The sequence below is a fragment of the Melospiza melodia genome, chromosome 3 (genome assembly GCF_035770615.1).
Source record: "Melospiza melodia melodia isolate bMelMel2 chromosome 3, bMelMel2.pri, whole genome shotgun sequence".
NCBI classification, from domain to species: Eukaryota; Metazoa; Chordata; class Aves; order Passeriformes; family Passerellidae; genus Melospiza; species Melospiza melodia.
This window is the reverse complement of record NC_086196.1, coordinates 2,679,620-2,730,142: the sequence shown is the minus strand read 5'-3', so window position 1 is coordinate 2,730,142 and position 50,523 is coordinate 2,679,620. Positions and strand designations below refer to the sequence as shown.

General features: G+C 43.7%; 2 protein-coding genes and 1 long non-coding RNA gene across 5 annotated transcripts in view; 1 reads left to right on the top strand and 2 right to left on the bottom strand.

Moving 5' to 3' along the window:
• RAB23 (RAB23, member RAS oncogene family) overlaps window positions 1-1,341 on the bottom strand; it is an 18,356-nt gene extending 17,015 nt beyond the window's left edge. For 2 of the 3 annotated variants that reach the window (XR_010027042.1, XM_063150645.1), the window contains exon 1: window positions 1,223-1,341. The gene's annotated coding sequence lies outside the window, so the exon portion shown is untranslated. Of the gene's footprint in view, window positions 1-1,218 lie in introns of all 3 variants that reach the window. The other variant, XM_063150646.1, reaches the window with a different exon arrangement.
• Window positions 1,342-8,439: 7,098 nt separating this feature from the next.
• LOC134416653 (uncharacterized) lies at window positions 8,440-18,360 on the bottom strand. The gene is made up of 3 exons (XR_010027311.1): window positions 18,315-18,360; window positions 17,504-17,641; window positions 8,440-8,576 (listed from the first exon to the last, which is right to left on the bottom strand). It is a non-coding gene; the product is annotated as an uncharacterized LOC134416653 (long non-coding RNA).
• A 1,119-nt stretch (window positions 18,361-19,479) lies between these two features.
• GABRR1 (gamma-aminobutyric acid type A receptor subunit rho1) lies at window positions 19,480-50,161 on the top strand. The gene is made up of 10 exons (XM_063150644.1): window positions 19,480-19,601; window positions 33,154-33,207; window positions 35,407-35,513; window positions 36,808-36,875; window positions 38,640-38,863; window positions 42,236-42,318; window positions 43,488-43,628; window positions 44,086-44,238; window positions 45,943-46,139; window positions 46,967-50,161. The coding sequence occupies exons 1-10, from the start codon at window positions 19,480-19,482 to the stop codon at window positions 47,252-47,254; spliced, it is 1,437 nt and encodes a 478-aa protein (XP_063006714.1). The 3' UTR covers window positions 47,255-50,161.
• Window positions 50,162-50,523: the final 362 nt, after the last annotated feature.

The window sequence follows — 50,523 nt, the reverse complement described above, 5'->3', positions numbered from 1 at the left end:
CCCTTTCCCACTGGGCCCCATTCCAGCCACTCTATCCCCAGTAGCTTTGCACGGGGCTGTTGTGACCCAAGTGTAGGAGCTGGCACTTGGCCTTGTTTCATCTCACAACTGGCCTTGGACCACCAATCCAGCCCGTCCAGATGCCTCTGCAGAGCCTTCCTGCCCTTCAGCAGACCAACACTCGCACCCAACTTGGTGTCACCTCCAAACTGACAGAGGGTGAACATGATCACTTCATCAAGATCACTGGTAAAGTTATTTAACAGCACTGGCACAAACACCAAGCCCTGGGGAACACCACCAGCAACCAGCTGCCACATGGATTTAAATCTACTCACCACCCCTCTCTGGACCTCCATCCCTCAAACGCATGCCTCCCCCAAACTTTTCTCTACTGAGCCTGGTTTTATCCCTTTCATATCTAGTCTAAGACTATTTCAGTGAGTCCTACTAACTCTTGTAAAGTTTCCTCCTTCGAAACAGATATACCCAATCTATTGGAAGCAGGCAGGGTTGTTGTGTAGACTGATCCCCCACCACCAAAAAATCAAAATTCTGCCTGTAACACCAGGCTCTTCCTCTTTCTTCCTATTTCATTCCCTGTGAGTGGAAGGCCAGAAGAGAACACTGCTTGTGTTCCCGCTCCCTTAACCAACTGCTCCAAGGCTCTGAAGTCTCTCTTGACCGCCCTCGGGCTTGCTACTTTACCACTGCCCACCTGATAAAAGCTAAGTTTCCCCCTCGCTTTGCCGTGCCGGGATATCATCACAGCAATATTTTACAGCTGCAAATTTCCTCCCAAGAATCAGATCACGCTGCTTTCGAATGAGGGGAAAATACTCCCGTTTTACAGGCTCTGCCCATCACCACGCTCACACCCGTGCTGGCAGGGCGCGGCTATCCGATCCCTTGGCTCGGCTCGCTCAGACAGATGATGTTTCCTGCCGGCATTGGCAGGAACACGCCCGGCTACCCGGAGCTCGGCAAGCCCCGCTAGCGCCGGGAAGCCGGATGGCCATTTTGGGCGAGAACAAGGGCAGCTACCCACGAGTCTCCCCACAGGGATCCATCCCACCGGCACCTCCCGGCCCTGCCTGAGGGGCCACGCCGAGGGTGGAGGCTCGGCCGCCCCGGCCCCTGCCGCAGCCCCGGCCCCGCTCCCGCCCATGGTCCGGGGCGCCCTGGCTCCGATCCCCGCCCGCCCGCGGCCCCTCTCACCAACCCCTCACGGAGCGGGCGGCGCTCCCTCCGAGGGCACGGCGGTGCAGGGGCGCAGGGAAGAGGAGACGGAGGGGAGGGAGAGGAAACCGCTCGCTGGGGCCGACCCAACCCGGACGCACATCCCGGCTCCCCCGGCCGGAAGCGCCGTCAGGAGCGGGGGCGCCGCTCGAGGAGGCGCCTGCCCGCTGCCCGGAGCCGCGGCCGACCCCGCCGTGAGGGCTGCCCGGAGCCGCGCCCGCGGCTGGGCTGCCGTCCTTGTGCGCCCTTGTGCGCTGGGCTTGAGGGGAGGGAGAAGTTGCTTTTGAGGGGTTTTGTCTGGGTTCCTGAGGAAAGATCCGGACATGGGTGTTCTCCTTGCCTACGGGTGCCTTCATCCCTCGTCCACTCCCTATACTTCGGCATTCCTCACCTCATCCTCCAGGGAAAACAAACCCGTGTGATCAGCCACGGGTTTTCCTTAGGCTACCTCGGAAGGCAGTTGCCTTCCTGTGTGTGGCACCCTTTGTTTTTTAACCAAACTGTGCCCATCACCGTGGTCTGCTAGCTCCCAGGCTGTTTAGTTAACAGGATACGTTTTGGCATAACTATAGACGTGGTAGTCTTAAAAATCTGAAATTTTACCTTACTTAACCCCTTATTTTCGTTTTTGGCTGGCTGGTTTTCTAAGTTAAACTGCTGAAAGAAGTCCACTGCCTTAAATCCCCTTCCCACACTGCAGAGCACATCCCTGGCTGGGATGGTTGCTCTTGGTGCCCCCGGCCCTCCTGCTACTCAAAGGTGGCCAAGTAACACTCAGATATTGCCAAGTGTGGTTGATGAAGTCTGCTTTCCACAACAGAGCTCTCTGTGCCTGTCCTGTGCTTCCCAAGGCAACAGCTTTGTTCTAGCATCAGTTAGGTCCCTAAATAAACACTTTTTGGGTTAGAACATTGTGCAGTTACATCCCAAAGGAATAGTAAGATTGTATGCATGGTTTCCATTTTAAAATTTATATGTTCATTTTGCTGCTGCTCGTAGTCTCAGAGTCTGTCTGATGCCAGGGCTTCTCTGTTCCAAAAGGCCTTGCTGATGGAAAGCAGTTTAAGTGTGGAACACCAGGTTATGGGCATTTATCCCAGATACCTTTGTAAGTATATTTACAAAACCAAATAGAATCTGTTCTATGAAAGTGGAACCTTTCTTACTGCCCTCTTTACACAAACATCAGTAAAGCTGTTTAAGTAGAAATGAAGATGGCAGAAAAAGATGCTCTCCAAGAGTGAAGCTGGATATTTTGCATTTGAGCAATCAGAAAACTCTCGGGCATAACTGTGAAAAAAACCATCACAAGGATAATAGGAGAATTTGCTTAGAAATCTATAGAATTTTCCTTTAATTCTCACAGAATTAAACTGAATAAATCTGTGGCAAACAAAACCTTGTATTTGATTTGAGTACAGACAAATAAGTGCCAATATTTTACCTGAGTAAAAAGACCATGTTAAAGTAAACTCTTGATATTTTTATATAAGGCTACAGTTCCTTCCTTCCTTCCTTCCTTCCTTCCTTCCTTCCTTCCTTCCTTCCTTCCTTCCTTCCTTCCTTCCTTCCTTCCTTCCTTCCTTCCTTCCTTCCTTCCTTCCTTCCTTCCTTCCTTCCTTCCTTCCTTCCTTCCTTCCTTCCTTCCTTCCTTCCTTCCTTCCTTCCTTCCTTCCTTCCTTCCTTCCTTCCTTCCTTCCTTCCTTCCTTCCTTCCTTCCTTCCTTCCTTCCTTCCTTCCTTCCTTCCTTCCTTCCTTCCTTCCTTCCTTCCTTCCTTCCTTCCTCCTTTCTTTTCTTCTTTCCCTCTCTCCTTCCCTCCCTCCTTCACTTGTGGCTGCCTGTATAAAAGTCCTTTCTGTGCTCTGCCTCAGCACTTTCTAGTGAAGATCTAATTTTCTCTGAAATTCCCTTTAAACTATTGATTAGAACACTGGAATCTGGACCTGGATTGGGTTAATTCCTGTGAAGACAGCAACTTTAAGTCACAATGAAACAGTTCTTCCCTCCCCCACGCTGTGCGGCCTGACCAAAGCACACCCCATACAGTCTTAGTGCTGAGCCTCTCCTGTGGGGTGAGGGTGCAGTGGCCTCGCTGGATTTATGGTGTCTCGTTGGAGCTGCTGGAGCAGGAACTCAAAAGCCACAGGGGGGATTTGTTGATGTTTTGCCTGGAAACCTGAAGTGTGGGTTTTTTTGGGAAACAGAGTGGAGGGAGAAGAGCTAGAGAACATATTTTGGCTGCATGGAGTTTAGTCAAATGCTTAGCCAGATAATTGGGGTATGTATTTACTAAGCCTCCAATTAATTAAGGCAAATTTATTTGGGACTAAAAGTGCAGACTGTAACAACTGGCAAAATGCAAAAGTATGCAAAGTTGTTAATTGTACCATAAAAATAACATAACAACTTGTTTTCTGAGATTTTACTTAGCATTTTAATCAAGAATGGCTAAAATTTTCATGTCTCCTGTGAAGGAATCAGATATTAATAGAAAAGTAATAATTTAGTACAGTCCTGAGAGTAGTGATGAGTCTTTCCATGCCTACATAGTAATTTCTTTTGTTGTCAAATATGATGTATTATACCTTAAAATTCTATCGGCTTGTTTATATAACTGCTGAAAAGAGTAGCAAATATGAGTTATTTGGTTAAAGAAGTTGTTTGTACATCCCAGTAGCTTCTTACTCCATAATGCTGGGGTTTTTTACATTTGCCTTCTAGTAACTGTAGATTTCTTTGGAATGTTTGTGTTTGTGTTCATACAACATGATGAGCTTGGAGGAAAATTTATGTGTATTGAAGTTGGTGTATATGTTTAATAATAAATTAATTTTTATAAGGAAATAATTTGCTGTGGGAATTAATTAATTAAGAAATCATTTGGCCAAGCCTTCTCTCTGCCCAAGTAATCTGAATCATGTTTTTACCAATAGACTGGGAGGATATACAGGAGGATTAAAAGATACAAGTTAAATCAGTCACAAGAGGAATGTGAACTAGATTTCAGTTTTCCAAATTATAACTCAAAGCACTGGGCAAGTAAACGTAAAGAACTGCCAAGATGTGGCCTCATGCTTTGTGTGAGGTTGGAAGGTCACCAGATGATGACTGCTGGGGTACATCATGGTGCTCACTGTTCTTGTCTTACCCTCCTTGGGGGCAGACAGCAAATATAACATGATGACAGGAGTGGGCTGTGGTGTGAGAACTTAACTCTTCACCCTTTTCACCCTTGCACTGTTTTAGGTTTTAGCACATTTTTTGTTTCATTGTCACCTAATTGGCTTTTGCCTTCTGATTGTGATGCCCAGCGAGGCTGATCTGGAACAGAGGCAGGACAGAGTTAAAGGAATAAAGTAGGTATTTATTCAAAGGCCTTTAAAGAATGCACCTTGGGCAGTACAAGAGCCTGGCCAGGATTCTGCCCAAGATGGACCCAAGACAGACACAAATGGACGACCAGTCACAAGTCTTCACACTTTTAGAAGTTTTGGTCCATTTACATATTGGGGTTAATTGTCCAATTACAGCCTCAGGTTATGACGTCCCATCCTCTCAGTTGGCTCTCCTCAATTCACCTTTGTTTCTGCTTTTTGGGCCTGAGGCTGTAATGGCTGTCCTTGGTTCTCGATCTGGAAAAGGATTGTTTTGTCTAACTAGCCTGTGAAGAGAATTTACAAGCACTTTGTGGTGGCAAACAGCAGGCCTTGCAGTCTGAATCCTTGCAGTCTGAATCCTGATTTAGGATTCAGGGAGATAGCAGGGAGAAAGCTAACAGCTCTTCACGCAAACGGAGGCCTGTAATGGCAGCAAACAACTTGTTTCCCTGCAAAAGAATTCTACAGATTAGGGCTGTTTTCTTGCACCTGCTTCAACAATCCCAACCATCTCAGCGAAAGAATGAAAACAATACATCACAACTCTTTCTTGCATGTAGATACTTTGTCCAAGACTGACCATTTACTACAAGGTAACAGCTTGTTACTGACCAACTGGGGATAGACACGGGAGGGTTTATAAAACTCTGTATAAAGGGATGTATAAAATAAAGTCTTAGCTTTTTTCACCCCTTGAAAGAGTATCTCGTCTCTCTGAAATGAGGTCAACAGCGACAACACTTTATATGAAGTTCAGAATCACACACTAAGGCAATGCAGAATCTGAAAATACCAAAGCTAAAACTTAGGGCATCATATGTATCACCATGTTCTGTATAAGGTGCCATGCCCATCACTGCCCCTTGGCTTCTAATTTGCCCTGGCTATGCTGCCCATGAAGCTATGCAGGGTGGGTTGAGGACCATTAATATCCTATAGAGTAGGGTTGATGGCATCACAGATGTCATTTTTTGAATAACTCTACAGTCCTCCAAAGACACATATCACCTCAGAAGTGAAAAAAAAAATAATGCTGATAGGTAATTAGAATACAAGGTCCATGCTATTACATGCCATTATATTTTTTTATCTACTCCCTTCTTGGTAGTGCATATTCAAAAAAACCCTCATAAACTGTTGAAGTGAGGGGAGAACGACCATCTTTTGATGCATCGAACTCAAGTTTATTGATCGATCAGCCAGTTTAAATAACAGTGTTAACGAACTTCATGCATATTCCAAAATCCAAGTTTATGATAGGCTAACAGAGAAAACTCTAACCACTCCTTTTGTTTTACAATACCGTTGATTGTTTACACAAAACAAAACCAGTGTTCTCACTGTGATATGAAAGGTTCCCAAAACTTCCACATCTGTTCCCAGGGTGCCATCTTTTCCCAGAGAGGGTGTTACACTTGTTATGGGAAGACTGTCTGAGAACCTTATTGTTTATACAATGATGCCTGAGAGAATCTAATTGTTTATAGAAATCAGGCTGGGAACTGCTTTGGAACTGCTTTGCAACTACCTTTTACTTTTCTCTCAATTGTATGGCTTCATGGCCTTTTTCTTTAGGCCATGCTTGAACTAAACTCCCAACAATAAACATGTCAAGAGAGCTAGATGTAGTGAGTTCAGGCCCTGTCCAGCTGCCATATGACTGGAATCCAAGGTTTCCCTGGTCTAGAGTTGAGTCCTCAAAAATTTGACCTTTATACAAAAGATCTCTGAAGGCAGTCAATTTTTTAAATCCTGCATAAATCATGACACTTTAACATAGGAATTAGGTTTGGTGCCTAAAGCCATTAAAATAGACCCATACAAGAGAAAATGTTTTAGGTACCCCTCTTTCCTTGTCATTTGGGCTTGCATGGCTCAACCATCACATTGTGATAGCTCCTGCCCATCTGGACTGGGGACTGTTACTCTCAGTGTAACTCTGGATCATTTAATAGATAAGATTAGGCTAACACTAAAGTTAATTTGTGACCTTGATCTTAGAAAAGTTTGGACAGAAAAAGATGAAAGACAAAGGCCCAAGAGAAACCTTGCAGCACACCCAGCCCCATGCAGCTGCTTACTCACACCCTACCAGTGAGATGGGGGAGAATCAGAATAGCAAAAGTGAAAAAACTCATGAGTTGAGATAAAGCCAGTTTAGCAGGGAAGGCAAAAGCCACACACGTAAGCAAAGCAAAACAAGGAATTAATTGATCACTTCCCATGGACAGGCAGGTGTCCAGCCATCTCCAGGAAAGCACATGTGACTTGGGGAGACAGATGTCCCTGAATGTCCCCCCTTCCTCCTTCTTCCTCCAGCTTTAAATGCTGAGCATGACACCATGTGTATGGACCCCTTTGGTCAGGTGGGGTCAGCTGTGCCTGCTGTGTTCCATCCCAGCTCCTAGCACACCTCAGCCTCTTGCTGGCAGGGCAGTAGGAGAAGCAGAAAACTCCTCAGTCTGCCAGTGCTGCTCTGCAACAGCAAAAAACATCCCTGTGTTGTCAACCCCGTGTTCAGCAGAAATCCAAAACACAACCCCATATTAACTACTGTGAAAAAAATCTATCCCAGCCAAAACCAAGACAGCACATTCCTGTAAATCCCAGGAGAGCTAACCAGGTATTTTCCAAAATATCATTGAAGTCAACTATATAACTTAAACTTTCAAAGAAAAACAGACATTGATAAAATTGATGTCAGCTAAAATGTCCCTGAAAATAGGAGGAAATTACTGCATAGCTGTCCCCTGCAAGGTGCAGTAACCAGGCAAAGCACTGCAGCTTGCCTTGCACAGGAAGGTTGTCTATAGCTCCTGTCAGCAGAGTGATTGCCTTTCCCTGCCAGTGGCTCCATTGAAATTGATACAGCTCACACTTCACTTCTGAGCTGCACTGACAATCTCTGAACTCCTGCTAAATAAGCAAACCATAGCTTCAGAGGCAGCAGTAACTAATATGTGGAAACTCACCAGTGACTTACTTCTAAAAATAATTTGGGCTGAAAAAAGGAATCCTGCTCAGATATCAGTTGGGTTGTAAATTGAATTTAGCCAAGCATATGGTTATTTTGCTAGATTAGAGATAAGATTTCTTTATTTTGAAAAGGTGAAGGTTTATACATGAGGCTACCAATCCAAATTCCAAGTCTATTGCTCTTAGCAGTACTGTTCACTTGGGGATACACTCTGCTTCCTAACTATTTCTAAATCCACAGCTGTCAGAAAGTGAAAAGAACCTGTTCTTTGAGCCCAAGTTGTATTCTGAGACCCACCCTATCATACTAAACCCTTTCTTCTGACACAGCATCCATTACAAAAGGTGCCTGAGCCATAGGAGCCCAGCCATAAAATAAAAGCCTTGTATTTGTTCCCGTCTCCATTCCATACACTCTCACTCCCAGAATGTCCTGAGACTTGATTTTCTTAAGGATAACTTTTCAAGCTTTCCTCTTCATAGAAAGGATTATGAAACTCATTGGCTCCTAGTGGAAGCTAAGAAGGGACCCAGCATTGACACCTATTCCTCCAAGTGTGGCACCACCAGTGCTGAGCAGAGGGGAAGGATTACTGCCCCTGCCCACAGCAGCATTCCTGCATCCTAGCTCAGGATAACAGTAGTCACCTTTGTGGCATGTACACATTGCTGGCTCATGATGAGCCTCATGTCCACCAGGACTCTGAGGTCATTTTATCCAGAGGTGCTTCCCAGCTGGGTGGCTCCAGTAGGTACAGCTGCTTCTTGTTACAGAATCACAGAAGGTTTTGAGTTGGAAGGGATCCACAGGATCATCGAGCCCAGCTCATAAGTGAATGGCCCATCCAGGTAGTAAACCCACAATTGGTGTTATCAGCACCATGCTCTCACCAGCTGAGCTAATCTTAATGGTCTGGTGCCTGGGGTTGTTCTTCCCCTGGTACAGGACTTTGCAATTCTCTTTTTTGAACTTCATGGGGTTCCTGTCATAAGAAACATCGAAATAAAATAGATTTCTTATAAACAAGAAACAATTTGGATACTGAAATATTATAGACAAAGGATGTATTTGTTGTATTTCTATCTTCCTAGAACCTATGTCTAAGTCATTCCTGATAGACATTTGTCTTGGTTTTAATAAGCTCCAGTAATGAAAACTTGGCAATTTCTCCCAGGAACATCTTAACCCTGAGAAGGTTTTTCCCGATGTCTACCCTGAAATTTTCCTAGCAGTTATCATTGATTTTCCTTCATTATGGTTTTTGAAAATCATCAGTTTTCCCTTTATTTAGTTAAAAAATCCCACTTTATTATATAATTCTGATTTTTGATCTTTGATTTTACTTGTAGTTACACTCTCCAATTTTTATGTATCCCTCTTAAATGTGGTAACCAGTTGCAAAACCATATTTATGGCCTCCCTCACTTGTGGTCTGCTGTGGTGTTACATTTTATTTAAATGGTATGCTCTGTCTCACCTCTCAAAAATGTACGGTTTATTCCAAATCTGATTCTGCACCCACTTTGAATGTCCCTGTAAAGCTGTGCCAGGGACACAAGATTCCCTCTTGGCCCTTTTCCTCCCTGGGTTCTCCCTTTCTCCCCCTCCCTTCCCCTTCCCCCTTCTCCCTCAGACACCATGCTGCTCCCAGAGGTGCCACCCCTAATAAACCCTCACCTAATCAGCACCCTCAGAGGCTGTGTGGAGTTTCTTTGGCTGCTTGCAAACACACAGCTTAGGGGGACCCCCGGGGATCCCCCCCAAATGGACAGCAACAGTCTGGGCTTTTGGTGATGATGGCTCCTACTGAAATCCCACATCCAACCCCTCACCTCAAAAAAAAACCCACAAAAAACCCTGAAATACCTTGACCTGAACTGCCTGCAAAAGACTCATTGTGCTTACCAGCTTCATTTTACTTTAAACCTAGCAATGCAAAAGACTAAGACTTGGGCTTTGATTTGGAGTAGAAAATTGCAAGTTTTCTTCCTATATCTGAAATAATATATCTCAGCTGTAGTGGTGCATCCCTCTTCCTGTCCAGGCTGCTCTGTGACCTTAGGAATTCTCATTAGGCCTCCGTCTTGATTAATGACTCTTGGGCACTTAAACTCCCCTTGAGCCGATCAGAAGCATTGTCTGTTCCCAGGAACTTCTGTTACCTTAGAAACTTTTGTTTTCTAATAGATAGCCTTGGAACATTTTCCTGTCTGAATCATAGCCCAAGTGGAACAATATTATAGTTACTGAGGAAAGTTCAGTAATTACAATCTTGGATAGTTTACAGCCAGGATGGAGATTGACAGATGATTCCAGCCAAACCTTTGGTCACCCTATAAAATGCCGTCCTGAGTGAGGCTGTTTGAGTTTCCTGGGCTGCAGCATCTTCCTCTGAGTGGGATGCTTCTCAGAGCTTGCCAGTCTCAAGCTCAAGATAATTGGAGGATCATTATTGAAAGCTGATGATGGATCCTGGACTAATAATACCCATCCCCAATTCGTTTTATTATTTGAGGTATTTCACCAAACTTGAGGAGATTTTTTAACAGGTACCTTTGTACACAATTGATGTAATTACCTTATAGCAAGTGTAGTGTGAATGTTGCCATCTCTGATTTGTAGTTAAGCTACTGCTGTGATTATTGTAAATCCTATTGTATTATTCAAAGATAAGTTAGTCAATTATTAAGGGTTGTTAAACCCTTTAGATATAGGCTGTTGACCAAGTCTGAGGTGAAGCTTACACTCAACCACAACTAGGCTCCATAAGGAGTTTAGAAAGTGAGGGGTCAACTCTGAGCCTTGTGTCTCAGTGGGAGGATCTCCCTTACCCCCTTGCCCTTTTGTCACCCTGATCTCCATGCAAATTGATCCTAATACAATTTTCCGTCGTGTACTTCATCCGTGTAATGAGTAATACAGTGAAACTTGCCACCAAGTTTTAAGTCATGCTTTTGCAAATTTATATTGCACATGAATTTGCTAATACCTTTGATAGTGACTCTTTAGGTGACCTAAACCACTCATTCACATCAACTAACTGTGATTTAACGCTGTGTCTATGTAATGCCATTTCTTTGTAGTCCATTTGCAGAGAACTTCGTGTGCACACTGCATAAAAGCAGGGGTGGGCATCCATTTTAAATCTGTCATTTTTACTACCTCTGTATTCAGCAGAAAGAAACACCAAGAGTTTGCACCTTGTGGCCTGCAGCAGCTATCCCCAGTGCCAGAGGGACTGATAACAGTGTGACCACTCCCACGAGAGACTTTCTGAATGTGTCATCTTTTTCAGAGCAGTGACAGAGTGTTGTCATCCAGTATTGTTCATTTTGTGTGCTGGGGGGTGTTTTGCCTGTTAAATAAACAGGTTCTTTCCACTTCTCTCTGAGGAATCCTTCCCAAACTGGTTGGGGGGAGTGGCCGTGTGGGTTTGCTCTCACAGGGGCCCCCTTTGGAGGCTTTCTCCCAAATTTGCCCTCAATCAGGACAGCACTGCACCTAATTTTCTCCCAGGCCACTTTCTTGTAGTCACTAAATCTCCTGGTTTTCTGAGTTTTTTGTGGTTTTTTTCAATTGCATTTTATTTGATCCTGTCTCCTTTCCAGAGTGTTTGTAAGGCTTTCTTTTCTGTTTCTCAAGATTTCGTTTCCCTGCCTGAAAGGAAATAACATCTTGTGATTTCAATAGGGATGAATTGGGCAAGCTTTAGTCCATGTCCCTGAACTTGATGGCATGCCATGCCTTTTGATGGCTTTCACTTTGGCAAAGATTTTTTTGCACTGCACCTCATTTTCTCTCAGACCAATTTCTTGTAGTCACTAATTTTCCCAATTTTCTGTTTTTTTTTTTTTTTTTTCAATTGCATTTGATTTGATCATACCTCCTTTCCAGAGTGTTTGTAAAGTCTTTATTTTCTGTTTCGCGAGATTTCGTTTCCCTTCCCAAAAGGAAAAGGAAAGGGAAACGAAATCTTGCGATTTGAATGGGGATCAATTGGGCAAGCTTTGTTGCATGTCCCTCCACCAGATGGCACGCCATGCCTTTTGATGGCTTTCACGTTGGTGGAGAGTTTTTAAAGCATCCATGCCATGTCCCACATATCTTCCCCTCAAAGTTGTGTCTTCCTCCTTGATTTTTTGCTCTGCTTTTGCAACACCTGTCAGGTTAGTTTTGGCATGTTTTGGTCCTTTGCACTGCACCTCATTTACTCTTTTGTCAGTGATCCTTCAGCTTTTGTGATCTGCTTCATGCCATTGCATGCTTATTCAGGAAGTAAGTTTGTGTTTTATTCCTGCTTTTTGTCAAGAACATCATAGGATAAAGAACCAGCCTCTTGGGGAGATAATTGCATTACTTGATGAAGACTTGCCATTTGCAGTCATATTCAATATGGAGGAGGTTATCCAGTTTTAAAATATTTTAATATTTTCCTTATTTTATCTTGGTACTGTATTGTAGCAGTTCCTTAAAAAAATGCCATGTGGTGCAACATTAAACGCCTTACAGAAGCACATCACACAGCTCCATTTCCTCTGGCAAACACATTTTAAATTAATCAAAAAAGGATTAACTTGGAAAGATCTATTTTTCTTTAAAGCCATGCTAGTTGACATTAATCAAATTACTCACTAACTCTTCATTTATTGAGTGCCATAGCAGCCTTTCCAATATTTTGTCAGGCTGAGGGCTGTAATTAGTCCAGTTGTTCCTTTAATCCCCTCTGAATATTGGCAGGACAACTCTCCTATTAAGCACTACTGCCTTTGCTGAATTGCTATTGACAGTCCTGCAGATGTTACTCATACCCACGTCAGCTTTTGCCAAGAGATGGCCCTGCTGGAGTCTTATTGTTTGTGTGTAAGAATTTCAGACTCATCACCTTTCCTTTTTCTTTCATTTTGTTGCTGTTTTTTGAAAAACATTTGGAACAATTTCTTTGTCAATAGGCAGAGGCCCTTAGCATGTTAATGATGAAATTCCCCGTGAGGTGCTGCAGATGAACTGTGAGAACAGTAGAGGAGACTGGGAAACCCTTTTGAAGCTAGGGTTGTATTTTAAGAAATGTACTTATTGCAAAAAAAAAAAAAAAAACCAGAATGGCATGGACTAGACAGAGAGACTAAGGACCAGAATCTTGTAGCTGAAGTGAAAGTAGTCCCTGTCTGCTATCATCTTATTGCAGGGGTTCCATACTGTTGTCTCCTTATTGCAAAACTTTCATACCTTCTTGGTGTTTCTCATGGGCAGTTCCTCAGAGCACTGACTCTTCACTTGCCACAAAACCACCAACTAATTCCCACCTCACCCAGCCACCCCACTCTTTTATAGCACTCTTCTTCTCATTGGTTACAGCTGTGGCCTGGTAAAGTCAGGTCTGTTCCTAATTTTGATAATTGGCCCAGCTGCAACTCCTTAGGGGTAAGATTACTTTCTACACTATCTTTATTTTCTTATATTCTATCCCACTACACCTGTCTACAATGTCCAGCGTATAACTTCAATCCAGTCTTTGACCCATGCTTTCAAATCTTTTAGTTCTGAATCTTCCAACAGAATTTCCTTTAAGGGAGCAGTCCCTCCTAACAAATGAGTGCTGTGTACTGTGGGGATTAGGACATACTGGGGAGCATCAGGGGAACCCAAGTCTGCCTCCCCTAGTATATCTGCTAGTAGCAGGAAAAAATCCTTTGCACCAGGCTGCACTAGGCATGTATGTAGTTTCAATATTTAATTCAACCCTGTTAAACTGCTAGCAGCAAAGTATACTTCTAAAAGAGTCTTTTTATCTCTCATCTATCTTTTACTCCTTTTTTGGTATCTTTTCTTCAGTTTTAGTGGCAGAACCTCCATGCAAAAGGTCAGGTTCCCCGTGGCGAAGAACACACAAAGCCGCCTAATCCAGCTAAGGCAGCTCCGGGGAATTGCAGGAGGGGCAGAAACAAAAGGACACAGCTCAGCACGCAACGTGCATAATCCCTGAGTTCAGGGCCACGGAGAGGCACTTGCCAACCCCAATGTGCCCCCACGGGCACAGAGACACATCATGTGGGGAGCAAAGACACATGATGGAGAAGGACATCCCTGAGGGAAGAGCTGTGCTGAAAGGAGAGTGGTACTAAAGACGTGCCTGCTGGGGTGGTGTGGATCGCTGTTCCTCTCGGCAGTGCCGAGCAGCAGCTCGGTGCATTAGTCCTGAGCAGTGCAGGTCACTCAGGCACATTGTTTGCTGTAGCCATTCAGGTTCCTGCTCAGTGAGGGCTTGGCCTATTTCCCTTTTCTTTCATGCAGTGCACAATCCATTTAGGGATTTATAGCGGCTTAGAGGCCCATGTACTCTGCCTTGTCTCTATCTGATTTTTATTCTGCGATAAGAAGGCTTGGGGTCACAGGTTCATTGGCACTTGCTCCTCCTTGTCATTCAACTTGCACAGAAATCTAATTATTCATTAGTGTTTATGATTTCTTGAGGTCCACCGATGTCCTCATTGCTGCTTGGAGAAGTTCCAGGGTTTGCCACAAAAAGCCCATGAACCTGCTCTGATGTGATAAGTAAGGGGTGCAAGAGACACCAGAGAGGAGCAGGGGCATGAAAACAAACGTGACAACCCTATTTGTGGTGGAAACCTTGGCCATAAAGTGGCCAAAAAGTGATATAAAGTGATGTGATTCCCATCCTGGTGCACACTTATGCCAGATCATATAATGATCTTTAACACTGAAAACTAAAATCTTCCTGTTTGGACATTTTCTCTGCCCTATTCTGACCAGTAGCTCCAAAACTCTGCTCTCCACCATCATAGCACCTCTAGCTACAGCCTGGAAAAGGATGGATTTGTCTCTTGTACCTGCAGAGGAAACACTTTCTTTCTCTTTCTATGTGGGCTTCTTTAGTTTTAACCATTGCAGTGTAAATACCTATCTTCCCACTTCTCTCATCCTCTCAGCTTCCTGGGGAGTTTGATTTTGAGTCACACAAAGAGCAGAGCTAAGGGAGATAGGAATGCTAGGAATAGCCATCAGCTCTGCTGACACCAGCATAGTGAAACTCAGTGGAAATGCCACTTATCCCTACATTGATCAAATTCTATTCCTCATCTGTACCAACATCCTCCTTGGATGGTCCTGTAACCCAACAAATGTGAGGGATCCAGCTGACATATTTCACCTTATACAAAGTGAGCATGGATCTCCTGTGAATGTCCCAAAGAATAGAAGTATTTTTTTTTTAAAGGACACAAGTAATGGATGCAGAAACCCCACTAACTTCATATTAAACCAGATTTTAAAAGTGTCTGACAACACCCATGATAGGAAGACACTAAAGAAGTAAAAAATTATTCTCTGACCATTGTGTCCTGTAGCACAGAGTATCACTTCTGAAAGAAACAGAGCTGCAGAGAGGAAATAACTTTCCAGAAGCCAAGCAGCACACGATCTGTTACACAGGAATTCTTGTGCTCCTCCAGCTCCCACAAACATAAATCACAACAGAGATACAGTGACACAGCTGTCCATGATTGTATCAAGAGCTCTTAAATGCAGCTCTTAAATGCATCTAAATGCTCTTTCATGTGTGTCTGCTATAGCTTGATTATAGCTCCAAGACTGTTTACGCTGAGTGTGCTGTGTGTTGTTGCACTTTGTAAAGCTTTGGGTAGTTAGTTAAATAAGAGAAGGCTGGGTGGTGATTTGTCCGGAGTTATTGTTGTGTCAGATGCTTTCACTGCAATGTGCCTTGCCCTGAAGGCACTGAAAGTATTCCTGTGTTCCTGTGGTGTCTGGTGGCATGTGTGACTGTTCTCCAGACTGGATTTCTGCTCCTGACAAGTTCAGTATCTCAGTAAACTGTTGTCTCAAAGGCAAAACAATATGTCTCAATTTATTCTTCTGACTTCTTCTGTTCTCATTTTGGAGATGGATAAGTTATAAATAGAACTGGATAAATAGTTTACTCTTCTGGAATCAAATGGAAAAGAGTGTACCTTTAACAAATTATAATAATTTGGTTGCGCCAAATTGAATGAAAAGTTTATTTTTGTGGCATTTCTTATCATGCTTTGTTAAGGAAAATCCAGGAAATCCAGGATGAAAGTCCTGAACAGTCTGGGAAACCCGCATTTCTATGCCTCAGTAACTCAGCAAAAGCCCCAGACCCTGTTGAACTCCTCTGAGGAACACAGTGATGAAAGTGATAAAATCCTGGAGCCAGGAAAGCATCACCAGCTGGCAGGAGCTGGGGGTGGCATTCCTGAGGGGAGATCAAGCTGCTCTAAGTGAGGGCAGTTTCTGGGGACTGCCCTCCAACACAGCTTCAAACCTTATTCATTTCTACTTACTCAAGAACTCTGATTTCCTTCACCATTCCTGCTCAGAATAATTTGTTTCATCTGTCTGAGATGTTTTTATATTTTTGTTGTGGATTATCAATTGTATTCAGCTCCTGCTCTAACCCAAATAAGCCTGGTGTCTGGTTCCAAGCACAAAAGCATTCCAGGAAAGATGGCTTCTGCTATAAAAAGGAAATAGCTGGCCTTTCCTACTGCAAAACTCAACCTTGCTCAGTTGACTTCATGGCTACAGTCCATCCCCACTTCTTGGTCTATTATTGGATCAGCTGTTGTCTGGCTTTGAGAGATTTGACACAATCATTTCACATTCAAATGGTTGTCTCTTATCCATAGAACTGGTGTTAAAGTTAGGAAAGTCAACAGTATTATGGTTTTTCCATTTTAAAATTTGCTCTGAGATCTGGTAAGCATCAAATGCAGGTGGAAAGTTAGTACTTATTTTATTACTAGTTGGGTATCTGGAAAACAGAGTGCACGCTAAATTTTATATTTGTGAACACTCATTTGATGGGTCAGCAAAAAAAATGCCAAGGGATTACCAAATCAAATAAAACTAAGTCATAAATCAAAATGCAAATATTTTGATGCCTATCTCTGGGATATTCCCACCAAATCTAACAGCTGATAAGATAAATAGTAAAGTCATTTGAGGAGACTGCAGTCAGCTCACAGCTAGCCCACAAAATGTCTAAACAGATGAACTTGTTAAAAATACTGTTCTCTGCAAAATGTTCATTCTTTTCGTATTTGCTATCCAGAGAGATTTACCTACTGAATGAAAACAGTGCTATGTCTTTAATCTCTAATAGAGAAAGCAGGCAAAACTAATTGTCCATCTGCTCAAGATCAATATTAAGCAAAACTGGAGGACAAACTTTTTGAAAGTTCTTTTGTTTGATTTTTTTCTGTTTTAGTTTTCATATACAAGGCACCTGGCCATCTCTCTTCTTGTTCCTGGATATTTGAATTTTTACATTTTTTCTAATTCTGATATGGAAACTTTCCATCATTTTTCCTCTAGGAAAACCAGAAAGAAATAGTGCTGGAGGTGACCTTGGGAAGTAATGTAGTCTAACCTTTGGTCCTAAGACAAGATCCACTACAGCTCTCTTAATCATTTCTAATGATGGCAATTGCAAACTCTTTCCATGTAATCTGCTGCAATGTTTCCCTGTCCCTATTGTTAGAAAATATTCCTGGTATCAAATCTAGTATCTAACCTCATTTTACCTCATTTCCCCCTTCTCAGTTACCTTTTTGTTCTGCATCTCATGGGCATTTGGAGCAGAGTATTTTTCTGTTTGAAGTGACTTTACACACCTGGAGGCACACACTGTGCCATTCCTACCCTCCCTCTGGGTTACCCCCCCAGGTGGTTTGCAGCTTCCTTGCAGGTCATTTACAAAATACATTTGTTATACTTTGCAGGCCAGGAGCACTCAGGGATAGCTGCTCTGAGGTGCAGCAAGATAAACTGAACTAAAGCTTGCAAACGTTTTGCATCAGTCCTACAGACATTTCAGCAAGACCATGCTTCTCTGTCTTGCTTGTGGAGTACCTTGTGAGGTGGTCTTGAAAGCTTCTCTAAATCTGCTGCTTCTCCCCCAGCTCTGAAGCCTGTTGTCCTCAGGGAAAGAGGTTTCTTCCACATGTTTATTCTTCAGGAGCCCACATCTATTCTTCATCCTGACATTTTCTTTAAGGAATTTAGAAGTTGTCTGATTATTTGTTCCAGATTTTTTTTTACGAATAGCTCATATTGGAACTTTTCTATGAACAACAACCCAAAAAGGGGAAATTAAACACTTTTTTTTTGGCCTTCTTGATATATTCCTTTGGCAATTTCATCTGTTAGTAAGAGAATAATTGTTTCTCTCCTCTCTTGTGTACCAAGGGACCTCCAGCTGTTTTAGAGCAGCGAAGTGAATTCATAGCTATCCATTGCTTGTCAATCCCCACTGCTTCTCTGCATAAGAAAGGGATTAGTACTTTTTAAACACATATAAATCAAAAATACATTTACATAGGTTATTGAGACTGAGAAGAGTATATCTAACATCCCCACCAGTGAAAATAACAGCTATTAAGATGCTTTTCATTCTCCTTGAGAAGGATAGTGAATCAGTGTAAATGGAATGCAGGTGATTTTCAAAGTTAAATGGGTACAACTTCTTTGAACAGTAGCATTGATCAATCATCACAACAAACTGCTGATGACTGATTGCCCATCTCTTGAAGCCTGCACGAATTTGTGTAGAAAATGTTTTATCCCCTGCCAATCATGAAATTGAATCTTTGTTGTTTGAATGCACTGTTAGTGCCTTTCAGAGTGTTGTTCCCATGGATCCCAAGGCAGTGTAAATGCTCACCAAAGTCAGTAAAGCCACAGCAGCTTAGGCCAGGTAGAGATCTGCTCCCCAGCGTTTGTAGAAAGAGACGGGTGACCTGACAAACTGCTCTGAAATAGAAATCCATAGCAGGTAACAGGCAGAGGAAGAAGAGCCCTGTCAGCAAAGGGGTAGGACAAGGCTGGAAGTGTCGGCAGGACACAGGTGAATTCTCCATGAAAAGCACAAGTAAGAACCAAAGCTGTGAAGCCTTGGGGAGGGGCACAGAGGAGAAGGAGAGTGAACATGGAGCTGGGGGTTGTGCAGGGAGGGTGTGAGCTCCAAACTGATGGGCAGTGGGGCTGGCTCGACTGTCCTGTTTCTGCCCACACCATTTTATTTCCTTTACCACAAATGAGGATCTTGCCAGCCACATGAGACCTGACACACCAGGCCCCCAAGTTCTCCTGCAGCTCTGGTGGGTGTTTGCTGCTCGATTTCAGCAGGATGGCTCCAACATCCCTGTGCAGAGGGCAGAGGCATCTCTCCCATTCTGTCCTTCCCTGTTCCTCTGAGCACTGGATGCTTTCCAGACATGGTGCTCAGCTGAGCACAAGTCGTGAAAGCACCGACCACTCTGGCCACAGCACCACTGGATGCTAAAGTAATGTAGAACACACAGGATCAAATGCTGCTCGGAGAGCTAAATAAAATTTTTTTTCTCTGAAAACTGATATATCTTTATTAATACTTTTCAATTTATTGCAATGCTTGTAACAAACATTACTGCTACACAGATAAGTTTTGTGATTAAAGAATTACCAATGACATCTAGCTGAACAAATGCACTACTTCACTTAACAAGGCAGAAATATATATGCATATGTGCCACAGGTATTTGAACAGGGTTCAATTTAAACCAATTAATAAAATAGCCTGTTTGGACTAAAAATAATTGTTGTCTGAGAATACGTGAATTCAACAGTGCTAGAAAATCCCTGCCATCTGACGTAGAAGGATTTATAGGTTTAGTGGAAATTGCTTTCCCCACTGTCCAGATTAAATACTGCAGGATGATTTTTTGTATGAGTAAACATCCTTCCAATAACGATCAGACCGATAATGTCTTAAAAAGAGAAACAGGATCTACATTTAGATTTTCTTTTTCTTGTATGGACTATTTCTGGATACTAGACCTTCAGGTAACATGTTGACTGTCCATAAAATGCATTTTAGCATCTTCCTCCTGCTGTGGGGATGGATTTTATCCACTGAATGCAGAACCCACCGACAAGGAAAAGAAATACATGAGGTATACAAAAAAGGCAGGTGAGTCTCATGTTTTTATATTCAAGCAGCTACAGTTTGGATAAATGTAATGTTTTGGGTGATGATAAAATGACTAAGAGATAATTTGAGCTTGTATTTGTGGACTGTGATCTCTCAGACAAAAATATTTTCTGTCGTTTCTTTTGCCAATGAGTAAGTTTTAATGCATTTTATACTGTCAAAATCATTGTTTCTTTAAAAAAATAGGTTTCTGAAGTGTCTCAAAGTTTGAAATGGTACAAAAAAAAAGGCATTTATATTAATGGTAGTTAAATGTGATAGAATATTTACATGAAAGTGAAAATGAAATTTAGGTCCATGAGAATTGTTGCATTCACTAAAGATTAGATGGACTTGAGATTTCAGATTAAAACATTCAGAATTTGGTTTTTTGTTCCCATGTTATTTGTTTTATAGACCTTTTAAAAGGAAAAAATAAAGTCTCAGCAAGGCAATGGTTGGTTATCACGGTTATCAGAAGAGACAGAAAGAACATTCAGTATATTGTATTAATATGCTAAAATTATCTAAAACATTGTCTATTCTTTCTCTCACTCTCTCTTTCTCTCTTACAAAAAGACAATGTGATATTTTGCTCTCACTATCTTGTAGACAGCCATTTTAGGAGTATTTGAGTTGAGGAAGGGTTTTTGCTACAACTGAGTTCTGATTATTTATATTCTATTTGGGAAATAGTTGGAACTTTGTGTGAGGATTTTTATGCTCAGGCACAAAACAAGTTACACCTGGAGGAAAAAAAGACTTTTTCTTTTTTTATGTAAGAATATAGCTGACACATTTAATTTTGTTTAAATACTGTTGCTTGTGACAGACTGAACCTGTGTTGTCTCTGCTTTACTGTAGTGCTGTTCTCTAAAGACTCTGTATCATCCATACTGTAAAGTGTATAGGCATGGAAATGCAGGAATGTCACAGTCCTGAGAAATTCAAACAACTCCTATTAGCCTTCAGAAAAAACAGCTGAAAGGTGGAAGGGATGGAAAGTGCTTATTTTCCTACAGTCCCTTGTAGCAGGTGAGGGGCACCTTCCAGAGTGACTGCAGTGTCCTGATCAGTACCTGGGCATCCATGGACCATTTCAGACAGAGGAAGTGGCTTCAGCAGTGACACCACCTCCATGGAGGTATAGCTGGCAAATGGATGCAGTGCTCTCTTCATGACCAGCCCCCAGGGGATGCATTACCAGAGCCAGTATGGGTACAAGACATGCATAAAATCCCTTTTTTTGTGGAGGTTTCATGACAGTGACAGCAGAGGTGATGTGTTGGCTGTAGCAAATGAAGGGGGTGAAAAGCAAGGTGCCACCGTGTGACCTGGGAAGCATGCAGATGAGAGGAACATGCACACACAGCCATTTTCTTGCTTATCATCTTTAGGGAAAGCTCTATACTGCACTAAATGCTTAAGAGTGTCAGTGCAATGAACTGACAATATAACAAATCAAAGCAGAAAAATGTTAAAAAAGGGGTGAAAATGGAAAAGAAATACCTATTCAGTCAATTCAGGAGCTGCCCCTTCCCCTATACGTTGTATATGATGTGTAATTTTTCCAGGATTAGCCCATCGGAACGCCCTGAGGTGGTGTGGCTCTGGAGAATTGGCTCCACTGCCCTCCCAGCATGACCTCACTGGCCTGGGAGGGCATTTCTGGCCTATTTTTTCCTCAGTAGGGCACAGTGATGTTGAGGAGAGCTGATGGGGAGAGGAGCAAAGCTGGCCTGTGGCTGTAGGGTTGGTTGTCCATCAGCAGTGTCGTGCCCAGCACAGTGCCCACTTTGCCCTGTGATGGCACAGCCTGTGAGACACCCATGTAGGGTAAAAAAAGATGATTATGGCCATCCATAGGATGCCCACAGGACCTTAGGATTTCTTCCGAAGCACAAACAACAAACCCTTCTGTGCCAAACCCCTAACCTTCAATGTCAAATTCAGAACAGAATTGCAAGTATTTTTTAACTCTGGCTTCCATCTGTTTGGTCCTGTTCTGTGCTACCTTGTCTCCTCTCCATCAAGGTAATTGCAGTTGGACCAAGCCTCCACTCATCTCTGCTTACATACATTTAGGAGATAAGGCTTCTTGCATTTCTCAGTGTGGAATATTTCCCAAGCTTTGACCTGGCCATTTGGCTGTTTTCCTCTGTCCTTTTACTGCTTTTTCAGGATTGACATCAGGACTAGGTGCAGTATACAGCCCTCCAGCAGGTGCTGTATGCAGAGGTAATCCCCCTGACCTTCTGGGACTGCTGTCAGGATCTCCCAGTGGAAGATCATGCCTGCCCAACACTACCAGGCATCTGTGTATGGCAGAACACCTCATCTCAGAGGTCCAGCCAAGCCTCTTTGCTCTCATGGGGTGGTCTCTTATGTTAAGATGCTGGTTATGTAAAACAGTTTTGAAGTAGCCATGATTCCTTGGCACTTTCAATCAAAGTCCATGCCTTTTTCCATCAGAGAGTTAGACCCTGGATTCAAAAGGATCCAGAGGACGGTAACAACCTCTGCAGCAACAGAGGATGGTATATTACATCAGAAAAACTTGCAGAGAACATTACTCCTGAACATTTTGGATTTGACTCTGTTTCCCCCTCCCTTCAACACCCAGCTCTGAATGCAGGAGAAGTTAGAGTAATTGACCTCTTTACTCCTCTCTAAACACTCTTGTTTCTTGCTCCTTAAGGCTTGTGGTAAGGACCAGGATGGAAATCCATCCCTCCACTGTAGCCTTTTCCTTCTGAAGAAAGACAAAGGCCTCAGTGGAGATTGATGGGAAAATCTATTTGACATGGAAAAGGCTGTCTCCACACCACCACAGGACGCTCAGGATGGGTTGATTTGCACCCATGACCTCCCTAACCCCCAGAATCCCAACAGAACAACAAGATCATCCTCTTGCCCTAGTGCCAGGGCTCAGGGCCAGCCACCGGTGTTGGCACACGGCAGAGGCACCTGCTGTAAGGACCTGCCAGCATCCTGCTGTCTCTGACAGTCGTGTCCAGCTTTGCTCCTGATTGCCATGGTGCCGCTGATGGAGGAATACACAGGCTTTTAGCTCGTTTCTTTAGATGCTGTGTCAGTTTCTTCCAGGTGAGACTCATTTGCGCTGAACTCTGCTTTCAAATTAAAACTCACCACTGGATCTGCAGTTTTCAGCTCCAGGGTTTCTCTTCTCACCTGCCCAGATCCAGCTGAGCTCACATCCACAGCCTTCACATTCTAGAGATCTGGTGAGTGGAGTACACGGGGAGCTGCAGGGTCAGACACCTTCTCTGTCACAATATTTTTCACTGCAGGTACCCCTGTCTAGCATGAGACACAAGGGCTGTGAAGAAGAGCGAGCAGACAGGAGAGGTTTTGCCCATGAGAGTCCATGCATGCACCATAGTCTTATGAGGACTGGGTTTGCATAACATGAATTTTGAAAAAGGTCCCAAATAATTCCTTAGATAAAGCTGCTGAGGCTTTAGGACATAGTGTGACAAGAAAATGGCAAATCAATCTAGGTCAAAGTATGCAGACAGTCACAGGGAAAGCAACATAGTAGATAGCTTTATTGCATGGGACTTACTACAGAGCCCTCAAATTTTGTAATTCACTGTAAAAATGTCTGTGTGCCTGTCAAAGACTCAACTACTTATTTTTGCTAATCTCCAGGACAAATTACCTCAAAGGAATTTCACTTCAAAGAGCAGCAATATAAAAATAAAAGCTTTCTCACCTTGCAGACCCGTTCACAGTTTGCAGTCAGCCATGTGCAAAACCAACAGGGATTGCAAGGCTTTTTCTGCCTGTTGGGTTCAGGGTGCCAAAACTCCTACAGAAAGGAGCTGAATTCTGGAGCACTGGCAAGAGAGCTGTCTGCTGTTTTCCCAACTGCTCAGGCTCTTGGAAAGCCACCAGGCTTCGGAGGAGGGGGGTCACTAGAATGATGCAAAAGCTCACTAAAAGTCAAACATCATTGTGCCAACAAAAGGGCCAAAGCCTGTGCTGCTAATTAGACTTGCAGAATCTACTAGAGAGGATGAGCAACAGGGAAAGAACTGTCCTGGAGCTGAGCCATGCTGTTCTGCCAGAGCTAACTGCTGGGGGGAAAAAAAATCTCTTTTAACACTAAAATCTCCCTGGACAGCATTAACACCACCTTTCAGTCAAACAGCTCTCAAGAGAAGAGATTCCATTGTAAAAGGTCTAGAGATCATATTTGTTTAACCTTACCTGAGATTCACTTCGTGTTGTTAGTCATGCCTCTACCATTACCTGACCAGTAATTTTGTCTCACTTTTATCTCCAAATAGTAACCCATTTGCATAAACAAATCTTGCTAATGCAAGCTGTCTTTAGATCACACTTGGGGAGTGCATGGTAAGACTGTAAAATGCCTGTGAAGGCATTGCCACATTATCAGTGGTGAGGCAGATGCAGTGAGCCCACAGCTCCCAAGGCATGGCTTTCTGGGATCAGCTTGAGTTGTGTCTGGACACCACTTGCTCCAGCAGAGCTGGGTCTCAGGAGAGCAAGAGGCCAGTGTGGACTTCAGACCTGTGCAAGTGGTGTCTCTCCATCTCCCCAGTTAGTAACTTGCCTTCCCTCTCTCCATCTCCCCAGTTAGTAACTTGCCTTCCCCTTTCTTCCTTTTTTCTTCATCTCCTTCACTCCTTTTCTTTCCCTCATTCAAGGTTTCTCCTCTTCTTCAATAAGCTGTTTCTCTTTTTTTTTTTTTTCTCATCCCTTTCTTTGCCCTCTGCTTCACCTACCTATTTTTTTCCCCCCCATCCCTTGCCCCTGTCACACAAACCTGCCAAGATTTACCCTGTTGCTTTCAACTTCGTATTACTTTGTGGCTTACTTCAAAGCCTTTTCTTCCCTCCAACCATGCACCTCTTCTTTATCTTGTTATACATTAGCTTATTTTTCATTAGTGCTTTGCTCTTTCTCTCATTTGCCTTTCCACCCCTGTTGTTCTTTCAAGAAATTTCAATTGTGCATGGCTCCTTTTCTTGGACCAGCCAGAAGTGTCCCCCTCTGCTTCTCACAGCAAGTGATGATGCTTTGCAAACTCTATTTTCTACTTTCATCATTATAACCAGCCTCCTTTCACCCCTTCTAGAATTTGCCTCAGGTCCATGTGCCACACAGCTTCCTAAATTTATTAGTTTCATTGGTGGCAGAGCAGCCTCTACTGGCACTTCTGTAGCCATGTTCATACACCCAAGTACTCCTCAGCCTTACTTGGCCTCTAATGACAGAAGCTTCAGGTAACATTGCAACTTGCTCAGGATCAGCAGCTTCATGTTTTCTTCTGGCCCACCATTACTACAATGTGTTTTATGAGCTGTTGTGAGGAGACATAACAGGCTGTGTGAAGCCTAGCCAAAAAAAAAAAAAAACCAAAAAAAAAAAAAAAAACCAAACCAAAAAAAAACCAAAAAAAAAAAAAACCCAAACCAATTTGAAGATGCTGCAAGGTAATTTCTTCCCTCCTGAGTGCAAATAAATTGATTTTCTCATTGCAGAGTTGAGTTCACATCTGAAATGGTGATGGTTTTTCTTCTAAAATATGCTCAGTCACCTTCCAAACTCACTTCTGTGAAAGCACTCACAGATTTCAGAGTGAATTTCACAGTGTGATGCCATGCTTATGTACTTTCTGTCAAATTTCTTCTCCTTGCTATGCATTGTGGAAAGTCTTGAGTGACAGATTCCTGCCCACTTGCACCAAGCTACTCCTGAATTCATATGCTTGCACCATTATCACTTGGCCAACTTCTCCTTTCCCACTCTGAGAGCCCTGCTCTGCCTGCCTGGAAGGCTTCTTCACCTCCAAAATCTCTCCTCTTACTCAGCTATTTTTTCTAGCTATGGACATTGGATATGTGAGATGTGGACTTGCCTTGGTGTTGCTAACACGATTGAAATGGCTTCTGCCTGGTTTGCTGCTCTGTTCCCAATAATGCTGAACCATTGTTTGTCCTCTTGGGCACTGTGCAGCATTAAGCTGATGTTTACCCAGAAATACCACAATGACACTTCTTTAGCAGTAGCAGTTGGTTTGGAGGCCATCACTATTTTGACATCATTTCTGAAAGCAAAATGGAAAAAGTTAAAAATACAAAGTAGAAATCAATGTACACTTTTCTGAATTTGCTAGCACTGAATTGTTCTGAAGTCATGGGAATCTGCTGCAATTCTTCACCCAAAGCTCTGATTTTAACTACCTTGAATAGTTACATGTCCTCAGTAAATATTGTTTCCAGTAATTACTCTTTTATCCAAAATAATTTATAAAGCTATTGAACATCAATGATCCTATCATAGGTATCATGGGACTACACTGGGAAACGTTCTTCATGGTAAAAACTCTGCACAATTCCTCTTTTTCATGTTTTGTAATCATTCACGTGTGGGGAACTTCTTTCTGACTTCTGATTTCTTTACAAGAAGACCCTGTGAACATTCCTTTGGAATTTGTGGTACAATGTGTGATCTTGATTACTCTTGTCTACAAGGCACTAACTTTTTAGAGAAGGCCATTATTTTACAACAACTCCATGAAAGGAGGTTGTAGTGAGGTGGGCACCAGTCTCTGCTCTTAGGTAACTAGTACAGGACAAGAGGAAACAGCCTCAAGTTGCACCAGGAGAGGTTTAGATTAGATTATAGAAAAAATATTTTCGTGAGAAGGGTTGTGAAGCATTGAAACAGGCTTCCCAGGGGAGCAGTGGAGTCACCATCTCTGGAAATGCTAAAAAAACGTGGATATGGCATTTGAGGTCATGGTTTAATGATGAACATACTGGTGGTTCCAGGTTGATGGCTGGACTTGATGGTTTTTAAAGGTCTTTTCCAAATTAAATGTTTCCATATTTCTAAAGGGCATAATATCCTTCAAGAAAACTCTTCTTCAATACATACTATATTTATCTGGTGTCTACTTCTGGTGGTTTTTGCTATCTTTGTAGCTAATTAGTCCAGTGGAACAGTCAGTAGCTTTTTAGAGTCCCAAAGAAGTTGAAAGCTGCCATCTTCCGGTCCTGTGTCACCATTGACTATTTATTCAACAGTTTCTTACTTGGCTTTCTTCTGGGTAAATGCCTGTTGACTTGTTACTGTTCAATCCATTTACTTTAAATCTATCTCTGCTCCTGTGCCAAGATGAATATTTCTTAACGTTGCCCCAACAGCAGAATTGTTACAATTATGCTTTTTCTGTTCTATTCTATTACAATTAAAAATTTTTTGCCTACTTATTCCCCATTCATCATTTATACATTTATTTCTCCATATTCCACGCAGTTCTTAGTGCTATCTTTTCTTGCAGTTTGTCGTATAGGCATCAGACCTTTTCTCTAACACATTGTGGCTTTGCATTGGGACCCTAGGTCCCCAGATGCCTGTTTCTCTTTCAAGCGTGCCCTCATGCCTGAGTTTTATAGTTCTGTCATCTGTCCTACTATTGAAAACATTGACCAGCTGTTTCCAGGATGAAATCTGTGAAATGTTGTTTAGTGTCTCTCAGCAGCAGCAAATTAATGGCATCACATTAGCCCAGGTACTTCAGACATGTTCAAAGTCACAGCTTCATCTCAACCCTATTTCCCTTGTTTAGTAATGAAATACTAAAAACCTCACTTAAATCTACTTTTCCTCCTGCTTACACTAAGGCAGCCAGTTACACCATCAGACAGGACATTAGACTGGTTTGACGTCAATTATTGCAAAGATTCACATTGACTGATCTTTATAATCTCATTATTCCCTGGGGTGGGGGGCGGGACAAACCAATGGATCACTTGAGTTTGTCAATTTATTTTCGTATCTCAAAGCTCCAACCTCCTTCTTTTGTACCCTTCTTAAAACCAGGTATTGTTTTCACCCTCACGCTCTCCCAGGGGCATCACCCACCTCTGAGGAATCCTTGGAGGTGGTGGCTTACAGCTCAGAGTCTGTAGCAGCTGGTACTCCCACTGCTCCTGGGGTAATGTCATCAGCCTCTGCTGACTTAAATACCTCAAACTATCTAAATACTCCTTTAAATGTCCTTCCCTGATCTACACTGTGCTGTGCTTGCAAGTCAGCTTTTCTTCTGAGACTGGGTCAGACATGAAACCTTCCAGCATGTTCTGCATTGCCCCATTAGTTCTCCCCTTCCCTTCATCTGCTTCTCTTTCTTACTTGGCTGAGTCCTGGCACCACGCCTGCCTCCTCCTAGCTGGCAGGATGGGCCCTCTGCTTCCTCCAATTCTTCCTTTCAACATATGTAACACCACATTCAACAAACACCCATGCACTGGATGCAATTGCTGCAACATAGGGGCACTTCCACTTTTGCAATATCAGGTTCAGTGTCAGGACCTCAGGTGGCACAACTTTTCTGTGAGTTATCAATATGTGTATGTATGTTCCCTTTTTTTCATATGTGTGTGTATGTTCCCTTTTTTTCTTTAGTCAGTGTTTATGTCCAGGCAAAGAGCAAAAGAAGTGCAACATTTAAAGGGTGCATGAATGTCTCCTGCTTATTTTGGAGTCTGAGACTGACCTGTATTCAAATAAGAATGGACTAAAATGGGGTTCTCATTGAATTTTCTGTATCACTCAAAAAAAAGATGGTAGAAGACCTCAGAATCCCACAGTTTCTCAGACTTCTAATGTAAAGACCAAAAATACTGCTATTTCCCCCTTTCTTTTCATATATTTAACGCTATATATTATGATAGCAATGTATCACCTTTCTTCACAATCTTTAAACCTACTAATCATAAGGACACATAGTCCAAAATAATTACAAACAAATAAGGGCTTGACAAATGCCAAAAACCCCCAACAAAAACATGTCATGATAAATTTTCCTCAGTTCTTAGAGTCTTGTTTACAGCTCATGGCTTTGCATGTCTCTCAATTTGAGTACAAATTAGTGGGTTTCTATCCTACATTATCCCTGGGTAATTAATGTTGCACAGTGGATCATGTCTGGTGAAGTGCATGTCACCAGGTAAAAGCAGTTTCCTCCCATTTCAATTTTGCTCTTTTCTCCCTCAGGTGCTGGGTGGGTTTTCTTCCCATTTAGCTGCCTCACTTTTCCTCCCCCTGCAAAGCTCTTCTCTGGGCTCTGGATGACTTCTCAGTCTTCACCTGGACCTGCTGCACCACCTATCCACCAGCATCTCCTGCTTGCTGAGAAGCCTTCCCAATTCATTTGCAAGCCATAAGGCATTCTATGGAGGAACTTTCTGTGAACTCCCCACTCCAAACACTCTTTTTTCCTTTGGAACATAGGCTGGGAAGTTCTTTAGCCCAGCAAGGCTCACATGTCTCCAGGAGCAGGACATTATCTCTGTCCAGCACCACTCTGTGGTGAGGGGACACCACTACTCATGAAGGGCTGTCCAGGCTCTCTTTGCCTCAGGAGTCATCCCACAAAATGATGAGGCACTGTTTGAGTCTGATGCCTCTTCTCTCTTCTCTTCTCTTCTCTTCTCTTCTCTTCTCTTCTCTTCTCTTCTCTTCTCTTCTCTTCTCTTCTCTTCTCTTCTCTTCTCTTCTCTTCTCTTCTCTTCTCTTCTCTTCTCTTCTCTTCTCTTCTCTTCTCTTCTCTTCTCTTCCCTTCTCTTCCCTTCCCTTCCCTTCCCTTCCCTTCCCTTCCCTTCCCTTCCCTTCCCTTCCCTTCCCTTCCCTTCCCTTCCCTTCCCTTCCCTTCCCTTCCCTTCCCTTCCCTTCCCTTCCCTTCCCTTCCCTTCCCTTCCCTTCCCTTCCCTTCCCTTCCCTTCCCTTCCCTTCCCTTCCCTTCCCTTCCCTTCCCTTCCCTTCCCTTCCCTTCCCTTCCCTTCCCTTCCCTTCCCTTCCCTTCCCTTCCCTTCCCTTCCCTTCCCTTCCCTTCCCTTCCCTTCCCTTCCCTTCCCTTCCCTTCCCTTCCCTTCCCTTCCCTTCCCTTCTCTGTTCCTTCTGATATCTTCTATTATTACCCAATGTTTATCTTCCCTCCCCACCTCTGCCCATCCAGCCTCTTTTCTTCTCAGTCTCACCCAAAGCACAGGCACTGTTGCAGATCCCAGCTCCCTTTGTCTCTGCCCTACTTTTTCCCTGCAGGAACCTCCTGTATGTTTGTGCCAACAACCCCCAGTTCCTTTTGCTTCTCCCCCATTCCCTAAACCAGCATTCCCCAGTCTGGTTTTGGCCTTTAACAGGATGCTAATGTATTAACCCCAGTCAATAACTGGTCATAAAACAGGGAGATCAAAGCCAAATATGTAGGCATTTAATAGGTATTTAATAAGATTTTTACACTTCTAACAGATCTAACCAATACACCTTTGTCAATCCCATGTTCATCCTGCCAAGACTTTGCTCCCTGTGGAGACTTGTGCTGCCTCCACTGCCCTCTCCTGCCTCGTCCAGATGTAATTTGATGGGAAGACCAAGCAGAACGTGGGTGCTGGCATTCCCTTGCCCATCATGGCATGACGTGTGTGCAGCACAGCAGGCGCAGGATGGAGGCACAGCACAAGCTGCCCACCCTGCTCACTCAGGGATGGGGGGGCCCAGAGCTGAGTGCCATGGCATGGCTGGCGGCCACGAGGGACTTGTATCACCTTCTTTACTTTTTGCTGGAAACTGGCTCAACAAGCTCCATATCCCCCGTTGCCTTCCATCAGTGGCAAGGAGGTCTGTGGATCAACTGATCTGTGAGATTATAGGTGGGGAATGTATGTTGCAGAAGTAACTGCAAACTAAAATGCTATGGTGGGTAATGACCTCTCGCACATTTGTTTTGGTTGCTTCCAAAAGATCTTATTTCCAAGATGAAGAATGAAGAACACTGTGGGGTTTGGGGTGCATATTGTAAGTGTGGATCTGACATTCCTCTGACACGTGTCCTGTGAAGTTGGGCATTTGGAAATGCTTGCTGGGACCTTTAGATGTCAGGGTTGGACTGTTTCTTCTGGAAATTAGACACTGTTAACCCTAACCCTGCAACCTTTTTTGCTGTGTTGGAGTGGCTATTAGAGCAATAGGAAACATCATGCTTTAAAATACAAAAAGGGTAACTGCCTGTTGCCTTGTGTCTGTAGCAGTAGTGATCAAAATCTGGATTGGCTGATTTTCTTCCCCAGCTATCCTACACTTCAGCCACATCATTGCCTCCCAGCCCCAGCAAGCCTCAGACTCTGGGGCAGAGGCATCTCAAGATCCCTTGAAGCAGGGGGTACATCTGGGGCAATAACAAGGACTTTGAAGAGCTTGCATCACCCCAGCTGCCCTCAGGGGCCCGAGAGCTGCTCTAGCAATGCACAAGGAGCACTGTGAGTAAATGCCACTCTGCTCCACTTGTTGCTTTTTCACAAAGTATCTCTGTGACCTTCATGAGACATGAAATGCCTTTTGGCATTGTAGCTGCTAGGAGATAAGTATTAACATTGTGGGGGAGGAAAAAAAGGGTTGTTCATTATTCAGTATATTTTACCTTGGGAATAATTGTTTAGTTTTAAGGAGCCTGTCATCCCAGTGAAAGCAGGAGGGACACTCACAGGCAGTTGTGCTGAGCAATCTGTGCACAATGTCTGGGCTGAATCTCCTGGCTGAGGCTGTCATCCACAAACACCCAGCAACAGCAGAAGCCACAGCAGCTTTCCATTGATTCACAGCCCAGACAGGCAGGGTAATGGGGTGCCACGATGGAGCTGCCATTGATCCCTGAGCCAGCAGAGGACTCCCCAGGAACCAGAACAGAAAAGGTATTTACTGAGTAGAAAGAAATGGGGCTTCAAATTGGAGTAACAGGGTAACAGGTAAAAATGTTCTGCTGCCACAGAGCTGTGGCAAGGGGAACAGGACTGGCAAAAAGAAGCAAAATACCCAAACCAAAGCTCAAATGAACACAGTACTCTGCAGTGGATGGAGCACGGGGGACATTTTATGCTTGTCTGTGGCAGGGAAATAAAGTTAACTTTAGAGGAGAGAGAGGAACACCTGGAGGAAATAAAAGAAAGCACCCAGGGTTGCTGAGTGCAGAGGATGGGGAAAAGTTGGCCACAAATCCTTGATGGCCATGCCTTGAAGTCTCCCTTGACAAGCAGAATAGGGACAGGGCCACCATGAAGCATTAGATAAGACCTACAAGGGAAATGAAAATTAGAAATTGCAAGAACATGGCCTGCTTCATCCCTGTTCAAACACCAGCATTATTCCTGAACAGCCAAGAGTTTACTAGGGCACTTAAAGTCATGTAAATAGGTCAGCTTGTTGCCAGAATCTGCTTATCCCCAAAACACAAGAAGTTATTTCCTGACAGCCAGCAGATGAGAAGCAGGCAGCAGTGAGACATATCAGAGTGTCTCAGAAGGCAGAAGGCTCCACAAAGTGCATTTTGCATTTGCAAGTGTTTTGCTTTGTGATGCCCAGGTCCAAGCAGTGCCACAGAAGCTGCTTCTTTTAATGGCAATGGTGTTGCATGGCCCAAAGACCCCCCCAAACACTCATATGCCTGTGCACTTATTCCTAGAATTCCTCTGGGAAACACAGAGTAGATCCTGGAAAAAAAAATCCTACTCTTCCAGTTCTTCACTTCAGGGTGAGTCAGTACTACAGCCCCATGTGCCCATTCCTGACCTGGTTGTCTGCTTCTCTGTGGCAGCAGCAGGATGAATTTCCCTCCCATACTATTGGCTTTTGGAATGCTCCCAGCCCAGAAAAGAACTGTCTCACAAGGCCTGGGCTTCCTCCACTACACACCAAAGGGACAATGGTGCTCAGGTGCTGTCAACCATTACTGCAAAAAGTTTTGCCACTCTAAGTCTCTACAGAGGGATTTGAAATGTATGCTAATGGGCAAAAAGCCTCATTAGCAGAGTTGATTTGAGTTAGTGTTTATTACATAGAGAAGCTCATTTTTTTACTTTTAGTTAAAGATGACTTAGAACTGTTAATTGTTTAAAATGTTACTTTTGCTCAAGCTAGCACTTACATGGCCAAAAGCAATATTCTTGCCTTTAATGATTAAATAAAATATTGGCCAAAGACCTGACAAGACCTTTCTTGACAGCCAGATGGGAGAGGTATGAAGCCAGAAACAATTTGTTGGTTTTTTTTCTTCCCCCCCACCACCCTCCAAAATAATTTGAAAATCTTTTCTTGTGAACAGACAGTGAAAATAGTCTGGTCTGGAGGTGTAATGGCTGTGCCCTCAAGGGTAGCTGCTGTCTCCAAAGCCCCTGGTGTTGCCAGCCAAGGCTGGGCAGGTGGGACCTGAGCTGCCTGCTTGGGTACTTTGCCAGACAGTCAAAAAGAGAGGTGTCTCACCTTACAAAAATAATTTTTACCTTGTCTCCACTGTGAGCCCGAGCATCCCTATCCTCCCCATCCTCTGCCATGCCCAGCCTGACACCCGCCTTTGGTGAAAGGCTGCAAAAGAAGGTAAGCACCATTTCTCACATGTGACAGAAGGTAAAGCTGCGGGGATCCGGTGCCTCCCTCCTGACATCCTCTCCCGCCTGCCTGTGCCCACCTGTCTCAGCTCTCCCTTTTCCCGTTGTTCCTGCAGCCGGCCGCAGCGGCAGCGACGGGAAGCCCACGGCGAGGCGCACAAGCAGGGCAGGTAAGCAGGGCCCTCAGGAGGCCGCTGCAGGCCCGGGCCGTGGCTGGGCTGGGCAGGGGAGGGGGGCCCGCTCGGACGAGCCAGTGATTTGTGGAAGCAAACAAACTTCACAACTTTTGTGAAAGTTGTAAAGCTGGTATGTTTATTACAGCGCTGGACGCATGTGGGAATCGTTCTCCTGAAATGACATGCGTACCGCTGGGAACTCCAGATCCCCTTTTATCTCTCTTTCAAATACGTGTGCATACAATTTCACAATAAATTCATACATATTCATTTTACTGATTTTGCGTGACACTTGCTGCTAATTTTTCTTTATCAGAAAGAACTCTTGGATCAGGTTGCCCTGCTCTGTCTGCCCCCCCGCCTTATCTCTTGTCTTTCGGCTGAAGCAGTCTCTCCAAGCACAGGCCCTTTGCAAGAGCTGGCAGTCAGATTAAACAGCAAGCTACAGACTTAACTCAAAGATGTACATTTCACCTAAATCAAAATAGATTTCTACTCTGGAAAATTTCCACTCTGCCTCACCAGCTGTCTGTAGGTGTTAGCCATACCTTTAGCGGGGTCCAGCAGGCCCCAGAGGAAGCCCCCCTGCCTGACACCCTCACGGGGCTGGGGCATGAGGCCACGGCCAGTTGCCACATCCCCTCAGGCTCCGTGTGGTGCAGTGTCAGTGGATGCCTTCCCTCCAAGAATCCCTTCTGGATTCCTTCCCTCCAAGAGCCCTTCCATGGGCTCTCCATCATGCCACTTGTTCTTTGCACTTCCACTGGCAGGGAGAAAGCACCTTTCTGAGCACTGTCAAACCTGCTCTCAAAGGTTTGCTTTCTGAGCACTGTCAAACCTGCTCTCAGAGGTTTGCTTTCTGAGCACTGTCAAACCTGCTCTCAAAGGTTTGCTTTCTGAGCACTGTCAAACCTGCTCTCAGAGGTTTGCTTTGCCCCTGGCCTCTGCCTCGGACAGGCATAAACCTTCCCTAATGTGCACTCACAGGTCTTTCAGAAGCCAGACTAAACCTCAAGCAGAAGCAGGGGCCAGCTTTTAAAGTGCCTGAGGGATAATTCATGACTAGAACTCACTGATGGAAGTAGACAACTCAAACCTCTTAGCAATTACTGAACTTAGTCTAAGCATCTTTCTTTGAAGTCCGGATAAAGGATTTGTGAGAGGAGTCGCTGTCAACACCGCTGGCCTCTGTTAGGAGATTGTTGTATTGGCTTCTTGTACAACTTTCAACAAGTCTTTGAGAAGCCCAGCATGGCTAAGCAGTCTCATTTATGAGAAACTTTATCCCAGGAACTTTTGCTTCATCAAGTTTCTTTGTCAGCCGGTTTTCCTTTAATTTACTACTTACTTGTCTTGCGTATATTCAGATGAGTGCCTCTCTGAATGTGCCACCTTTTCTAAAATTAAGAGCCAGCAAAACCTTTCCTCCTTTTTTTGAGCCCTCCTGCCACCCAAGTGGCTCATTCTGAGGGCAGCAAAGGCTTCCCCTACACAAGGGAGCAACCAAGGAGCTGCTGCCATCACCATCCCAGCCACAGCACTGGGGCACTGAACAGCAGTTTGCATTTTGGTGTGGAAGGGAATCAGAGCCTCCTCTGTCCAGCATTCGGTGCAGCTCCAACAGCTTCTGGAATTACCCTCCCAGGCTCTTTAATGCTCAGAGACCTCCCAGGCCTGTAATGCTGCTTTTTATCCTTGATGGAAATCTGGGGCAGAAGCTAATAATTTTATCCCAAGTTAGGGAATGGCCTGCCTCCTGGCCTGCTTCCCAGACCGTCTCCATTTTGTTCCTGGGCAACAGCCAGTAGCTTATTTGATATATTGTTTCCCTAATTCCTGGCCTCACACTCCATCATAACTCAATGTCAGGAATGCCTCCTCCTTTCCACTTATTCACACATGTTGTTCCTCCAGCCCACACATTTTAATGACTGTCCCCAAACTGCAGAGAGAATTTTACAGGGACAAAAAGCCAGCAAACAAATGTTTTCTCAGTGCTAAAATTATCACAGGTGCCCAAACTGCACGCTGAGTGCAGGAATCAGTTTTTATTGACATTCTGCCAACCACTGCCACAATCACAGGCTCATGCTCTAAGGGGTGGATGTTCTGAGGAGTAAATGGAGTGAAACAAGCGCGTGTTCTCACAGGCACTGGCCAGGGCTCATAGCTGTGCTTCTCTCCTCCTGGTAGCCCAATCTTAAAACGAAGCCCTGACATCACCAAATCTCCCCTGACGAAGTCAGAGCAGCTGCTGCGAATAGATGACCATGACTTCAGCATGAGACCAGGTTTTGGAGGTATGAAATATGCACATTTGTCACTGGTCCTGTTTTACACTGTCACTCCTTTATTCTGTAACATTTACAGCACTGAAGAAGCAGATTGGCTCTTCTGTCTCTAATTTCTGTTCTTTTGAGTTGTGAATTCATGGCACTCTCGGGGGAATGGAGGTTCAGTGAAATAGCCTTCTGGATGAGCAAAAAGCATAGGCATGGAAATGTGATTAACAGGCAATATATTAATCCTATTGCTCAGTGATACTTTCCTTTGATGAAAATCTGCAAATACACCTTATGTTTATACCTGGATAGTGTGGGACATTCTAAGTTTTTGTCTTAGTATGGCCATACATGTGCGTAATCATGATGTACCACTTTTACCTCAATTCTAACCCAAAATAAAATATTTTGACTGTGTTAATGCTTGCTCACAGTTTGGTGGCTGTGTGCTAGAGCAACCAAAGCTTTCAGGGAAATGGATGGAGAACACACTTTCTTTCAGCCCATCGGATTAGAGAATGTTGTAATTTATCTACCCTTTCTGGCTGACAGATGGTCATTCAAATCCAGGATACTATTATATACTCTGATGAAAGAAGATTTTATCACTAAATGCTCAATATGCCAAATACCAGCATGTTCAATTAATTTAAAAACATTTCAGTTTCACAGCAGTTCACAAATGTGAGCATTATTTTATTTGACAGCTCTCCTGGACTGTAATTGCCAGAGGTATATGAGAGATTGGTCAAAGCCTGGAGGAGGGAAAAAAGTTCAGAATCCCTATTACATGGGGTCACAGCTGGACCCTTCCCCTCAGGAGCCTCAGGCTCAGTGGCACATGCCTGTGTCCTGCTATGTATCCCCTCCTGTCACCCTTTCTTTTCCACAGCTTTCATGGATGTTATTAGCCTGCAAGGAGAGCAAAAGTGAGGAAAAATCTCCCACACTCCCTTAGTTGTGCCACCTCTGGCCTCTCTGTGAATGGATCCTCTTCCAGTAATCTGTCTTGCCAGTCCTGGACTCAAGCACTAGAGCTAAAAACAATTAAAGTTGCTTTTAAATCTTGAAGGAACACATGTAGGATAACACAATAAAAAGAGAAAATTATTCTTGGGTCAGTCTTATTACTGACTTTAATTGTTATTAGGAGATTTTTGTTGTAAATTCCAATAATTTATAGTTTCTATTGGCTTACTGTTGTTTCTATTTAAGACTGAGAAACTATTTCTATCTGTAAGATAGTAAAGTCAGAGGAATTGCTTTGTCTCACTAGGTTTGTACTTTGTCAACTCCTATGTTTTTTCCCTAGGCCCTGCAATTCCTGTTGGGGTGGATGTCCAAGTTGAAAGTCTGGACAGCATTTCTGAGGTGGACATGGTAAGAGTCACAGATGGGACCTCTGGAGACCAAAAGTCTGCAGGCTACATGGGTTTGTGTCCATGGGGTTTGAATACTGCCAAGGACAAACACTCCACAGCCTCCAAAGGCAGATTCACATTCAATCTGAATCTGCCAGCAATTACTTCTATTGACCTCATGCTACCATTTCATGGCCCTTGAAGCAGAAGGAAGAAATCTGTCATTTTCTTTTCTCTAGGACAGAATGATAAAACATTGCCAAGACTGTCTCAAAGGATTTGGGTTTCTATATTTTTTTAAATAGTGATAACACACTTAAAAGCTCTGAGGAGACCAATGAATGTGTTTGCTTTAAAGCACTTACATGCTGCAGACATAGTCACTTTGGACAAATTCTGAGGTAGTCAGGGGCCAGAGAGCACCCAAGGAAAAGGAGGAATGGCTTTAAACTGAAAGAGGGCAGGTTTTGATCAGATATAAGGAAGAAATCCTTTACTCAGAGTGTGGCGAGGCACTGAAACAGACTGCCCAGAGAAGTTGTGGATGCACCATCCCATTCAAGATCAGGCTGGAAGGGGCTTTGAACCATTTGGTTTAGTGGAAGATAGCCTGCCAATGGCAGGGGGATTGGAACAAGATGGTCTTTAAGGGCACTTTTCCAATCCAAACATTCTGTGACCCACAGAGTCTCTCAGTAACTCAGGTTTTGCTTTGAAACAGAAAAGAATCACTCCCCAATACAGAATATTTTTGAAAATGTTTTGACTTTTCAACAAAACTGTCAAACAGCTCTGAAGGTTTCACAGGAAGCCCCAGATTCTCTCTGCTCCTAATTAACAGACAGAGGGATCAAGAGCCTGCACTGGACCTCCTCCCATGCCTGAGCCAGGCACAGCTGGTGGTTGGCAGAGACACTGGTGTCATGTCAGGCTCCTCTCACTGCAGCTATTTCAGCTCTTGTGTGGGCTGGGATAGCTGCAGTCATCTGACCCCAAGGGTCAGCATTTTCCCCAGAGCTAGGGACCCTCCCAGCTGACTCCCTGACTCCAGTGCTCTTGGCACCCTGACAGCTAGCCGTGGGTATCCTGAGCTTTCACCTGTTCTGGCTGAGGAGAAAGCTTGTGAAGGTGGCCAGAGGGCCCCTAGAAAGCTTTGGGTCTTGAAAGCAGAGTGGAAGAGCTAACATCCAGGACTTAGAAGTTAAAGAAAAAACCCAGACCCCAGAACAACCCCAATCCAAACAAAATCCAAACAACAAGCTTGTTCCTTTTTGTTTTTAATCAAACATTATGATTTTGAATTAGTTCCTGTGGCTTTTGAATACTGCCCCTGTTCCTCCTCTAATGTCATGTTGCAACACTCATCAACATGGGAAAACCACTAGATGGCCTTGGGTTAAAAAAAAAAATTCAGGGTCGATTTTGGCTGTTAGCAAAATAATAATGTAGAAGATTTTACATTTTCAGAATCAATACTTTTTAACTTTTAGAAAAATTCCATGGTGCTTAGCAAGATCATTACTTGCTTTTTAAATGAAGACACATCAGTGACAGAGTTATTCATTCTGTACTAAGTTGAAGCCTGAGAAGTGAGTTGTGGCTGAACCCAGTAAATCTCTCTGACCTGATGAATAAACAAGCTGCAGCTGGTGATGCTCCTTGCAGCCCAGGGAGTGATGTGCTCTCAGGAGAGGTGCTTTACCCTTCATGGTTTGTCCCAGAGAGGAGCAATCCCTACCGTGCTGATAAGGTGTCAGTAGTGACAGGAGCCTTTTTGCTGCAGGACTTCACCATGACTCTTTACCTGAGGCACTACTGGAAAGATGAGAGGCTGTCCTTCCCCAGCACCAACAACCAGAGCATGACCTTTGATGGCAGACTGGTGAAGAAGATCTGGGTCCCCGACATGTTCTTCGTGCACTCCAAGCGTTCCTTCATCCACGACACCACCACAGACAATGTCATGCTGCGGGTCCAGCCAGATGGGAAGGTGCTTTATAGCCTCAGGTAAAACTGCATTCCCTCAATGCAAGCTATTAGTGGAAAGAGAAAGTGGTTTAATTGACTCCTGTATTGTGTTTTTGCATGACTTCATACAAAAGAAAAGGCATAAAAAGAGTGAATGTGCTGGCTCTCCAGAGACATCTAAATGCCTGTATGAGTACATTAAGTGCCTATTGCAGAAAGCCAGTTTCTGTGCCAGCATTGTTGGCTCCATCACTGTCTCTTCATTTTGTGAGCATGGCCAGCCCCTGTCCCTGTTGGGAAGCTGCAGTCAGACGTGGCAGTCCCTCGGAGCAGCTCAGTGGGAGGCTGATAGCAGGCTGCAATCCCCACGGGCACTGCTGAAGAGGCAGGGCACATTCTAAATAAAAGGGCAGTGTCTGGTAATAAAGAGAAGTCCAGGGCAACTATAGTTATCCACTTCACTACACAGCAAAGTCTCTGGGCTTAGCAAAATCTGCAGTTTCTATTCTTGAAAGCAATAATGAAGAAGTATAAATTATACTGAGTGCCACTTTATAATAAGCAAAAAAACGCAGAGGGAACCTCCTTCAGCACATGAAGTGAGAAGCTTCAGGGCAAGGGTGTATAGTTCTTGGTGACTCCTGTGTGTTGTTAGAGCAACCCAAACACTTGGTTGGGCTCTTCCTGCTTTTTGCTCACTTTTCATGTGAAATCCGTGGAAGCTCTTTGCAGGAAACATTTTTGGTAAACATTGCTTTGTCCTCTGGCTTGAGGGGTAGTCCCAGCCCTGGCTTTCTCCCTTATTTTCCAAATAGTTCATCAGTTGACATAAGTCTGAATGTTATTAAATTGGGATTTTTGAATTTCTGATAAGTAACACTTTCATGCTTGGAGATGCTAAGTGAGGAGCATCTGTGTCGTGCTTTAACCCCAGCTGGCAGCTAAGCCCCATGTAGCTGCTGCCTCACTCCATCCTGGTGGGAGGGAGAAATGGAACAGTAAAACACAAAAAACCTCGTGGGCTGAGATAAAGGCAGATAATTAGGTAAAGCAAAAGCCCCATGCACAGGCAAAGCAAATTGAGAAATTGATTCAGCACTTCCCAAGGGCAGGCAGGTGTTCAGCCCCAGAAAAGCAGGGCTCCATCACACATAATGGTCACTTGGGAACACGAGTGCCTTTATTCCAAACTTCCACCCTTCCTTCTTCTTCTTCTTCTTCTTCCCCCACTTCATACACTAAGCATGATGACATAAGCTATGGAATGTCCTTTTGGTCAGCTGGGATCAGCTGTGCCCTCCAAACTCCCTGTACACCCACAGCCTCTTCTCTGTTAGGGTGGTGTGAGAAGCAGAAAAGGCCTTGGTGCTGTGGAACCCTGCTCAGCACTGATAAAAATATCCTTGTGTTATTAACACTGTTTTCTTGACAAATCCAAGATGTATTCCCACACTAGCTACCGTGAAAAAAAAAAAATAACTCTATCCCAGATAATCAATTTATCAATCTCTAAAGGAATATAAAATCTGTTCTTCTGTTTTACTTGGCTGCAGCTCCATCCAGTTAGAAAACAAGTACTGCCAAAGGACCCATAAAAACCTATTTGAAGGGAAATTTCTGTACAATATTCTGATGCAAGAGTGTCAACATCACCTCCACAGCAATGAAATAGCACAATACCTGATAAATAAGCAAAACATCAGATGATAGGTAACATATTCTGAAGGACAAAAAGAATGAAAACCTGGCTGATAGGAGGTCAGTATCAGCAAGACTCGTAGTGAGAAAGTTGCAGAATACACTGCTTGTGAAGGCTGTGGAGGTCTTTAGGGAATGTTGGTAGTGGCAGAGGTGAAGCTGAGCCTGCCACAAGGTGAGGGGGTAACTTCTCAGCCTGCCAAGGTGTTTTATGATTCTACAAAAAAAAGTCAAGCAAAGAAATTCTTGGTTCCCTAGGGGCCATCAGTCTGACAAGAATTCTTTTGTTGTTTGATATTTTTATCTTACAGTTCATTTGAATTCATAGCCTGAACATTACCTTCTCATTATCAAAGCTTTTTCTTCACTCAGCAGATTAGACAAGGTTCAGGTATTCTTTAGGCCTTTGTAAAGTTTGGTCAGGTCCTGAGTACAATAAAAAAGGACAAGAATATGACATATTGTTCAGCTATAGCATGCATGCCTACACACTCATTTAGCTGCCAATCACCTGCAATGCAAGCATTTATGGTTATCTAAAGAAGATGGGAACAGGAGGACATAAAACTCAGATCCTGCACAGCCTTGTGCTTACACAATTGCCCAGTACAAAGTGGTGGTGAAAGACTTCAATAGCAAATTGGCTGAGTTTCAGTGTTTTGTTCAGCAGCAAGTGCAGGTTGCAATGCTTCGTGAATGCTGGGGAAGGACAAAGGCTCCCTGACGGGTCACTGCTGCCTGTCTGCCTTGCTGAATGCCTTTGTCTGCACATCGTATTTTTCCTTGGTGTCTGCCTTTTTAGGGTTCTTTGCCAGACATTGCTTTCCCGTCTTGGAAACCACCACAGACCTCTCTGTCACCTAAACTTCCAGCTGAGCCAAGCACTTTCACTCAAAGGCTAAGTCCAGACAGGAAAGCAACATCAGACAGAACCCACTCGTGTAGAAAGACTACTAATATAAGGGATTGCATTGTGTTTTTGTCACTGTATGATGTCTCTCTACCACTGACCTTTCTATAACTTATTAATCCTTTCCCCAATATAATTTATACTTTTATTTTCATTTACTTCTCTGGAGTCCAAACCACTCGAGTCGAGATTTATGGTTGCTTCTGGTTCAAACACCAAGTTATGCTATTAAAAATGTGATAATCAGACCATAGCAAAGCGAGAGATTTTTGATGGATGGACCAGAGCATTTCGGTGATCACTTGCAATCCAGCTCCAGCCCTGTGCCCTCTGGTGGCTGATTCCCGTGTGTGATCACCGAGTTTCCACTGAGCAGCTGGAAATTCATGGTGTGCAAGGAAATTGCCTGCATCCCTCATGGGTTGCAGCTACGATGGCTTGGATAAATGCAAATTATTTTATCGTACAAAGCATCTGTTTAAAGGACAAATGTCTGCAGAGATGTGTTTGCTGATTGTCAGGGGGAAATGTCCTTTTTGCCCTTTCTCATTTTCTTCTCCAATACTTCTGTCATCTAGTTGCAATTTGTAATGGCCTAACTTTCTAGTCACCTCTTTTTACAGCAGCTTGCTGAGAGGAAGAAATTACTGAAGTGGAATGGCTTTAGTTGAATGGGAGGAATTTATTTTCAGTTGAGTGGTACTGGCTGCAGTTGTTTAATAAAAGACCAAACTCACAGCTTGACTATTTTACAGTCCCATAAGGAGACAAGTTTTTAATGGAGTGATTTTTATTATTCCTAGAGTTACAGTAACAGCAATGTGCAACATGGATTTTAGTCGCTTTCCCCTGGACACGCAGACATGTTCCCTGGAGATTGAAAGCTGTAAGTAAAGTGGAGGTATTGGGGAGCCAAGGGCACCTAAACTATTTTATGCCAATAATTATTATATCAATAATTAATTAGACCAATAATTACACTGCTGCTTCATTCATGGAAGCTCTAACCAAAGTCATCAGACTGAGAAAAGCTCCCTGCCTGTATTTTTTCACTAGAATTAGATGGTGTTTGCAGCAAGTGTTTTTAAAAACCAGCTGTGAGCACTGTCTTGCCAGCGGCCCTGAATGCCCAGTGGGCCCAGGCTGCCCCACTGCCACCCCACCCCCAAAGGCCCCGGGCCACTTGCCTGCAGGTCAGCAGTCTCCAACAGTACCTGTTTGCCCAGGTGTCCTCAAACACATGGATAAATGGCCATACACCCTTCACAGGCAACACCTGCTCATCCATGGTATAGAGACCATGATAGAGAGTGACATTAATTGCCTATTTGAGATAAAGCCAGCTTATGCCTGTTGTCCTGAGTATGATGCACATGTAAATTGCCCGGGTTTCACATAGCAAAATTTCAAACTTTTGGCTTTTTTGAGTTATTTTCTTTTCCTTCTTAAGTTTGCAATAAAAAATTACAATTTTAATTCTGTTTTAATACATTTGTATGTGATTTATTTTCTCCCTGTGTGAAAAGAGCTTCTACTAAACCCATCTGAAAGGGTTAACATTACTGTTACTTCCACGTGTATTAGAAAACAAAGTAATGTTCATGTGTATATCATAGGCAGAAATCTTTTTCTCCAAGAGTTTTTTTCTCCTGCATGCCTCAGACTATTGTCTGTTCAGATTGTTCCTCTGATTGTTTCTCTCATCACCCCAAGCAGGTTCTTTTTGCTAAGGCTCCCTTTCTTTGCTTCTGATTTTGGGAGGTTTACAGGAAAGAATTGTTCAAGTTCTGATGCAGTGGGTTACGTAACACACATATTATATGTGTGAAACTATGATTAGAGAAACAGGAGGGTTAACAAAACATACCAGGCATCAGGCCTGAGGGCTGTGACCATGAGCTAGTCCACTCCTTGCCACAGGCATACCCACCACCTAGGTGGCTGGCATTTGGGAATTTGACCTTTTCAGCTGGGAGCTCTGTGGGTAAGCCCTGGACTGTGGGGGTGGTAGCAATTGTCTTAGTGCACTATCCTGAATTTGCTCTGCTTCCCTAGATGCCTACACTGAAGATGACCTTATGCTCTACTGGAAGAATGGGAACGATTCCCTAAAAACTGATGAGAGGATATCACTGTCCCAGTTCCTGATTCAGGAGTTTCACACCACCACAAAGCTTGCCTTTTACAGCAGCACAGGTGGGCAACCAGAGCACCTTCCAGAGCTGGGGGAAGAAAGGTGAAAACTGTGTCTCTTGCCCTTGGCCATGGAGGACAGTCCACTGGGGGTTCCCTTTGTATCCCATCAGACCTGCCACTCTTCTATACCAAGTTGGCTGTCCCTGCCACACACTTCCACCTTAAATGGTCATGTAGTCTGGAAAGATAATTCCTCTTCAAGGTCATGCCAAGTCTTCACTTGAATTAAACTCTCTTATTGATAGGCTTTATTTTCCAGAATTGGACAGCCCGAGAGATGGTTTGACTTTGATAGTTGGTTCAGTAAAGAGTTTTTCTGTAAATTGCAATGATCTGCACCATTAACTGTGTTTTCATAAAATAAAAGTAGTCACTTTTCCCCTGGTGCAGCATCACCCTATCTGAAAGCAGTCAGGTGTTGGTGTAACTCCTCTTTTTCACTCTCTCTGTTTCACAGGGTGGTACAATCGCCTCTATATAAACTTCACGTTACGCCGACACATCTTCTTCTTCCTGCTGCAGACCTACTTCCCTGCCACTCTCATGGTCATGCTGTCCTGGGTGTCCTTCTGGATCGACCGCCGAGCAGTTCCTGCCAGAGTCCCGCTAGGTAAAAACAATCTTGTAGTCAGCAGACCTCAGAGACAAAGGCTGCAACCCCAGCCTTGACCATCCAGGTGAAATCCCTGGTGCCATGCTCTGCCCCTGTGTTGGCTGCAGGCACAGAAATCAGCTGTGCCACACACAGGGACAGGGCATGTGTCCCCCCATGGCGCAGACTCTCCTTGTGCCAGGAGAATTGCTTTCCCTGTTTGCACGAGATGCACCTGGAATGAATCAGAGGGCAAACATCCCACTCTGCTTTTATTGCTCCAAAGAGAGACAGGGCACGTGTACAGCAAAGGTGTCAGTATCCTTCAGAGACTTCAGTGAGCGAGAAGGTGAAAATCAGTACCAGCAGCCCTGACAAAATTTCAGTTAATATTGAGTTTTGCTAGAGGAGGGAGGGTGGAGGTAACACAGCTGAACTGTGCCATGCTATTTAACTTTTTTAATGAGTTTGAACTGCAGTGTGAGGGATTCAGCTTCCCTTTTTGCAGCATCTTTTTGAGGGATGACGCCATATGTCACAGGAATCACCATAGGAGCAGATCTGTGATATGGACATAAATCTTCTTCTAAAGTGGCTGCTTTGCCCTCAGCAAAGTGCTGTTTGTTTTTGTGCAGATTCTGAGCTCAGGCTTTCTTCCTCTTATTCCAGGCAACATGCCTCAGGACTTTATTTGTTTTTAAAATCACATTCCTCAGTGGAGAGAATACAGAGAGACAAAATAGAGATGGCAATAGAGCAGTTTTTCAAATCTGAATTTAGAAACAGCACTCATTGCCTCAAGACATCATTAAAAGAAGCATAAGGGTATGGGCCATGGCTTTTCAGAAGATGTAGGCACTGCCTGAGCAGTATTTTTGACACCTAGATACTCCTGTGAATTCAGTTCTTTGTGCTTAATTTCAACTTCCAAAGTAATCACTAATGTGACATAATTAGTCCCTGAAATGAGAGGGCCATGGAGAGGCTCTCCCAGAGCCAGGGTAATGCTGAACTGCAGGGGCTGCTGCCCTTGCTCTGTGCTCATTGTGCTTGCCCAGGGTGTAACGTGGGACAGCCCTGCCTTATGGGGCACCATTATTCCCTGATTTTACTCAGTGAAGGCACAGACCAAGTGTGAGAGTCAGCTGGGGACTTTTGACATTTCATGAAGCAGGACTTCTCAGGAGAAGTCCAGCATACAGAAAACACAGGGGAAACAAGTAAAAGCAGCAGCTTCACTTGTGTCCATGCTGTGGGGGGTTTAAACTAGAAGCTGAGATACTCAGAATCATAGAATCATAGAATATCTTGAGTTGGAAGGGATCCATAAGGATCACTGAGTTCAAATCCACATACTTGTACCCGTCCAGGGACTGTCCTGAACCTAGAATGGGGTGCAGCCAGCACAGGGTTAAAATGCTGCTGCCTGGCCATGGGATGGGAGGCTGGTGGAGTGGTGAGGGGCCTGGCTAGCAACACCCTGAGGCCAGAATCAGAGCTGTGCTCACCAAATAGATAAGAAAACTAGACAAGATATACTTGTCCAATTACAAATAAGGGCTGCCTTGACCTTCCTCAGGCAGTGAAACTCATTACCCAAAAGTGGAAAAAAAATATTGCAAGGTAAATTCAGATGTTAGGAAATTGTAACAACTGCTGTATTTGTGATGAAGAGTCTGGCTTGAAAGCATCTTATGGTCTCTTCTACTGGTGAATTCCCAGGAATAACCACCGTGCTGACCATGTCCACCATCATCACTGGGGTGAATGCCTCCATGCCTCGTGTTTCCTACATCAAAGCCGTGGACATTTACCTGTGGGTCAGTTTTGTGTTTGTCTTCCTCTCGGTGCTGGAGTACGCGGCTGTGAATTACCTGACAACGGTGCAAGAGCGGAAGGAGAGGAAACTGCGGGACAAGGTGAGGTTTTCTATCTCCAATGTCATTTTATTGCCCCTGGGAAAAGGTGTGGCAAAAGTCTGGAAATGTTCAAAGCTTTGCAACCGCAGCTCTCAGCTGCCAGGGGAAAATGCAGTGTGTGCAAAAAGACACCAGCAGTGAGGCATTGCAGGTTATAAAGATTTTGCACACACAACCCACACCCAAGCTCACTCTTCTTTCTTTGGAGTCTGCGTGGGCTAACTTAGGTATAGTCCTCCACTGCCTGTACAGATGGGATGGGTTTAGGATTTTACCTTTAAATATTTTTTTAATAGTGTAGATTAAAACCTGTGGATAGAATCAGTTGAATTCTGAGGTTTGGGTTTCAGATAACATGACAGATATCCCCCACTTTTGTCTGTGCACTGTCTAAACTTATACACAGGTCCCCATTTTCTCACTCTGCCCTTGTTACATTAAATTTAAACTAAAATTTCAGCCTAAGGGAGTTTCTCTCCTGCTCCAAATGAGGCAGGCTTCATTCCTTCTTGTGGTTTCTCTCTGTCTTCCTCTGATTTTCTCAGCTACAAAGCACAGTTCCAACCTTTTTTTGCGCCCCGGTACCTGTGCCTAAACCAAAGGAACTTTTCCACAGACAGCCTTGCTCCCTCCCTGACCGCACCTGTGCCTCACAGACTTGGAAGTGGAGATGGAAAAAGCTCCTGCCCAGCTCCACCGTTTTGTTCTTCCTTTCGCATCCCAGCAGCCTGAATCCCCCAGGCCTCTGTGGGATGGGAGGAGGAAAGGGATGTCTGTGAGTGTGTGGACACAGCTGAAACCCCTGCTGCCCCTGTCTGTGCCCACAGCCTGCCTGTGCCTGCAGCCTGCCTCAGCCGCGGGCCGTGATGGTGGACGGCAGCTACAACGACGGGGACGTGAACGAGCTGGGGCACTTCATGTCCGAGGACGGGGACAAGCAGGAGCGGATGATGGTGCAGCTGGCGCTGGGCTCGGAGCGGGGCTCGGCCAGGAGGAAAAACCAGCGATACGTCAGCATGCGCATCGACACCCACGCCATCGACAAGTACTCCAGGATAATATTCCCCGGGGCGTACATTCTCTTTAATTTGATATACTGGTCCATTTTTTCATAAAGATTCGTAACTTTAGTCACAGAACGTTGCGACATGAAATGAAAGTACAATCTCATAGGCTAAGAGAAAGAAAATAGGGAATAGTTTTATTTGGAAGGAAGATTGAATTTTTCCAGGATTTTTTTTTTTTTTAATTAGAGGTAATTCACATGTGGCATGAATAATTGTGGAAGTTTCACATGTCAGCAAAATATAGGATACACAATCTCAAATTTTATACTTATTTAAAGATGTGCTATGTTCCTTCTTGTGCCTCACAGGCCACTGTAAACTAATTTAACAAGTGACTATAATTGCCAGTTGCTTATATATGGTGCATCCTCCATTTTGTGCCCCTGAAATCCTAATTGACTGAGTACCTGAGTGCATGCATCTCTCAGCTCAGCACACTGACTACATTCAATACCAATAAATACAAGAATATGCAAATACTTGCATGTTTGCAGGATGAGGTAATTACAAACACAAAATATCCAGTACTGGGAAACGCTTTGGCAAGGTTATTGATGGCTACAACTTTCACAGCTTAATGCATGACTCAATAGCAGTACTGCACTGACAGGTCCACATAGCAATACTTTCAGACTTGTGCTTTGTCTTAATAGTATTTAAAACATGGAAATATTTCCAAACTGTCTTGACTAAGAGTTTTAAAATACGAGTTGCAATGTACATTTAACAAAGAATGAACAGAAGCCAGACTTCCTGTATACTTAACCAAATCCTCTGGGAAACACAGGAGCTCTCCTTGGATCTGCTTATTTGGGTCACTGGTAGCTTTGCTCTTGAGATTCCTAGGAATGGGTTTCTCTGCAAAATGATCCAGTGAAGACAATCTGTTGTCTATGAAAAAAACCCCAATCTACTTCAGGAGAAGCCTCTTTGATATAGTCTGGGTATTGCCAGCCTGTGTAAGCCTGAAAACCTGTTGCAGCCTGCAATGCCAGCAGTAGTTGTAACTTGCTTTCAGGAAAATCCAGGTTCATCTGTTTGTAGTAAAAGCATAACAGAAAGGTGCTCAACAGCTGGCAAAGCAGTAGTAAGGACTTTACAAGAGATACCATGCCAAAACCTTTGGAATAAATTAAGAAAACAGCTTCCACTATAAGACAGCAGCTCCACTGCAGACACAGGTACAGCTGACAGAATCTGCTTTCATGCTGCATGGCCCCCCAGCATCCTGCAGCCCACCAGCATCCTGCAGCCCTCAGAGAAGGCTCAGCACCTTCCAAGGCAGAGCAAGGGGACACAGCTGCAGCTGGGGGCAGCTGGCACTGACTTAAGTCCCAACTCTCCAACACAGTGTCTGCAGAGCAGCCTGTCAGTGTGAATATACTCCATATGGAAAAGGCAGAGTCTGTAATACAGAAGTGATAAAATAGTTCAGAAAAACAAGAATCAGTTGAATGGAATCAGGGGCCTTTACAACACCAGCAGCACCAAACGTGTCTCAGAATTGTGATAATTCAGTTTTTCTGCTGCTACATGATATACACCTGTGTTCACAAAGCTACCTGAGGGTTTGCATTCACAGGACTTCAAACACCACATGCTTTTGCACACAATTGCAGAATTCATTACTGCCTGCACAGCAGATACTCTCGTGTTTTACAGGTGGAGCTGCTCTGAGCATCAGACCAAAGCAGTTGTGACTCCAAAAGGAGAGTGAATCTTCTTACATGGCACCTGCCCTGTCCTGCCTGTTCTGTCACTCTACCATCAGGTGTGTGACACAGTCATTGCAGTTGTTTGAACACTGCTGGTTGTTGTTTTTATTTCTTATGTAAATAAATGTTACATAAACCTACTCAGCATTTCTTACAACTGCTAAAATTGTGACCTGAAAAACTCCCTACACTCATCTCACACAGCCTACACTCCATAGGTAAGGCAGTAAAATCACAAAAGCTAAAGATCATCAAAAACCACACCCACCCATAAGATAGTTCTGCTACTTATTTCTACAGAGATTTTTTTTACATGCACATGTACTATCATACCTTATTTTATCAAGTCCCCTTCATAGAATATTAGTCTCCTGTAAGTTTTTACAAGAGATTAAAAAATTGCCTTTTTTTTAACCTGTAAACATTTCAGTCAAATTAAAGTAGAAAGGTCACTCTGGTAAAAGCAGATAAAATGTTGACTTCCAGGTTTGCCCACTCTACACTATTCTTTATTCCTTATTCTTATGACAGCTTTCCCCACAAATAGATTTTTTGGGCAAACTTGCACAGGAATGTATTTAGATTCTCAGTATTGCAAGAACCCATTTACTTCTACAACTAAAGAATAGCATGAACAAGAGTGCCAGATTTTATAGTAAGCTCTTCAGCTCCATAAGAAGCTTAATGTTCTGTAGTTTTCTGCAGTATGGTACATTCCTTTATAGACTCATTAATCTCATACTACATACATTATTTGGCATCTGACCAGTATATTAAAGGAGATTTTGAAGATACAAATGGGAGCTGGATTTTGAATTCACTGGCTTTCAGTGGGAACCTAGTTTCCAACTTCCCATATGATTTTTCAAAATTTCCCTTCTAGCACAACCCCCTAAACTGATTCCCCAACCTCAGTGTTTGGATTTACACTATTAATTTACTTGTGTTTTATTTGGGAAACTCTAGTGCCTTTTCAGTCTTATATAAATGTGTATATACATGTACTCTATAACTACAGGATATGTCATATACAGTCAGTGTTTGCTATCAGCAACTGTACTCATTAAACATATTTACATATGCACTTTTTTGGCTTTTAACCTTTCACTGTATAGGTTTTGTATCCAATCATTAACACTCTGCTCCTTTCCACTTCTACGATAAATCAAAGAGGTTTGTTTGCTTTTGTTTATTTCTAGAAACACTGAAAATCACAATAAAACTTCACATTTGTATAGCATCATGTGTTTTCTACCTTCAAAAGCATGATCTCCGTGAGTTTATACATGGAGAACTCAGGACCTGAACCAGATGAATACCAAATGCATCCTTAAATCTGGTTATGCAGGTAGGGCTGGAGAGTCCCAGAGTTTCACAGCAGGGCTCTGATAAGAAGCCTGGATGCAAACTCCAGATCACCTCGATGGTGACACTCAGCTTTCCATCTCACACAGCGCCTGAGCATTACCCTCCTTGCTCTCCCTGCTTTGGGTAACACTCTGCAGTTTCTGTGAGATGAACCCAAAGCCCAGCCAGGCTGTGTGCAGAAGGCAGGTCTGTGTGTATTGTGCATGGACACAGGGTCTGCCTGTGAGCACTTCT

Bases quoted from the DNA above. Each gene is read 5' to 3' on its own strand.
- GABRR1 (XM_063150644.1), top strand. From the start codon at position 19,480: ATGTTGACTGTCCATAAAATGCATTTTAGCATCTTCCTCCTGCTGTGG. The intron at 38,864-42,235 runs GTAAAACTGCAT...TATTATTCCTAG, and splicing joins AAGGTGCTTTATAGCCTCAG to AGTTACAGTAACAGCAATGT. The intron at 46,140-46,966 runs GTGAGGTTTTCT...CTGTGCCCACAG, and splicing joins AGAGGAAACTGCGGGACAAG to CCTGCCTGTGCCTGCAGCCT.